The 60,948-nt window shown below is 35.6% G+C and overlaps 1 protein-coding gene across 5 annotated transcripts; it reads right to left on the reverse strand.

Moving 5' to 3' along the window:
- Positions 1 to 22,938: 22,938 nt before the first annotated feature.
- On the reverse strand, positions 22,939 to 59,777 carry MIOS (meiosis regulator for oocyte development). Of its 5 annotated transcripts, none has more exons than XM_032402072.1 (12): positions 59,571 to 59,777; positions 58,505 to 58,601; positions 52,294 to 53,635; positions 51,866 to 51,964; positions 43,915 to 44,169; positions 41,526 to 41,695; positions 38,761 to 38,826; positions 37,779 to 37,937; positions 32,595 to 32,747; positions 31,169 to 31,373; positions 24,789 to 24,918; positions 22,940 to 23,984 (listed from the first exon to the last, which is right to left on the reverse strand). In XM_032402072.1, the coding sequence occupies exons 3-12, from the start codon at positions 53,585 to 53,587 to the stop codon at positions 23,888 to 23,890; spliced, it is 2,628 nt and encodes an 875-aa protein (XP_032257963.1). In that variant the 5' UTR covers positions 53,588 to 53,635; positions 58,505 to 58,601; positions 59,571 to 59,777; the 3' UTR covers positions 22,940 to 23,887. The 5 variants fall into 5 exon arrangements, with proteins under 5 accessions (XP_032257967.1, XP_032257968.1, XP_032257963.1 ...); XM_032402073.1 differs by having other exon boundaries at positions 58,505 to 58,655; XM_032402075.1 differs by lacking the exon at positions 59,571 to 59,777 and adding an exon at positions 59,238 to 59,541.
- Positions 59,778 to 60,948: the final 1,171 nt, after the last annotated feature.

Consider the following 60,948-nt stretch of genomic DNA (forward strand, 5'->3'; position numbering starts at 1 on the left):
GCTCCAATGTCTGACAACTGGAGGAGGTGGACCTCCCAGATCTGGAAGAGAGCAAATTCCTCCACCTTTTTGTTCTGTTTGGGCTTTCAACATATTGGATGATACCCACCTATTTGGTAGGGGCCTACTGATTCAGACACGAATCTCTTCTGGAAATTCCCTCACAGACACACCCAGAAATAATGTTTTACTGGATATCTGGGCTTCCCTTAGCTCAGTCAAGTTGACATATAAAATTAATCATCACAGGACCTCTTTCTCAGGATTTTGAAACCACATTTACTAATGCCAAATAAGGGATATCTAATCATTAGAACAGTTGATGAAATCATTTGATTTTTTTTCTTTTTTAAAGATTTCATTTATTTATTTGAGAGAGAGAGAATGAGAAAAAGAGCATGAGAGGGGTGAGGGGCAGAGGGAGAAGCAGACTCCCTGCTGAGCAGGGAGACTCGATCCCGGGACTCCAGGATCATGACCTGAGCTGAAGGCAGTCGCTTAACCACTGAGCCACCCAGGCACCCTTTTTTTCTTCCTTTTAACTGTCATTCTTAGTATGAAATTCCTGTACTTGTACTTCATACCACTAAGTAACGCTGGGGATGGGCAGGTAGGGATGTGACAAGTGTAGGATAGAGAGTAAAGCAGAATAACTGGTGACTTAATGGCCAGTCGAGTTTTATGACTTAACTCATTCTCTTCAGTTAGGAAATAAACTAATTCTAAATCCATTTAGATTGTAAATTATAACAAAAATATTTTATGGACACCTGGCTGGTTCAGTTGATAGAGCATGTGACTCTTGATCTTGGGGTTGTAAGTTCAAGCCCCATGTTGGGTGTACAAAATTTGAAATAGATAATATCCTCAATTTCAACTTTTATCCCAAAACATTCTACAAATTACTTAAGGAACATTGCCATAGCCACTTACGGTAAAACATACAAAGTAAAGACCATTATAGTTGAGATTTAGGTTTAGGAGGAACATCAGCCAGTCTCAACAGTGTTGTCTTGAAGCCAGAGAAGGAGTCCGTCCTCAGTTGTGTTAACCTCCGACAATTCTGTGCTATTAAAATGTTAAAGGTGTCCTGCTTAAAACATTCCCTTGAACTACGATGTTTAATAAATTGGACTAAATGAAAGGTATCTTGCTTTCCATCAAGTGAATCCTTTCTACTAATTATTTATGGTGCCATATCTCCAGGCCCAACCTCACTTCTGAGCTGCTCAACGTCTGCACCTGGATATCCCACCAACACTTTAGCTTCAACGAGTGTAGCTTGAATGTGTGCAGCCCCCCATGTGTTCCCTGATTTGGTAATAATTTTATCAGGACATAATTCACATATATGATTCACCTGTTTCAACTGTACAATTCAGTTGCTATTAGGTATATTCAGAGTTGTATACTATCATTATAATCAATTTTAGAACACATTCATCACCCCAAAGAAACCCTGTACCTTTTACCTATCATGGCCCAATCCCTCCACCACCACAACCACCCCCTAACCCCAAGAAACCGCTGATCTACCTTCTGTCTACAGATTTGCCTATTCTGGACATTTCAAAGAAATGGAATTATATGTGATCTTTTGTGACTGACTTCTTTCACTTAGTATGTTTTCAAGATTCATCTGTTTGTAACATATATCAGTGCTTCATCAACCTTTTTATGGCCAATATTCCACTGTATGGATATACCACTTTTTATCCATTCATCATCTGGAAATTTGGGTGGTTTCCACCATTTGGATATAATGAATAATGCTATTGTGAGCATTCGTGTGTTAAGTTTTTGTGTGTACATATTTTTTATTTCTCTTGGATATATACCTATAAGTGGAACTGCTGGACCAAATGGTAAATGTGCTTAAGTTTTTGAAGAACTGCCAAACGTTTCCTAAGTGGCTGTACCATTTTACATTCCTAGCAGCAGTGTTTAAGGATTCTAATTTCTCCACATCCTCACCAACACTTATAATCTGACTTTTTGATTCTGCCAGCCCACTGGGTGTGAAGTGGTATCTCATTGTGGTTCTGATTTGGTCTTTTTCCTCTAAAGCTACCATAAGCCACCCCATTGCCCAGAAAAGCTTGAGTATCTCCAGTCCTTTTCACCGCCACTGGCCCTGCAAGTTCAGACAGTTGTCCTCTCTCACTTGAACTATTACAACAGCCCTAACCGTAAATGGCATTCCAGTTTCCCGGCTCTCTGGTCTTCCCAGCCAATACAGCTGCATTTAACATCAGTTCTAACCATCATACTATAAAGTTCACAGAAAAGAGAAGGCTGGAAAGGGGAAAACTTCCTGGGAAGCTTACAGTTGGGAAACCTGGCCACTGCTACCTTAATGAAGTGATCAAGGTTAGTATCAGCAGTGATGACAGGCAGAGATCATGAGCCCTCTAATGTGATAAGAAAGGTTCTTCGCCACTCTGGTATTTTTTCAAAAACCCTTAACAACAGCTAATCATGAGAAAATATCAGACCCAAATTGAAGGATATTCTACAAACTGTCTGATCACCCCTCAAAACTGTCAAGGTCATGAGAAACAAGAAAAGAAACTCACAGAGAAGACTAAGCCTGGATTGGCTCCTGGAACAGAAAAAGACAAAGGAAAAACTGGTGAAATCTGAATAAAGGCTGGAGTTTACAGTAATATACCAGGGTTGGTTTCTTAGTTTTGACAAATGTACCATGATAAGGAAAGAGAGCATAAAGGGAGACAAACTCTGGGGGAGGGGTTACACAAGAACTTTACTATCTCACAGCTTTTCTGTAAATCTAAAATTTCCCCACAATAAAAAGTGCATTTAAAAAAAAAATGAACCTCCTCAGGTTCCCCAATAAAAAGTGCATTTCAAAAATAATGAACCTCCTCAGGTTCCCCACTGACTACATGAGGTCCACATTTCCAATTAGCAGTTGCCCTTCACAATCTGACTACATCTCACCTCAGACCAAATCTTTCTCTCCCCTTGAAACTACCATCCATCCAGTACTGATCTGCTGTTACTGGAACACACTAGACCCTCTAAGATCTGGGTGCCATTGAACTTGCTCTTTGCTCTGACTGGAATGTCCAGAAAGAAAAACATTCTCTAAGCTTCCCTAACAGGCAAGCAGAGTTAAGTTACTTTACGTTATATTTCTTTCTTTATACCTCTTATCACACTTAACTTGCTCATAATCTTTTTAATTTTCAGATAAATTTATATAACATTACATTAATTATATTTATATAGTATAAATACATATTTTGTATGTATACACACACACACACACACACACACACACACACAGTAGTCCCCCACTCTCATCCATGGGGATTATGTTCCAAGACCTCCAGTGAAGATGCCTCACATAGTACCAAACCCTAACTATACTGTTTTTTCCTATACATACAAACACACATACCTATGAAAATGTTTAATTTATAAAGTAGGCTCTGTAAGAGTTTAACAATAACTAATAATAAATTAGAACAATTATAACAATATACTGTAATAAAAGTTACATGAATGTGGTCTCTTTCAAAATATCTTATTGTACTGTACTCACCCTTCTTGTGATGATGTGGTGAGATGAAATGAGGTGAATAACATAGGCACTGTGATATAGCCTTCAGCTACTATTGACCTGAGGATATATCAAAAGGAGAATCATTTGCTTCTGGACTGCAGGTGACTGAAAGTACAGAAAACGAAGTGGATAAGGCGGGGTGGGGGGGGGGGGGGGACTACTGCATATATATTTAAACACTTCAAGAATCAGAAAGTAAAGTTCCATTGTCTCTCCAAAGACACTGCTATGGATTGGTAGATAACTTTCCAGAACTTTGACTACATAAATGTCTACAGGACCTCAGTATACTGTTCTGCAACATGCATTTCTCCTTTAATATGTCTTGGCAATTGACATATAGAACTATCTCATCCTTTTTAATGATTGCAAAATGTCCACTGTGCCAAGTGTTTATTTAACCAGTCCTCTAGTTAGTCTTCCCCACTAAGGAGAGGTTTATAGTGAAAAACCTGTAGCTAAAAAACCTGTCTTATTGGTATCTCTCAATGCCTAACATAGCGTATGAATAAATTAGTCCATCCAGCCTGGTTTGAGAAGTAACGAGGCCAAGGAGAGAGCTAACAAAGACCTAAATCCTAATAGGTGAGGTGACAAAGGACAGAAGACAAGAAGTTCAGAACATATTATAATAGATTCCACAGGACTTCAGTGCTAGGAACTGAACAGAATAAGAGGCAAGGATAAGGTCAGTTGGCAAGGAGGCAAAAAGTTCACTTCAATACAAATTTAAGTAGTTGACAGGCCCTTTTAGTGAAGATGTCAAGAAGGTATTTGGAAATGTAGGATCAGACAGAGATTTAAGAGACAACCTGCCTAAAATACTTAGAGTTTAAGAGATCTTCCCATCCCTCATCTGCGATTTCAAAATCTAAAATGGTTTGAAACACAGCTTTTCCCTAAATTTGGGACAAAATTCATTTGGCACCAAAACCAGTAAGAATTGTAGTGAGGCTCCTTGTAGTCTTTAACTCACTTACTGTAAATACAAGCTTCACTGCAGAAATATTAGTATGTTTGATTAGAGGGTGCTGTCCTCTGGGGAGGGTGTTACATAACATCAAATGGCAGATGCATCCTATGACTTTTTCTAAAATCCAGAAATTCTGAATTCTGAAGCACATCTGGCCCCAAGAATTCCAGGTAAGGGACTGTTCCTAAATCAAAGGACAGCACACAAAGTGAGGAAACCACATAACTAATGACACAAGGGAGCTGTTCACTTATGGAACAGCAGCATGAGAATGATTGAGTCAGGAGAAGGACCCCAATGACGCCTGACGCTTAGTATGCACTCTAATATTTACTCCCTGAAAGAGTATCATGAAAGGCAAGGTAGAAACGTTTCAAAGAGTAATCAAAGAATGTTCAAAGCTCAATGAACAAGTGAAGGTAAGGATTAAGGATAAAATACTGAGGGGTCCCTGGGTGGCTCAGTCGATTGAGTGCCCCACTCTTTGTTTCTGCTGGGGTCCTGATCTCTGGGTCGTGGGATCGAGCCCCACCTTCCACCCTTGGCACTCAGTGTGGAGTCTGCTTCCCCTCTCTCAATACCCCTCCCCCAGCTCCCATGTGAGCTCTCTCTCTCAAATAAATCTCTCTCTTTTTTTTTAAAGATAAAACACTGATATTACAAACATATATCACACTTATTTCTATAAAGATTTAGGATACAAAAATAAAAAGGGAAACATATCAAAAAAGGACATAACAACTACAAATGCACTCAACAGGAAATACTAGTAGGTGTTAAATTTAGCTCCAGGTGTTCAGGGACCTAGGAAAAGGAAGGAACAATAGGCCATACAATTTTCATAGCCTTAAATTCTTTATGATAATCAAACTTTTCCCTAATATTAAGTTCTAAAAGGAATATCACACAGAATCTAATGTGAAGGATGACAAACTACAAAATGGCTTTCTTCGTAGTCATTTTACAGATATTCTCCAAATGATCTTTTTTTCCTTATCTGACAAAGGCAAAATTAAAACAACTCTAAAAGCATCTCTTCATAGGGTGAGTTAAATAGTTTGAGTGATAAACTAGTATAATTACTAAATTCATAGAATTCTGAAGTTGTCTTTTAAGGTATTCCTTTAACCTGTATTAATACTCAATAAACATTTTGTGTCAAGTCCTGGGCTAAAGATACATATAAATAATGTCCCTACCCTCTGAAATTTCAATCTGTAGCAGTTTAGCATAATCTCTAAAGGTGTCTGGCTCAAAGTTGTTTAATATTTAACTGGCCTAAGGATTCAAAGAAATCCATGATTATGAACAACCAAATTTGGTGAAACTACAATTTGGTTTCCTCCCTTATATAATTCACGTGGAATTTGATTCTGATCTGTTGCTGAAAGAAAATTAATAACCTGATACCACAGGTTATCCTTCTTAAGAAGATGATGCTAAATCCAGAGTAATAATAAAGCATATGTTTTAACTTACTTTTTAATTGTGATGTTGGTTTGAGGTAAGCCACTTACGTTCTTTATGACCCCATTTGACCTAGAGCATAGGATCTGAGATGGCTAATTAAGACCAGAGGTGTACACTATGAACAATTTATAGTGTAATACATTCATTTTGACTGCCAAGATTAAATTTGTCATTAGCATGCCATTGTTTCTTCTTTACATAACATAAAAGGCCAGAAGCAGAGCACTGTGTTCTGTAGCATTTCCTCATCTTTTTTTTTTTTTTTTTTTTTTTAAAGATCTGGACTGAAATATAGTGGCTTTCACATATGAAAAAAATTTTTCAACATGATTATATCTGTAGGTGGGGAGTTCAAGAACAACAATCTCTGTGGATTTCATACGATGCATTATTTAAGATGCAAAGTTGAGAAAATTTGAGACAGTTCTCAGTGAGTGCCATAAGTTGAAAGAAAGGAAAATATATGAGCAGTAAGTGTAACAGTTTTGGCAAGACCACACATGACATTGTGACTTAATTAGCCTCTGTTTCAAAGAGGCTATTCATTTTTCACAGGAGTTTGAAATACTACCCAGGAAAATAAGCCAATTATTTTGGCGAAGAATCTCTCACCATAAAATGTTATGATAAAGTATCTGTTCATGTCTTCTGCCAATAATTTATTTAATAATAATAGGTTTAAATGAATGGTTTCATTGAAAGATCTTGGTATCTTGTCACTCTAAATCTTGAAAGATAACAGCAAGGAGAAATTCTTCTATTGAATAATTACTGATTTAAATGCTAGGCCCTTTAATATTTTTAGCTTAGATATTTATTTAAGAACTAAATATTATTGGGGCGCCTGGGTGGCTCAGTCGTTATGCGTCTGCCTTCGGCTCAGGTCATGATCCTGGGGTCCTGGGATCGAGCCCCGCATCGGGCTCCCTGCTCGGCGGGAAGCCTGCTTCTCCCTCTCCCCCTCCCCCTGCTTGTGTTCCCTCTCTCGCTGTGTCTCTCTCTGTCAAATAAATAAATAAAATCTTTAAAAAAAAAAAAAAAAAGAACTAAATATTATTTATGCCTTAATATTTGCTTTCATTAACTCAACTCCACTTAATACATAATGACCATTTAAAGTCAAATTGTATCAAATAAATTTAGCATAACCATAAGAAAATCAAAATCAGTGTCACATTTCACTTAAACATCTTAATATTTTTCTGTAGCTTTGGAGAAGCTCTAAGTATTGGGCAGACATTGGGCTTGATGAGAGAATACATCTTTAAGAGATAAGTTATTCTTTAAAAGTGATCAGGGTCCCACTGAGTCAGTTATTTCTTTCATATGGCTCAGAAATGTTATGCCTTAGTTAGTTATGTATTTGACCTTTTATGAGAGGCAGACAGTGGACCAGGGGCCGCCTCATTTTGGAATCTCCTCAGAAATGACTAAATGTTTTCCAGATGAACATACTGTGGACCAAGGGAGGAGCTAGGCATTAGAAATCATTGCTTCCAAACCAGGGGAATTTGTAGACTTCTTTTTCTTTTGGAACCTGGTGACCTAAAGGAATTGACCCACTGAGCAATTTCCTTCACTCTCAGCAGTATGATTAAGTCACGAAAACAACTCAGGATGAGATACGATATTTATTTCTATCTCATTTGTTTCTAAAAAAAGAATTTAAGACAGCTGCAAAGGCTTCTATCCTTTCCCTGTTTTCTCATCATAAATTTATACAATGTGACTTTTCCAAATGTGAACTTGAGTTACTAGTGGAGGTAGCATGGGACAGACAATTGATTACTGTCATATGTCACAGGAACATTAATCTGCTAAAACTGGCACTAATATCCTGCTTTAGCCCTACTTAAGGAAAACTTAAAAATAACAGTCCAAGATGAATAAAATATCCTATGTTGCTTTTCTTCCTTTAGCTTTTAACTTAGAACTTAAAATTATTTGAGATACAAATTTAATAACATTTTAAGCAATACAGAGAATATACATTATCAGTACATATGACTCAAAACCTATCCTAAGAAAGCTTAAAGAAAAATAATGCTTCCTGTTTAATCTGATTCGCAGTTAATTCTTTCAGCACTTAAAGGAAGAACAGGCCAAAAAGAAAAAGAAGGAAAAAAAAAGGGCCAAAGAAACATTTGTAAATTTCATCTACAACTGGTAAAAGACACCAGTTACATATACATTGACGATTTCTTGATCAAAAGCCTGGAAAGGATTATACGGCACCATATGCACTAGGTATGACTCCCTAAACCGCCTGGAATACATGACATTTGGCTTCTGTAGTTTTAAAAATAGGATCTAGACATAAGTCATCTGATAAATTATCTCACTGGAAATGAAGTTAGGAAACTGCAGGGATTTGGGGAAATAAAATAATAAAGACAGCCATTTGCAATGAACACTGAGGGATTTATCTGAAGTACATTTCAGAAATGAATGATTTGGATTGACACATTTGAACTTTAAAAATATTTGAGTTAAAATCATGAAGTCAATGACATTTAGAAACAGTCATACTGCCTTCCCTGTTTTCAACAGATTCTAAATCTAGCTACATGTGTCCTGTGATCACTATATCTGGTTACGAATAGCAATAATTGTTGCAAAGCAAATTACATGGTGGCACAAGAAAACATTCTCCCTTCCAGCAGAGGGGAGAGTGGATTACCTCACTCATATAGCCTGCAGGTTATATAATGAAGATTACAGACTTTAAAATGAAAAAGGAATGTATGCTAAAATAGAAAAATGATTTCATGAAAAATAAAAGGTTGCTTTGTTTAGGGAAAATCTTCAAAAGTGCTGATGAGAAACTTTAGATACACATATTTAAGTGTTTATGAGCTATGGAAACTTGTTACTAAGAAATGAACTTACTCATTTCCATAATATAAGAATGTAGACATGCAAATGAGTTTTACTCATATAGGGCTTGGATATGTCACAACATATTACAATATACATTGCATAACGATATTTATAACAGTATATAAGTAATTACATTTATATATTATACATGTAATTGCAATAATATGTTACCATTATAGACAATATGTTACAATCTGAAAATGGGTAACTACTAGATGCAGTACAGATGAAAGTATTACTGTTAGTTTTCACCCATGCATTTTGGTAAGAAGTTGCCAAGGTACCAAATTTAAACTACTTCAGGATATACTTTCATATAAGTAACCTCTAAGAGGTGGCCACACACAAGGGTGATTACTGCAATAGAGATTCCAAGATATAAGACCAGGAACCATTTTATTCCATCTATGGCAGTTTATTCCTTTAACTGTTTCTCAATCTTTTTAAATCTTCCTTTGATAAATATTAAAATTTCATGGCTGAAGCTTCTCAGTCAAGATTCTGAAATGCCCTCCCTCCCAGCACCCTACAACCCTACCAAGAATCACTGATAATGAGAAGAGAAGACCTTGAGTGTGCTGTCAGACTTCATTAGAATTTGTCTACCTCTCTGACGTATTTCTAACTCCACAAGGGTAGGAATAGTGTGGGGGAAACTCAAAGATAGTGGATGAGGGTGAAATAAACCATCTGAACCATGTGAATAAACTCCTTATTCAAAAGTTAAATGAAAGAGTCTTCGCAATAGAGATCTGCTCCTGAATAGTTAGCCCTCAAGTAAACAGGCAGTTAAATTTCCAATAGGTTTCATTCTAAACAAATCAGCCAAGTTCAGTCACTTTGGCCTAACAGTATATAAAGGTATCCTCAAAACAGGGAACGAGACATTCTGCTCTCCCTAAACACATAATTTCACCTACAGAGGAAACCACTGAGACAGAAGATGAATACTAAGAACCCACACTAGGTGGAAACAAGATGATGGAATACAATATGCTAAGCAACATTACGACAAAAATCATCTCTGAAACAAGACAATCAGAGACTTCTGGCAGTACTTGTTAGTCCTCCTCACCCTAATGGCAAACAAACACTTAAACCTGGAAAAACACTCTGAATATATTGCTTCTTATTTTGAATTAAGTAAATTACGCAAAATATATTACATCCTACAAAATTCTTCACAGTAATGACGATACCATTTTTGAAGGTTTCTTATGAGCTATGTTTGGCCTTTATTTTACTTAATATATAAGCTCCCACCCCCTCTCTCGGAAAATTAAAGCTGAGAGATATTTCCTAATTTGGCTAATGTTGCATAGCTACTGGATGACAGTCAAAATCACCACCTCTATTTGACTTCAAAATATGATCTCTACCATTACATAATGTATCCCTTGACAAAGGTTGAAACAATTGTTTTAATGTGATCAATGCTGGAACCATTCCAACTGAAAGAAGATAAAAGGAAAGAGGAGGTTTTTATTTTTCTCTTTTGGGTGAGGGAGCATAAGGGGCTGATCAATGTGGAAGAAAAACATTAAAATCCTGTAAATGGAGAAATGCATCAGAGGTAATTTTGAAGTTTTATAAGAAAAGATGAATAAGGATAGAACTGTATCCAATTCAGGGCTTTCCAACATTTCTTTCTCAAAAGTAAACATAATTAAGTTTGAGCATGGAAATGAACAGGCAGTGCACCATAAATAAATACTGGATAGTCAAACGAATTCTATGCTTAACCCCACTCAAACTGAATATACATAAGTTAAAATATTTTTAAGATTTCCACCTTCCAGATGGTCATAATTAGAAATTTTATAATGCCTGCAATTGAAGATGTTGGGGAAAATAGGCATTTTCTATACCGATGATTTCTAGGAAAATAGTTTATATGAGGGCTATTTGGCAATAACTATCAAAATGTAAAATCAAACAGCTTTTGGCTCAACAATTCCCCTTCTATACTTTATCTGACAGATAGGCTTACTCAGAAATACCCAAAGACATACTGGCAAGGATGTTCACTGTGACATTGTTCGTAAAAACAACAAATGGAAATACCCTAAACTTCCATCAAAGGGAGGATATAAGCATTTAATTGCCTACCATTCAGCTAAAGAAAAAAAAGTAGGTGTATATGGGCTAATGAAAGTCTGCAAGATATATTTTTAGGTTAAAAAAGACAATTTGAGAGAGAATTTATATAGATTTTATCCATGCGGAGACAGAGAGGCAAAGACTGACAGACTGACACAAAGAGATGCAGTCTATGTAAAGCACATTTCTACATGTGTATACAAACTTTAAAAGCAGTTTCCCCTGGGAAGTAAAAGTTGGAATTTTGGAAGATAGCATATAGATAATGGGGATAATGGAGCAAAGGGCTGAGATAAATACTTTTACATTATGCTTGTTCTACCTTTTTTTTTTTTTTACCATTAGCCTGCATTATTTTTATAACGATAATTAGCTTTAAAAAAAATCACTGAAAGTTCATATAATATACATTGTACTAACAAGGAAGAATTAATCTGGTCCATTTCATCTGTCTGTGAAACAGGAAAACACGAGACTTCACTCAAGAGATCTGAGATCTAGTTCCAACTTTACTACAGTTAGAGCACCTCCCTGAATGACCCTGTAGTTTTCTTCCAGTCTACCATTCATGATTTTAATTCATTTTATTTTAAGAAAGAGTAATTTTTTTTTTTTTAAATACACTCCATGCCCAGCATGGAGCTTGACGAGGGGCTTGAACTCATTACCCTGAGATCAAGACCTGAGCTGAGATCAAGACCTGAGCTGAGATCAAGACCTGAGCTGAGATCAAGAGTTGGACACTTAACTAACTGAGCCACCCAGGTATCCCTTAGTTTTTTTTTAAAGATTTATGATTTTAAATAGTTTATGAGTAACTTTCCAAATCAGTGGTGAAGCGAAAAATGGCCAACAGATGAATGTTGACCAGTTGGTAGCTAATGCCTTGAATACTAGGCTGAAAAGTGTTTGGAGGGAAAGCAGGTGATTGATAAGCAATTTGTGTCAAGGGTCTTAAAGAAAGGTGGGGCCCTTCACTCACACCAGATCAGACACAACTTGGCCTAACCTGTTCACCTCATTGTCACTTAAGAGAGTTATTTGTCAATGCAGAATTTTAACATATTAAAGGAAGTTTGTTAACGGTCCACTTGTGGAACTCTTGTTTCCATGTGTTTTTTTCATATTACTGCAGTGCTTCCTCTTACTTTAACCATATTCTGCCCACTTTCAAAAATACAGGTCTCAGCCCATCTATGTGCTGCCTACGAGAGAGACTCACTTCAGATTTAAAGACACATGCAGATTGAAAATGAAGGGGAAGGAACACATTTACCATGCAGATGGAAGTGAAAAGAAAGCTGGGGTAGGAATTCATATTGGACAAAATAGACTTTAAAACAAAGACCGTAACAAGAGACAAAGAAGGACACTACATAAAGATAAGTAGAACAATCAAACAAAAGGATATAACAATTGTAAATATTTATGCATTCAACATGGGAGCACCCAAACACATAAAGCAACTATTAACAGACACAAAGGAAGAAATTAATAGTAATACAATAATAGTAGGGGACTTTAAAGCCTCATTTACATCAATAGATAAACCATCCAGACAGAAAATCAACAAGGAAACAAGGGCTTTGAATGACACATAGGACCAGATGGGCCTAACAGATAAATTCAGAACACTGATGAAAGACATTGAAGATGACACAAACAAATGGAAAGATAATCCATGCTCATGGATTGGAAGAACCAATATTGTTAAAATGTCCATACTACCCAAAGTAATCCACAGATTTAATGTAATCCCTATCAAAATATCCCTATCAAAACCAACATTTTTCACAGAACTAGAACAAATAATCCTAAAATGTGTATGAGAGCACAAAAGACCCCAAATAGCCAAAGCATTCTTGAAAAAGAAGAACAAAGCTGGAGGTATCACAATCCCAGAGTTCAAGATTTACTTCAAAGCTATAGTAATCAGGGGCGCCTGGGTGGCTCAGATGGTTAAGCGTCTGCCTTCGGCTCAGGTCATGATCCCAGGGTCCTGGGATCGAGCCCCACATCGGGCTCCTGGCTCAGCAAGGAGCCTGCTTCTCCCTCTCCCTCTGCCTCTCTCCCTGCTCATGCTTTCTCTCTCTCCCTCTGTATCTCTGTGTCTCAAATGAATAAATAAAATCTTTAAAAAAAAAAAAAAAGCTATAGTAATCAAAATAGTATGGTACTGGCACAAAAATAGACACATAGATCAATGGAACAAAATAGAGAATCCAGAAATAAACCCATGCTTTTATGGTCAATTAATCTATAACAAAGGAGGCAAGAATATACAATAGGGACACCTGGGTGGCTCAGTTGGTTAAGCATCTGCCTTCGGCTCAGGTCATGATTCCAGGGTCCTGGGATCAAGTCCCACATTGGGCTCCTTGCTCACCGGGGAGCCTACTTCTACTTCTCCCTCTCCTTCTGCCTGCAGCTCCCTCTGCTTGTGCTCTCTCTGTGTCAAATAAATAAAATCTTAAAAAACAAAAGAATATACAATAGAAAAAAGACAGTTTCTTCAACAAATGGTGCTGGGAAAACTGGACAGCTACATGCAAAATAATAACTCAACCACTTTCTTACACCATACACAAAAATATACTCAAAGTGGATTAAAGACCTAAATGGGAGACCTGAAACCATAAAATTCTTAGAAGAAAACATAAGCAGTAATTTCTTTGACATCAGTCATAGAAACATTTTTCTAGATAGGTCTCCTCTGGCAAGGGAAACAAAAGCAAAATTAAACTACTATCACTACACCAAAATAAAAAGCAAATAAAACCATCAACAAAACAAAAATGCAACCTACTGAATGGGAGATGTTGGCAAATGATATATCTGATAAGGAGTTAATATTTAAAATCATAAAGAACTTATACAACCCAACACCAAAAAACCAAATAAACCAATTAAAATTGGGCAGAAGACTTGAACAGACATTTTTCCAAAGAAGACACAAAGATGGCCAACAGACACATGAAAAGATGCTCAATCACATCACTAATCATCAGACAGATGCAAATTAAAATAACAATATCACTTTATACCTGTCAGAATGGCTAAAATAAAAAAAAAAAACAAGAAATAACAAGTGGTAGCGAGGATGTGGAGAAAAAGGAACCGCTGTACACTGTGGGAATGCAAATTGGTGCAGCTATTGTGGAAAACAGTTTCCTCAAAAAATTTAAACAGAATTATGGTATGATCTAGTAATTCTACTACTGGGCATTTACCCAAAGAAAATGAAAACATTAATTTGAAAAGATACATGTGCACCTATGTTTACTGCAGCATTATTTACAATAGCGAAGACACGGAAACCACCCAAGTGTTTACTGATAAATGAATGGATGAATAAGAGGTGGCATACACACACACACACACACACACACACACACACACACACACACACACTGGAATATTACTCAGTCATAACAAATAAATCTTGCCATTTGCAGCAACGTGGATGAACCTAGATGGTATTATGCTAAGTGAAATAAGTCAGGCAGAGAAAGACAAATACAATTTCACTCATATGTGGAATTTAAGGGAAAAAAAAAAAAAGAGAGACAAACAAATTAAAAAAAAAAGACTCTTAAATACAGAGAACAAACTGGTGGTTGCCAGAGAGGAGATGGATAGGGGGATGGGAGAAATAAAGGGGATAAAGAGTACACTTATCTTGATGAGCACTGAGAAATGTATAGAATTGTTCAATCACTATATTGCACACCTGAAACTAATATAACACTATATGTTAACTATACTTGAATAACTATACTTGAAAAACAAAAAACAAAATACAGTCTCAGTTATCTACATCAATCATTTTTGGGTAAAAATGTCCTCAACTTAGCAGTCCTCAAAGCAACCTTTTCTAGCTCTTTAAAATATACACAAACCAGAAAAAATGAGAACTCACAATGCCATCACCAACAGACTACTAGAATCTAGAGAGAAGCTTAATCAAGTGCAGGGCAGAAGGAGCTGGACTGAGAAAAAGCTGTGATGGCTGTTTCTTTGTATAACCAGTCCTAGCTCTGAAGAAAATGCACAAGTACCTTGACTGGGTAACCGATATAATGTAGTTCAGATAGTTGTCTTAATTTAGAGGTAGATTAAACAGTTGGTCTTATGAAATTCAGAAGAAAGCAGAGACAGGAAACAATGGGAAAATATAGGGGGAATGTACAGAAGAATGTCATATGCTAGAAGACAAACGTAGACGAGGAGGGAGTTTAAGTTCAGTGACATTATGACCTCTTGACAGGAATCCCAAGAGCAAAATACTAAAAAAGAAGGTCAAAGTTCAAGCCTTTTTTCTTCAGGGGTTACCCAAAGTGCAGTTTTCTGTAGGCCTGTGCAGACCCTCACTGGCTGCCATCTGTTTTAGTGCAGCCCACATCACCAAGACACCTAAATGATGTTCTTTCTCCTCCTTCTCACATCTGCTTGCGGAAGAGTAAGTTTCATTTCACTGTAACTGAGTATCATTTGTCAATCTAGATCCTCCAACTTCTCTCCTCTCTGATTAATTCTGGCCTTTCAAAAATGTCTAACTCTACCCTTTTCCTTTTTCTCTAAAGTCAGTAATTTTGGCAACTTCATTGCGCACCATTGCATGCAAGTTGCACATTTTCGTTTACATTTCATACAATGTGACAGTGATTAATAAAGAGAATCGGAAGTTTGGAAATCTTAGTGGGTTCCACTCAAAACAAGAACAACTGAATCTTGAGGCCTACCATGTTTCCTTCCTCAAGCTAAAGTTCTATGATGCTGGCTGATAAGCAAAACAAAAAAAAAAACCTTACCAGGTGTGACAGATAGACTCAGACGGGATGATTTTGTGTTATTTTTAATGCCGTAACTTAATTCTTTTATTTAAATGCTAATCGATTGTCCAAGCACAACCTTGTAGTGGCAGAATCAATTTCAATAATGATGCTGATAGCTGCAATATGATCAACTGAAGCCTCTGCCACTTGGTACAAAAGAAGGTGAAATGATAGGCAGCTCATTAATCATTTATCCCAGAGATGAATGTATTCAGTTGCTGATACGGGGCTGTGGGTGAATGCTGCCAAAATGAGAAATGTCAATTGTCAGGCCTCATGCATAATAACAGTGGAGCTATTTTTAAGCTTCTTTGAAGATTAAAGTTATGCTCTTTTTCCCTACAGTTCCCTCACATATGCTTGGCAATTTTGTTCTATGAGAATTCATTTTCACTCTGCTCAGATGTCTCTGCTTCAGAAAATATATACCACTCAAAATCTAGCATGAGTTATTTAGAAATCTGTAGAATTACACACATTGGGAATGAACTCTAAAAGAACAGAGAAGTACAAGAAGCAAACCAAGAGAGTTATTGAATAACTTTTTGGCTATTTTTTTTCCCATAGGATATGTTTTATCAGCAAGGATGATACATGATTTTAATTTCTCAGCTCCCCAGAAGGTACATATTCTATAACTGATTTAACAGTTTCTGAAGACAGAGATAATAGGATTCAATAAACTAGACTTTAAAAAGCATTTGTTCACTAAGTTAGGTGAACAATGTTACCAAAAGAATAGTTGTACCAAATAACCTCAAGAATCTGCCCCAGCTTGTTTGTCTCCAATTTGTCTAATCCTTCCAGGGGAAAATAACGTTCCCTGCCTGGAGCAGTACTCTTTTTTAGAAGCCAGCAGTATCTTAGCATTCACTGAGAGAGTCATGCTCACTTTTCCGAGAGGAATTTCACATATTTCAGCAATCTAACCATATAAAAAAATGGTAATTTGTTTGAAGAATCACAACTTGACCCTACATTGCATTTTTGAAGAATGGAAGGGAAAGATAAGATTTAAGATGAAAAAAATTATTATTTTTTTAAGATTTATTTATTTGACAGAGACGAGAGAGGGAACACAAGCAGGGGGAGTGGGAGAGGGAGAAGCAGGCTTCCCGCGGAGCAGGGAGCCCAATGCGGGGCTGGATCCAAGGACTTAAGATGCCAGGACTTAACGAGTGAGCCACCCAGGCGCCCCTACTTTTGAAAGAGACACTTCTCCCACATCTATCAAGTTGCTGAATGTTTTGCTCCATTAATTATACATCTTCATCTATTTTGGGAACATTAATTTATCATAAAGATACATACCCCTAGTTTAACTAACAAATATTAAGTATACCTGCTTAACGAATAAAACAAATTTCCAAACTGATAGAGAAAATAATATATGTAGTACAAGAACTTTGTGCCATTCAGATTTTTACTATGAGATAGTTATCAAATTACTTGCTGCTAAAAAGGACAGTTTCACATTTGACGGTGGCAGCTTCTTAAACTGTCATCAGCAAAACATGTGGCTGCAGTGTGATATAATCTGAATAAGCATGATTTCTGACATTTGCTACTTCCAACTCCAGACTTTCCTGCATATACACCCATGCATAACCCACCTCACACGTATGTTTGTATATGTAAATGGAGCTAATACTCTCTAAATAAAAAGATGTTAAGACCAACCGTTTGCAGGAATTCTTACGCAAATGTCTTTTCAAGTTTCTGAGACATTAATTTCTTCAAATACTCCAGACTGCCTTGTCTCTAGGACTTTATATTTTAAGAGTCCAACTAGTTAGATTCCTACATCTGAATTTCCAGCTATGAAATTATGTCAAGGCCACATGTTTTTCATAAATTGTACTGAATTACTATTATTGCTGCTACTTCTGACATCACAAAACTACATACGTTACCAAACTATAAGGACTCAGAAAAGATGCAAGGTGTGTTTCCTTTCTATGTGCAGAACCAGCAGTAACAGGATCCTTTTTTTATTCCTGTTTATAACTTTAATTCTAAAGTTATGTTTTTAGCAAGGCATTTCAAAATTTTGGAATATTAATAGATCAGTAAGAAAAATACATTTTTTTAAAGAAAATTCAATTTTTGAAAAATGTTATAGACAAACTTTACTTCATTAAATTATTTCTAATTAGACAACAATTTTTGCAAGTCCAAAATTGGAAAACTAAATAAACTTTTTTTTTTTGGCTTGTAGAAAGAGATGTTAAAATGATACTTTCCAGCAATGATAAATATTAACCTGAACAGATTTGCATCTGTTGAAAACTATGCTTATGTCTATCTCTTTCATTAGACATACAGCTCCTCCAAGACAACTTATGATGCCCATCAGTCCTTTGAAATCATAACCTTTCAGTGTTGGTACACCGAAGCACACAAATGCTTGCTGGGTAGAAGCACGGACAAGCAGGTGGTTCAGAATTATCCCTTATTATAGGTAACTTGTTAAATTACTGGAAATGAGTAAAATGCACTCTAGACTGAACTGGACAATAATCAACTAAATTCTAAACTTAAGAGGATAGGTTTCCTTACACAGGCCAAGAGCCAAAACAGAGGAGTTAGGAAATCTCATGAGAAAGATCTAGGAGAGAAAATATTGAAATTAAATCATTAATTATAAATCACTAACCTCAGGGAAATCAGAATTATTTTATGGATCTATTTCCCAATGTGCTAAATGGAGGGCAAAACGCACTATTTCCAAATATGATGAGAGAGATAAGATTAAGAGAAAGGTCCACAACTTATTATTCTTATATAATTACTATAAAATATGAGATCTAGAAAAATGTTTTCCAATTAGATTTCAATACTAATTTTCGTAATACCTTGCAGCAAGTTTCTTCACTTCACAGAATAATTCCCAATATTTCATTGTTCATTATCATAATAACAAGATACCACATTATGGATAACTTCTATAAAAGCCAGTAATGTGTGATATGCATTTATTTGTATGTTTATTATCATTATAGAAAAACTAGAGGATACAGATAAGAAAAATGTCACTTAAAATCCCACTCCTGAATGATGACCACTATTAAAATTTTTGTAAATATTCAAGTGTTCCATGCAAATATGTTTATATGGTATACATACTGTAACTGCTTTTCCCTCCATTCATTAATATATCATGAATCTTCCTTTGTCAATAAAAATATCTATACTTTTTGAATAGTTTGTTAGTATTCCACTGGACATAATAATTTCTTTACTCTTACTTACCATTATTCAGGTTTCTAAGTTTTTATTATAAATAATGCTGTGATGAACCACTTCCTAGAAACCTGCATTTTGTGCACTCATCTCTCTCTCAGAAAATACTCCCAATATACTGTCAAAGGGTGTGAACATCTTTAAGGCTTTTGATACATATTGCTCACAATCCTCAAGGACACCTGTACTGATACATACTCTCACAAGTCGTTATCTCAGAATGTTCCTTTCCTACATCCACGGAAATGCATATTATTCTTTTCCATCTATGCAGGCAGGTGAACAGTATCCTATTGCTTTAATCAGCATTAGTTACTGACTTAACATTCTTATTGGCCATTTTATTTTCCTATACAATTCCTGATCAATATTATCTATTGGCTGTGTCTTTTCTTCATAGATTTGAGAATGCTCCTTATGAATTAAGGGTGTTTGTCACGCATGTTGTAGTTTATCAGTTTGTCTTTAACTGTTGATGGCATTTTTGCCACACCAAACTTAAAGGACTTGGAAAAGAAGCAAGGTGTGTCTCCTGCTTTGCTCTTCTGCATTGCTGTGTGCAAAACCAGTGGTAACAACAGGATCCTTGTGTTATTCCTGCCCATAAATGGGAAGGATTTTACTATTTCTCCACTAGGCACGATGCCAGCTATTTGAAATTGATAGTAAAATAAGAGGGAAACAATGGAGAAAAAACACTTCCTTTGCATGATAACTAAATCTAAAAAACAAATTGGGAATCAATTTTTGAATTTTATCAAATGCCTTTTACATCCAATGCGCTGTTAACATGGTTTTTCTCTTTTGATGTATTAGTACTAAATATAATAAGCCTTTGTCATAGTGGATTTTCTTATATACAGCCCATAAACTAGTACACCGAAGTATAAAATAGTAATTAAAAGTGCAGATGATTGGTAGCTCAATCTCAGTTCTGCTATTGACTAGCTGTGTAACCTAGCACGGTGACGTCATGTCCCTACACCTCAATTGCCTCATGTACAGAATGGGAATGGTAATAGTCTGCCTGCCCCACAGAGCTACTGTGAGGATCAAATGGGATACTGTGCATGGGACCTGGCACACAATAAGCACCAACAGTAACTATTATTAATACACTGTTGGGCTCAATATTCATTTTACTTATTACATTCCTAAGTGAAATCAGTTCTTTGTTATGGCAATCCATGTTATTTGGTATTTGGATTACATTAACTTTCAAGAACTTTTGGGAGGCTTTCCTTCTCTCCCTATACTCAGGAAAAATTAGTATTTTATACAAACTAATATTTCTGTAAAGTGCTGCTTTTTATAATCAGCCAAAAGATCTATCAAATTTTCAGGCAAGTGATGTAGTGGGAGGAGTTAGAATGGTAGACAGATCAGCTGGCCAGGTAGCCCCATCTCTGCCATGGCCACGTGGATCACAAGCACTCAGTGTGAGGACGCTGAACTAATACCTAACGTGTCTCTCCCACCTCTCTGATGCCTCTGAGCAGATGTTTGACATGTACAACTAATTCGTGTCCAACTTGTTTTAATTACAGCTATCCCAAGGGAGAAAATACCTCACAGGATGCTCCCTTTCTATTATTACTACTACCACTGCAGCATTTTAACTGAAATGAACATCAAGTGTAATGAAATAGCAGAAAAGGAAGGATTACATAGCGATAATGCTGGATATGTTCACCTAGAAAAGTAATGACCTGGATTTAAGAGTTGAATATGGATATGAAAACCTCAAGTTTTCAAGAGTTACCATTCAGCTGTCCAGATGTGCTGAAAATTTAATTTTAATCCTTGGGTTCACTCCTATATCACATCAAACTCCTAGATGGTTGTTTGGAGGATTTCATCAAAAAGCAAAAAGTATTATTCTAAAAATACGATAAACAAAGTAATTAATTCCTATCTCAAAAAAAAAAAAAAAAAAATATGCCATAATTTATCCAGATTTCAGAAAATAAGCTCTTGGGAAATTTTCCCAAGAAATGTAAATCCTTTGTTTAAATTATACCATATTCAATTAAAAAGTACTGAAAGATGAGTAACCAACAAAGATTAAGGTAACAATAACTATTAACAACTATGTTACTTACTAGTGACAGGGATACAAGTACTTCCTGTTTATTTCATCACTTAACACTTCCAACCACCCTCTGAGGTATTTCTGTACCTTTTAACATATGAGGAAATTGATGCTCAAAAAGGTCAGGTCACTTGGCCACTATACTGGGGCTAGGATTATAGTTTAAATTTCAAAGCCCATACTTTTAATATTTGCCATCAAATGAGCAGCTGAAATTAAATTTGGCCATATAATTACATTCAGAATGATATCCCTTCTAACTCTAATACTTAGCACTGACAATGGAAAGCTACTTTTAAAATACACCATTTTAAAGAATAACCATTCTGGAAAGCATATTAAACAGAAAAAAAAAAAAAAGCCTAAAAAATGTTACTACGATTAGGTACCAAATTTGCCATCAAAATAAGTACGAATATTATTTTATTGGATTATATGTAGAGGAGTCAAAGATAATTTCTAGATCAGACATGGTGACTGTAACCCAAATTTATTCAATTTTTTAAAAAGTAATAAAAACACTTTTATTAAACACTTCTATTGAACACGTTTAGGTAAAATATCTTGAGTTTATAATCCCAAATATCAGACTAGTAGTAAAAATTGAAAAATAATTTGAATCTATTTTCATGGTCCACATACACTGAAATGCAAAACAAATATAACAGACATCTTATAGGACTATTTGGGCTTCAGAGAAAATATCAGGAGGCTAACACACAGGCATAAACAATCTTAAAAATGTCACCCTTTATGACTACAAACAAGCAGATTATTTATATTCTAGACTTTGTTTTTATTATATTGTATTTCCCAAAATTATAAATAGATATAACCCTATTATAAATATAAATTCAATAATTTTATCAAACTTTAGCTAAGGAGAAATCAAAATATATTATGATAGTTTAACATTATTTAAAGCTGAGTTTTCATATTTAGGACATAGAAAATTTGAAAGGAACACTTTAACTGAAGTAATTTTAAAGGTAAAGACAAAGGTTATATTTTAGTAAAATGAAGTCAGGAAGATTTACTTAAAAGAAAACTGGAAAAAAGTCCCCTTTATAGCAATCTTTGTTAAAAAAAAAAAATTCTAACTATTCCTAATTCTTTCCATTTAAAAGAAGACTGCCAACTAGATGAGATGTTTACAGTAGATATGCAATAAATATACAATGTTTTCCCTGAAAAGGGCCTTTTGTATCAGATCTCAAAGTAAAAATAAATTGAATCCACTTCTGTTCAGTATTTAGGTCACACCTCAAACTAATGTAATTGATGTTAATTCCACCAAGTAAAACTGCTACCATGAAAGCTCTTAAAATTCTTTAGCTTAAGATATTTTTCTTCAAAATCTATACAATAATTTTTATGCTTTTATTTTATCTGTGAAGTTGAATACAACTTCAACTATGAAATTCGGTTCAATAGTCTGTATATGCCAGGTAACAGAGAAGCATGCCACAAATCCTTTGTATTTCTCTCCTATTTAGCTGTGAAAAGGGAAAATAATAAAATTTTTAAATAAAGCTCCTGAATTGGCCCAAATATACTTACTTTAAGAAATGTACATTTAAGGGCGCCTGGGTGGCTCAGTTGGTTAAGCAACTGCCTTCGGCTCAGGTCATGATCCTGGAGTCCCGGGATCGAGTCCCGCATCGGACTCCCTGCTCAGCGGGGAGTCTGCTTCTCCCTCTGATCCTCCCCCTCTCATGCTCTCTGTCTCCCATTCTCTCTCTCAGATAAATAAATAAAAAATCTTTAAAAAAAAAAAAAAAAAAAAAGAAACGTACATTTAACACATAACTGTCTCCAAAATGACCCAACATCTCCCAGGTTACCTTCGAAAAAACAGAGTATTCCAAACTAGGAGGGAACCTGACAGTAGGACACACTGACGCAGGTTAAGCTGAATGGTTAGACACCTATAATCTTGCATTGGCTTTGTGTTGAGGAAGACGCTCTTAGATGATGAGCATAAGATGATGAATTAATAAAGAGAGAAACCTTTGAAGACAAATGAGGACACTGGTAAACAAAAGGCTGAAAAACTGAAAATTTTATAACATGTTCCCCTGAAATGATACATATTTTTCTCCTCAGAAGAGAAAAAGTATTAAGATACATTCTCAATTTAGGCTTTTCTTAGGAAGACAATAATGGTCTGTGCCAAAAGATTTCTTACCTTGAAATGAAAGTGTATGAAGGAAAAGACTCCTTAAGAAATACATACCAACCATACCTTGATGAAATTTATTCTCCACTGTGGGGTAGGGGTTCTCCAATTCTAAAGGTAAAAAATTGGTCATTTTATTCTATTTTAAAAGATATACAGATTTTACTGAAAAGATAGCTAATTTCAGCTTAGCAGATGTAGGTTCAAGGTCTGTTCTTTGTTATTCCAGAAACTCTGCTTGCATAGTGTTCATAATTTCAAAAAACCCTATAAAGCTCTTCCAAAATGAACTTTTTCAACCTACTGAACAGAATTCATGCCCACACGCTGATGCTCACTTCAGCAGCATTTGTCTCTGTGAAGCACATCAAAATCACTCAAACATCCAATTGCTGATTTGATAGAATGATTTATTTTCCCATTACAGGAAAGTCATGAGTGGCTTGCTCTGAGGTACGTTTTTGAGCTATGAAGGACATCTATTAGAAAGCTCCACACTTGAAGGTTTCTCTTTAGATGGAACATTTTATGGCTGGACAGTCTCTGCAGGTACCAGATTTCCTGTCGTATCCAACTGCATACATTTACATGTGCATGCAGAAACGGGACACTCTGCATGGTCCCTAAAAAAAATAGGTCAAGTAACAGTTAAAAATCTAAATTAGCATATACATACATACATTTACCTATATACCTATCTCTATGCAGAATGTGATTTTCAAAATGGTATTTGAAAAAATACAGGAATTAAAACCCAAAGACAAAAAGCATGAAAAGAATGAAATAAAAAATGACTGACAAGCTGAATTGGGGAGAAAGTTACTGAAAAGTGAATAGCTTTACCTTTTAAATATATAACAAGATACCTGATTTACAGTTATGAAAGTGGCAGGAATGTCCTCAGAGTTTTAATTAAAGCCAATGTGACAAACTGGGTGTAAAAGTTATAGCAATGAGGAGCAAAGGGCCACTGGCACTATTTAAAGTAGAATTAAATATGGCTTGAGTCTCTATTGCATGAAGTGCTTACTTACTACATAAGAAGTTTATTTAGATGATAACTGATACAGTTGTTTGATATGCATACTCCATCATTTAATTTCTAATTTCAATTACATACTGTGATAGGATATTAGGTTAGTTGTAAAAAAAAAAACAAAACTATAAACATATCCTCTCTCCAAATAATGCTATTCAAACATTTAACCCATACATAATATTTAAACTATTTATTTTTAGTATTAATTTTATAGTTTAAGATTACATAGGATATCTAATGACAGAAATGTCAGACACCACCTTTGTTAACTCAAGTGACAGCAAAAAAGAAATTTATCCTTTGGCTATATACACCTGAACTATTTAAAAGGCCATTTGCTCTACTTCCTCTAACTCCAAGCCTATTAAAGAAGAAACATACTGATTACCTGAACCAACTAAGCATATGACCAGCATGTCCACCATGCCTGCAATTGTGACACCATGTGAACCAGTTGTTAAATTGAGCTAATTTTTTATCCTTGCTCAAGTCTACTTTTTCATCTGATTTGGATCCTCCTATGGGTTAAAGAAAATTATCTTCATTAACTGTCAAAATATTTTATTCAAAGCTTCTTAAAAGGTATTTCTAAAACTATGTCAAAATACAAATCACACGTCATATTGAAATAGCAATTTTAATGCCATGATCTAGTTTAGATTGAAAAACTACTGGATAACAGGGGTTTCCTTACATTTTTAATACTCAATAAAAAATGGAAAAATTTAAATTATCAAACCCACTAAGAAGATCTGAATTAACAACTTTAGAAAAACTGTTTAAAATCTTCCCACAGAGAAAATACCATGTCCAGTTTATAGGTGAGTTCTACAAAACCCTGAAGGAACAGGTAATTTTCATCTATACAAACTCTTCCAAAAAACATTAGGGAAAATGCCCCAATGCACTTCCTGAGGCTGGCATAACTTTAATAACAAAATCAGACAAAGATAATATGAGAAGGCAGATTATAGGCCAATCTCTCTCCTTGAACAGACATAAAAATCCAAAGGAAAACATTAGCAAACAGCATTATTTACTAATTCTACTTCTAGGTATATACACTAGATAAACTTCTGTACATGCTAAAAGGATTCATATGCAGAATTGTTCATAACAGCATTGTTCATAACAGTAAAAATCTGGAAACAACCAAAAGTGCCCACAACCATAGTAGAGTGGAAAAAACTGTGTTACAGCCACGAATGGAATACCAAATACTAAGGAAATATGAATAAACTACAGTTACATTCATCAGCATCATTAAAAGTAAAAAAACCAAAAACAATGTTGAGCAAAAAAACACAAGCCAAAGGATATATCCCATAAGATTCATTCATATGGAATTTAAAACAGAGACAAAACTAAACATGTAATAGAACTATACAGATAACCAAGGAACGAAGTAACACACAATTTAGGGCAGTAGTTACCTCTGGGAAAGAGGAAAGAGATTGTACTAGGCAGGGAATAATGAGCAAAGGTGCTGGTACAGCCAATGTTATCTTAAGCAGGACAGAGGCTTCAATGATGTTTGATTTATCATAGTACCTGATATGTATATTCCTATCTATGTTACAGTTCACAAAAAAAGTTGAAGAAACATGTATTATGCATGCATGTTTATATGTGTATATCTTCACATATATATTTACATAACTTTCAGTGCTCAAAAAATGCTCATTCTATTAATTTTGGCTATCTTGTTTTCTTTTATTCTAAAACAGATCAAATTAAAATATTTTAAGATCATATATAATTAGGGACAGGAATAGAAAAATGAGTAAGTAAAAATATTAAGTTTAATTAAGCAGTTGTGTACCTATTAACACATGATGCTGTGTTCAAAATTTTACCTAGACCACTGCTGGTCATAATTTAATAACCAAAAGGATAGTCTTACAAATAAGGTTTTTTTTAAATACCCATCTGTTTTTGCTAAAGATAGTGAGGTAGAAGGATATCTAGGTGGTTGAAGGTGTAGTATGTATAGGTGGCTAAGATGTAAATACACTGAAAATCTTCCTAAAAGCGTCATAAAAATGATTAACAATGAAAGGAAAGAGGAAGAAAACAAAAAGAAAGAAAATACAGACCTTTTAAAGATAAACTATTTTATATTGTATATAGCTCATTAAGTGATTTTCACTTTGTTTTTGTAACTTCTAACACATGGAAAACAGACTGGATCCAGGACAGTTTACTTCTTATGTTTCTCTGATGAAGCTAAAAATACTAAGGTCTACCTCACTGCCACCTGAAAAAGGCTTTTTAAAGATCAAATAGCTTTAGCAAATGATATATAAGGGGTTAATAACCACAGTATATAAAGAACTTATGTAACTCAACACCAGAAAACACACAATCCTATTAAAAAATGGGCAGAGAACTGAATAGATGTTTTTCCAAAGACATACAAATGGCTCACAGACACATGAAAAGATAATACGTCACTAATCATCAGGGAAATGCAAATCAAAACCATAATGAGATATCATCTGACCCCTGTCAGAACGGCCAGAATCAAAAAGACAAGAAACAACACATGTTGGCAAGGATATGGAGAAAAGGAAACTCATGTGAAGTGTTGGGAATGCAAACGGAGCAGACATTGTGGAGAACAATATGAAGTTTCCTCAAGAAATTAAAAACAGAATTACTGTATGATCCAGTAATTCCAATACTGGGTATTTACTCAGAGAAAATGAAAACACTAACTCAAAAAGGTATATGCACCCCTATGTTTATTGCAGCATTATTTACAATAGCCACGACATGGAAGCAACCTAAGTCTCCATCAATAGATAACTGATAAGGATAGATAATAGATAGATAACAGATAACAGATAAGGATAAGGAAAATAGATAAGGATAAGGAAAATGTGGTATACATATACAAGTAATATTACAAAACCATAAAAAGAATGAGATCGCATCATCTGAGACAACATGGATGGACCTAGAGGGTATCATGCTAAGTGAAATAAGTCAAACTGAGGACAAATACCATACAATTCCACTCGTAAATGGAATTAAAAAAAAAAAAAAAAGACAAAAAGCAGAATCAGACCCATAAATACAGAGAACAAACTGATTGATGGTTTCCAGAGGGAAGGTGTGTGGGGGGGGTTAAGCAAAATGGGTGAAGGGGAGAGGGAGATACAGGCCTCCAATTATGGAATGAGTTAAGTAACAAAAGGCAGAGCGTAAGGAACACTGTCAATGATATTGTAACAGTGATGGTAACTACACTTGTGGTGAACAAGGCACAAATCAACTTCCAAATCACGAAGTTGTACACCTGAAACTTATGTAACATTGTGTGTCAACTATACTCAAAAAAGATCAAATAGTTTTAACTTTCATTTTTTTATTTTCTTATTTTAGATAGTTTTAACTTTTAAAAGATTCACAGTGAATTACAAAGATAAGTGCTACAGAATAGTTGAGGGAAACTAGGGTTTCACACAGTCACTAACTACTACTACTACTACTACTACTACTACTACTAAAAGTAAGAAGGAAACCAGTATATAATCTACCTTTAAAAAAGGTATCACTCCTATACATTAAGCTCTATAAGGACAGGGATTTTTGCGTTTTGTTCACTGTAACATTCCTAGCACTTAGAAAAATAGGTGCTAAATAGATACATGTTGAATAAATAACATTTATAATGTTAAATATGTTTATAACTAAACATTATAGTTATAAAAATTTATAAATAATTATAAAGGTTTATAATTATAAGCGTTATTTTCAATAGAGTTCCAATCTTTAAAGCACAACTAAGCATAAAAATATGCAACCCTCAGTTAAATAAGCTTATGGAAATCCTGGCCATTTGGATCATGAACCATGATGGATGATGACATCTCTAATTTCAGGCAAAGCATCAGGGGAGTTTGTACACCTCAATCTTTAAACTGCCTTGAGCTAGCATTTTATTTCTATCAGGTCCTGTCTTATTTTGGAACTCAGAATCTTCTGATTTTATGTATTAAAAAAGAATATGCTTATTACAGCTAACCCTTGAAAAACATGAGTTTGAACTGTGTGGATCTGCTTACACGTGGAGTTTTTGCAGCATGGCACTGTAAATATATTTTCTCTTCCTTATGATTTTCTTAACATTTTTTTCCTAGCTTACTTTACCATAAGAATACAGTATATATTACACAAAGCATATAATACGTGTTAATCAACTGTTTTTGTTATCAGTAAGGCTTCCGGTCAACAGTAAACTACTAGTAGTTAAATTTTGGAGGAGTCAAAAGTTATACCTAGATTTTTGACTATTCAAAGGTTGGTGCCACTAACCCTCATGTTGTTCAAGGGTAACTGTATTTTGTAATTAGCTCAGCAGTCCTTTAAAGATCATATTCAGGTTTCCCTAATTTTCCTACACAAATTTATTTCCTATGAGTCTACTTTCCTAGGCTCTTGTCATACAGATGCAACTGCTAGTTCCCATACACTCTCTGTACTTAAATTCACCAATGTCTTTACTGTAGTTCATGCTTTTCATTCTTTGTCTACACCTGGAAAGTCTTCTCTAAATCTTCATGTATCAAAGTTCCCAAACTTGGGGCACCTGGGTGGCTCAGTCGTTAAGCGTCTGCCTTCGGCTCAGGTCATGATCCCAGGGTCCTGGGATCGAGCCCCGCATCGGGCTCCGTGCTCAGCGGGAAGCCTGCTTCTCCCTCTCCCACTCCCCCTGCTTGTGTTCCCTCTCTCACTGTGTCTCTCTCTGTCAAATAAATAAAATCTTTAAAATAAATAAATAAATAAAGTTCCCAAACTTTTTTAAAGGACCTGCTTAAACAGCATCTTCTTTCTAAAGTTTTCCTGATATCCTTCAAACAGAAGTAATGTTTCCCTCTTTCAAAATTCTAATACTTTCTTCATACAATATTCTTTATTCACCTCAGGGAGCTAAACATGTTTCAGAATACAGAATGTTTGGGACTTTAGAAAAATAATGAGCAAATATAACAATTCCAGGAAAGTCTGAGGCAGCATTCTGTAATCAAAGACCTTAACAGCCTCATGTCAATTCTGAACAGGTGTTTTGTTTTTGTTTTTGATCATATGAGATTATTGTAAAGTCGTTAAAAAAAACTGGATTTTCAGATCTTTTTAGAGATTTTGGAATAACAGATAAGGGATTCTGGATCACTATTTATTTTCTTAAACATATCATTTCTTATTTTATCCATGCTCATTGTACACTATAAGCTCCACAAGGATCTCTGATTCATCTCAGCATTATCAGTCTTAGCAAGTATTCAAATATATACAAAAAATTATTACTGAAGCAAATTTCAAATAAAATTTCTGAAGCAAATATGGAAAAATGTTAACATTTTATAAACCTGAGTGTTGAATATTCATTAAATTAACAATCTCCATAACAGAGAGGTTGAAATGTTTTGCCTTTTCTTCATTTTGAAAACCAATTTTCTCATTTTTTACCTATTTCAAAAATAAAAAAGATTGAAAAGTTAGTATCTAGCAAAAAAGAACAGCACTCAGGCCATTACGGCTTCCTGCGGCTTACAGTCTGAAAAATGTATTGAATTTAACTATTTTTATGTATCCCAGTTCATATATAACTTATTTATGCACTATTTTGCCTCGTTCTATCACTGTAGTAGATTTTTATTTCAAATTATTTTCTATTTACTAGTATCAGGACCATAAAAGTGATCAACATGCAATATATAAAATGAAAATCCTTGATTAAAATTTAAATCAAAATATATAAATTTGAAAACATTACAAATTGCCTTTGTTTAACCTGAAAATTAATTACTCAGCCAATACCAGCAAACCTCTTTCACAGATGTTAATGTAACAAATAAAACAACTGACATGAACCAACTGCAGAACAGAATTATAAAATTTCATAACTAAAAAGAATCTCCGTCTAACACCTTATATGAACGAGGGCTAAAGTAACTCTTAATGTTACAGACTGACTGTCACAGAACTAGAACTAATAAAATAAGCATTCTGACACCATATCCAGTTCTTGATTATACCAGTATGCTAAATACTCAAATGTTTTTAATTAAAATTTCTGCCATAGTGTAATTTTCAAGGTAAATAAATAGCTCAAATATTTCCAGCCACTGGATACATTATATTCAATTATCTACCATTCTCAAAATTTTTTTCTATAGGTACCATAAGCAGGAAACAATAATCCTAACATTTCTAACCATTAAAAAAATACATATGTTCACTAAGTAACTGACAAATAAAGCAGAAGCAGCACCAAACTTGGAAGTAAAGGGATGTGATTTCTAAACTAACACTTTCTCCAAGTATTTCACAGGTAGATTTTGAAGATTAAAAAAGAGAATGTGAAAGTGCTTTGAGACTATCAAAAGCTATTTTATGTGTACAAGGTATTTTTAAAAAATGACGGAGCACTGACTTTTAAACAAAAAATCTGAAGGAACTCCTCTTAGAAAAAGTGGTAAGAAAATAGTATAATTATAGGATTACTTAATATTTAAGCTCTTTTCACAAACTTCAAATTGGCCAGCATTTGTGAGGTTACTTGTGATATCATGAATACAGATTTTACCTTTAATGTATAGATTTTACAAATTCCAGGAAATACAAAACCTCTGAGCCAGCAAAGTGGCTTGCTCTTAGAAATAAAGAAACTCAACTTTGTATGTCTTCTACTGACAACATTAAATCAATTATGTAGGAACAATTTCAGCTCAGAAAATATATTATAGAATTACGTCATACCAGGACAGCTAGAAACAGGTGTTCCCATATTAATGAGGCAAAGTGCACATCGAGGAAGGGGTTTTCGACAGCCAGGGCAACTTGTGACTTTAGATTTTGTTGGTGAACCACTGACACCATACTGACTAAAACCTCTGCCCTGATGAGGCACAGTTGAACAGCTGTAGGAGATCGACTTGCCACAAAAATTGCAACTCACAAACACCTATACAACAAATGAAAGGAGGAATAAATATAATGCAAACTTTATAAATAAAATTCAAAGTCTGATCCTAACAAATTACTCTTAAATAATTTTTAAGGTTTATTTTATATTATAAAATAATTTGTTATCCACTAAATTTGATTAGCTTTCATCTAGGATTTCCACTCAGCAGTGACATTGAGTACTTCCTCTCTGTTACCTCTAGTTATATCCTTTCTAACACCACTGACATCTGCAGAAAAACTTGGAAACATCAGATAACAACATTTTAGAAATAACAAAGACTTTAGAATTCACACTGGAACATTATAAAATAACCCAATATAAGTTCTGATCCAAAGTTCAATGATTCCATCTTCTCAACAAAATTTTCTTGTAAAGAAAACATTCATTTCTAAGACAAAAAGGAGTTAAGGACCCTTTAATTTTAGAATTTTAGAATAATAGTAATAGAAAATATTCATTTTGCTTTTAAATTCCTGGGCTCTTAAACACTTACATAGATTAGTAACAAATATTATCACATAATGCTATTTTACAAAAACTCGGGTTGTTTTAAAATAATCACTAATTTCTCAACTTTCTAAAATAAGAAAACAGCACCATCCAGTGCTCACATTGAGGATATACTCAGTATTTAATGTCGAAATTTAGATACAGTGATCTCATGTCATGTGTTTTATGTGATAACTGAGTTCATGTTTTTTAAACTAATATTAAAAGAAAACAATGTCCATGTTTAATTTGACATATAAACATATGTATATACTGTTAGAGAAAAAAGCAAATCCTTCCTTATTACACAGAAATAGTGCAAAAAAATTGAATACATAAATGGAATTTATAAGATAGCATAATAGTTTAGATTCAGAAAGGGCTTGGAATGTACTAGAGAAGCTGAGCCCTAGGATTGATTTAGGTTTACCTAAGACCCTCTAGGCCTGCTGTCATTTGCGCTAGCTCAGACTAAAGCTCAAGCCACCGAGATGATTGTTAGGAAGTGGCAGGGCCCAAAACACAGGATGGTCAAGGATGGAGTGCAGTCTGGGATAGATAAAAGACATCAATAGGAACTCAGTATAAGCAAAAGGATGAGCTAATAATAATTTATTAAATTGAGCTCTAAATTTACCCAATATAACATGCTGTGAACACTTCTCTTTGGGCTACATTAAGCACATGTTACAATTTGATTCTCTCCAAAATAATGTACTTACTTACCTGTGCTAAAGGTTTAGAACTGGGATCCAACTTACTCCTGTGAATATCAAACTCAGCTCGTTTGTGCCAAAACCTCCAGGCATCTAATAAATTTCTATAATTCTCAATCCAGTACTGAACTCTTTCATCTTTAAGAACATCTAAAGGAGAACCCTAAAAAGAAAACATGAATTAATATAGTTGTTCAAAAATTTTTTTGGCTAAGCCAGAGGATTCCAAATAACATGTGAATATGAGTCACACAGGAGAAATAGGCTCCCTTTTTGCCAAAAGCTGGTTCATAATGAGGATACAGATAAAATAATTGATGGAAGCTTCTTTAATTTACTTTAAGCTGGCCTCTACTAATGACATAAATATATATTATATTATCATTATACCTGGCCAGGAAAGTGTAATTCTCTATCTCTTATTTAAGTTTAAGGACCCAAGAGTAAACAATTCACTTTCCTACTTGAATACAATAAAAAGTGATGTGAATACTTTGTCCCCAAAATTAAAACCTCTGCATTCACAAAATCTGTTTACTATCTAATCCAAATGCATACCAAAATTGCTCCATCACATTTAAAATAATACTGAGCCTCATCCTTTGTATCTAGCATGTACTGTGAATGGAGATGCTATTTTTGTATACCTATTTATTGGACAGTTAAACCTGCCTATTCTCTCTCTGGCTCAATTAAGACATACATTTATTACCTTAAAAATTAAACAAAACAAACCAAACAAACAAAAAAAACCCAAAACCAAACCAAAGATGTTCTTCATTCTTTTGCCCCTAGGCCACAATGAAAAGTAACAATTTCTCTACCTTAATTTTACTTGAGTAAGAACTTCAATTTCTTGCCAGTAAGACTCTTCCTAAAGCTGTATTTTCCCTGGCAGCTGTGACACTTCACCTGTGCTTGCTTTGGGTTTTCACAGAATGCTTTTAGCCCTGTCCAGGACAGCTTCCTTAAGTTCACATGATAAACAAAGTAGAGAAAGTCTCAATCTCCAATGATGCCATGGGCATTAATTTGAAGCCCAGTTTTTTGGAAAAGTAAAATGTTAGAACTTAATGTATCTAATGGAAAAAGGGAAAAAACCTGTAACAGCTAATAGACAATCTATCTTTAGACATTCTATCAAAACAGAAGAAGCTTATCTTTCACCTATTAATTAGGTATTCATTTCTGTTATCAGAGTTAAATTCTCTTAGCTGATAATTTCACTTCTTAAAAAAGTAAACATCTCTTCTAGTCCTGATAATGGCCAACTAGCCAGAACTAACTACTAAAGTAGAATATAATCCCTAGTTTAAAAAGAAAATTCATAGAAAAAAGGAGAAATCTTCATATCCACTCTTTCCCCTTCCATGGGGATAAACTCAGAAAGAATTTGGTCAACTCATATTTGATAAGTCTTCTCTAGATCTGCCCCAAATAAACCTAAAATTAAGCTCCAACAAAATCTGCAGAGGAAAATAGTTCAGAGATTAAGATTGGAAAGGCTTGGGCGCCTGGCTCAGATGGTTGGGCATCTGCCTTTGGCTCAGGTCATGATCCCAGGGTCCTGGGATCGAGTCCCGCATCGGGCTCCCTGCTCCTTGGGAGCCTGCTTCTCCCTCTGCCTCTCTCTCTTTCTCTGTGTCTCTCATGAATAAATAAATAAAATCTTTAAAAAAAAAAAAAAAGATTGGAAAGGCTTGGGAAATAACTTGGTCTTCCCACAGATCCACAGTAACAAAACCTGAGACCAAAGTGAGCAGCAAGTAACTGAACTTTTAAAAGCATTAACCAACATTCTTCAGAAAAAGGTAAAAGAACCCAGATCTCTATAATGTACTATACACAACATCCAGTATTCAAATGAAAAAAACCACGAGACACAAAGAAACAGGTAAATACAGTTGAAAGTCAAGGAAAAAAAGCAGTCAAAAGAAACTAAGCCTAAAATAGCCCATGTTAGAGTTAGCAGGCAAAATCCTAAATGCAGCTATTAGATATATGCTCAATTAGTGTGCAGATAGAGATCTGAATGAAAAATGTAAACTATAGGGGTGCATGGGTGGCTCAGTCGGTTAAGCGACTGCCTTCAGCTCAGGTCATGATCCCAGGGTCCTGGGATCGAGCCCCGCATCGGGCTCCCTGCTCGGCAGGAAGCCTGCTTCTCCCTCTCCCACTCCCCCTACTTGTGTTCCCTCTCTCGCTGCCTCTCTCTCTCTCTCTGTCAATTAAATAAATAAATAAAATCTTAAAAAAAAAAAGTAAACTATAAAAAAATTGAGATTCTAGAACTAAATTGTACAATAGCTAAAATTAAGAATTTCCTGAGAAACTTAACATCAGGTGACGTAAGAGTCAATGAACAAATCAACAGCATTTAACCAATTTGAAGAACAGAGAAAAAAAGGATGGAAAGAAAATGATACGTATGGGACACTATCAAATGGTTCAATATACATGTAATATAAGCCCCAAAAAGAGAAGAGAATGAGATTGAAGCAGAAAAAATATATATAAAGAAATAATACCCCCAAACTTTTCAAAACTAATGAAAAACACTGACTTGCAGATCTAAGAAGCTCAGTGAACCACAAGCAGGGCAGAAAGAAGTACAACTAAGCATCAAGGGTAAACTGCTGAAAATCAAAAGCAGCCCAAGGGAAAATGAAACATTACATAGGGAGACAATAATTATAATAGCTGACTTCTCTTCATAAACAGTATAAGGCCACTTGCACTCTGTAGCCACATACCTACAGTTTGATTTAATAGATGGTAACCTCATTTCAGTAAGAAAAAAATGATGCACTTTGTTACAGAATGGGCAGTGGCCTGAAAAGTTGCTAACTTTATACTGCAGTTTGTGGGCCAGTATCTGTATTTGTTCATAAGAAGGTAGGATCGGAGGGGGCATTTTACTACATTTGCCCAGGACACAGCATGCTATCAAGTGTATGAAAGGACAGGGACAGGAAAGAGGACACCATGAAAGGATAAGATTAACTGGAGGGCTATAATCTCAGGGAAATGCTCTAAATTTTCACCATATTTCTATCAAAAGTAATGAAGGGAACCTTTGCCAGAAATCTGTTTTTAACTGCTGGACAGTAAGAATTGAGAGTAAATTGATGAACTGGTTACCCCAAATCATAAAAAGGGAAAATGAGAGTTCAGAGACTTGTGGTATAACTTGCCTTCCGCACTTCAAGTGAGACTGTAGTTCAGATCACGGAAAGGAAATCTCTTTTGTAGAAGGTAAAGTTTTGTGAACTGGACAAATTAGAGAGAGGTTTCTCTGCTCTGTTTGAGCTTTATGTAAGTTCAACACTGATACTTCCCAAAATGAAAGGAAAAACTGGATAACCCAATAGAGGAAGCTGAGGGACAGTAAGATAAAGTAGAAGTCCACTACAGATCAGCTGATTAGGTTAAAGTTAAATGCCTTCTAACCCAAAGCAATCTACACATTTAATGCAATCCCTATCAAAATAATACCAGCATTTTTCACAGAGCTAGAACAAATAATCCTAAAATTTGTATGGAACCACAAAAGACCCCTAATAGACAAAGCAATTCTGAAAAAGAAAAACAGTACTGGAAGCACTACGATTCTAGATTTCAAACTATATTACAAAGTTGTAATCATCAAGACAGTATGGTACTAGCACAAAAACAGACACATAGATCAATGGAACAGAATAAAAAACCCCAAAATGAACCCACAACTATATGGTCAACTAATCTTCGACACAGCAGGAAAGAATATCCAATGGAAAAAATTCTCTTCAAAAAAGGGTGTTGGGAAAACTGGACAGCCACATGCAAAAGAATGAAACTGGACCACTTTCTTATACCATACACAAAAATAAATTCAAAATGGATGAAAGATCTAAATGTGAGACAGAAAACCATCAAAATCCTGGAGGAACCCACAGGCAGAAACCTCTGACCTCAGCCACAGCAACTTCTTACCAGACACATCACCAGAGGCAAGGGAAACAAAAGCAAAAAATGCACTACCGGGACTTCATCAAGATAAAAAGCTTCTGCACAGCAAAGAAAACAATCAACAAAACTAAAAGGCAGCCTATGGAATGGGAGAAGATATTTGCAAATGACATTATCTGATAAAGGGTTGGTATCCAAAATCCACAAAGAACTTAACAAACTCAACTCCCAAAAACCAAATAATCCAGTTAAGAAATGGGCAGAAGACAAGAATAGACACTTTTCCAAAAAAGACATCCAGATGGCTTAAAAGACACATGAAAAGATGCTCAACATCACTTAGCATCAGGGAAATACAAAGCAAAACCACAATGAGATGTCATCTCATACCTGTCAGGATGGCTAAAATTAACAACACAAGAAACAAGAGGTGTTGGCGAGGATGTGGAGAAAGGGGAATCCTCCTACACTGTTGGGAATGCAAACTGATACAGCCACTCTGGAGAACAGTATGGAGGTTCCTCAAAAAGTTAAAAATAGAACTACCTTATGATCAGCAATTGCACTACTAGGTATTTACCCAAAGAATACAAAAATACAGATTCAAAGGGACACATACATTCCAATGTCTACAGCAGCAATGTCCACAATGCCTGAACTATGGAGAGAGCCCAAATGTCCATGGACTGATGAATGAAGAAGATGTGGTATATACAATGGAATACTACTCAGCCATCAAAAAGAATGAAATCTTGCCATTTGCAACGACATGGATGGAGCTACAGTGTATTATGCTAAATGAAATAAGTCAGAGAAAAGACAAATGCCATATGATCTCACTTATATGGGGAATTTAAGAAAGAAAACAGATGAACGTATGGGAAGGCAGAAAAGCAAAAAAAGGAGAGAAGGAAACAAGCCATAAGAGACTCTTAAAGATAAGAGAACAAAATGAGGGTTGATGGAGGGAGGTGGGTGGGGGATGGGCTAGATGGGTGATGGGTATTAAGGAGGGTACTTGTTTTGATGAGCACTGGGTGTTGTATATAAGTGATGAATTACTGAATTCTACTCTAGAAACCAATATTGCACTGTATATTAATCACCTAAAGTTTAAATTAAAAAAAATTAAACTAAATTAAATGCCTTCTAAAGATCCTAAGCAAGCAAAAGGCATACCCACTCAATGAAGGAAGAAGGTGGTTAACCACTGTTTTTCTTTAAGTTGCTGCCACACTGCACTAACCTGCAACATGCAGTAACTTGCTGTTTGGACATCTCCAGTTCTATCGACATAACTCTCCATTAAGTCCACTCCATCTTTAGTAAGGCCTGTAAGCAGTATTCCTTCCAAATTTCCAGCCTCTTTCATTTCGTTTGTCAACTTTTCAATATATCTATTTAACTGGAAAATTCAAAGTGATATTTCTGAAGCAATCTGTTTCACTATATACTTTGTACTTCAAAACTTGTACTTTAGAAGTTTTATTTTTATGGAAAACATTTAAAAACAAAGCCCTTGCAAAAATTTAGATGTGATCTCTTAAGAAGTCTGTATCTATCATAAATTACAATGCGGCATCCGTGATTATTTAAAATATTTTTTAAAAGGCACTTATTATGTTTTAATAATTATTCTATAAAAGAAATATAGAGGGTTAACTATTTAAATTTAAAGAGAACTGTCCCTCAGTATTCTGCAAAGTTCTTGCTGTAACAGAATCATAGAATCTGAGTTGAAACGGAACTTGAAGATTATCAAAAATAATCATCTCTTGGTAAGGTCTCTGACTTCATCCCACCCCAACCTCTAGCCAAGATTCCTCTATGTTCCCCCAGGACTTCCTCATTATTATAGCACTTAGCACCTTGTATTACTGGTTGTTTATGGGCATTTCTTTCTCATTATATACACAGAATATGCATTCAATACTTTTATTGTATTAAGAAATGAAGGAATTCTTTTATAGCACCCCAAAGGGGTGAGCTCAATGTCTTTAACTGTAAACCAAAAGCAAAATAAACTAAAATATTAAGTCAGGATTCTTAAACAATTTTGGTTATGATACACGTCTACAGTATCTTGATCTAACAAATTATTACTTTACTTTTTTAGAATAATTTATATATAAATGTTACAGATACATATTTGTACATAAAGATTAGTTTCTTAATCCAATAAGAGGAAATATTAATCACTTCAAATACAGAATTAAATTAGTTTTTACCTGACTATCACTAAGGAATTTACAAGCAAAAGCCACTCTGTCACGTACGGCAACTTTGTTTTCATACTGAAAAGAAGAGCAAGAAGTTACTTGTAGGTGCTATGAGTTTTAAATTTTTGCAGACTATTTTACATACTCAATATGTAATTTTATTTTCAAAAGTATTAGTAAGTTATTGTGTGTATACTGGCAGAGCCACTGACTGCCTAAGATGCCTTTCTTAATGTCTCCTTCTAGAAAGCCAGTGCTGTTACTGTTCTTGCAAAGTAAAAATTCACATCTTAAATACTGACCAATTAAGTTTAAAAATATTCCAGTTCAGTCTTATATAACTGCAACATAAAATATAAGCAGTGATGTATGGTTTAAGAGATTCAGATGGCATGTAATCCTTCCATCATAAAAATTAATTTTGGGGAAACTGAGAAAATCTTTCCTGGGATGCTAAGTTAATCAACAAATCTAGGAAATCTGTGAATTATCAGTGACTATACCAGTGTGAATATACCAATACAGAATCTGGAAAGACTATCAACACATGTCTCTACATAGAAAATGGTAAGTTTTAAAATATACCCTTATAAATAAAGACACCTTTGTGGCCATAGTAAAATACAGTTATAAAGGTGGTTTGTGACAAAATTTTCAGGGGTATTGTGATATTTAAATTTTTGTATACCTGTCAATATTGTAAAACACTATTTTGAATTTCTATAAATGTAGAAAGGTAATTAATTTTGTGATAATAAACAGTCTAAAGGTGGAAAAAATGCCCTATTTCCATTGAAGTCATTCTATGAAATATAGTTTTCCTGCTTTAAACATAAGATCACTTCAGTTGGTACCTATCTTAGCATGTTTTCTCAATTATAAAATATGGTTCTGCCCTTAAGAGGGAACATGTTTGGTACAAACTAGATTTAACTCTTTAGATTCAGGCGAAGGTGTTACAATTTTGATGGGGAAAGTGTTACATTATATTATATTATATTATTATATTGTCCCATTTTACAGCTCAGAAAACTAAAATCCAAAAAAGTTAACTGGCCAGCTGAAGTAACTAAGCTGGAGCAAGGACTCAGACCTTCATCTTTTGATTTCCCAATTCGGTACTTTTCATTAGATTACTACAACTTAACAATTTTTAATACAAGGATATGTTAATTATAATTATTTACATAAAGTATAATTAGGTACACTCTCAAGGGAGTTTGGAAATATGAACTTCCTATTCAAGGTAAGATATACCCTACCTAATAACCCAAATTTAGGTTTAAGAAAATGAGGGTATTTATAATAGGTCATTTAATTTAAAATACAGAAATTTAATATTTAAAGAACACTTCTCTATCAATTTAAAATTTGAACAATCCACTTATTTTTCTAGTCTTCACCATACTTTACTACTTCCTGAAAATATTATTTTTATTTCTTCACAATCCAACACTTAAAGTATTCCATTTAACAAAAAAGAGTAATAGTAGTAAAAACAAACAAAAACCCCAATATACTCTTGGATATTAATTTGAAGTGGTTAGAAAAGTTCAACAGTTCATTTATTAAAAGTAATGGACAAAATATATAAACTAAGGAATCATCAAAATGGACACTAACAACATTAAAATTTTCATTAAGATATCTCAATAAAATACATTTTTATAAATTCTTAGGGACTGACAAATCAATTATTCAAGCAATGTGTCTTTTATATGAAGTGCCATAATGGCAAACACAGAAATAAATTTCATGTTAGAAAGCTCTTCTCAGTGGTAGAAAGAAGTCCAACAATACAAAGAAAGTTGTAGTACTAATGTGAAGCTTAAAACCCAATAACTGAAACTTACAAACATATCTCATTTCATTCATTCTTTCTTTCCCCACTTTGTGATAAAGAACCTATTTGATGATGTGGTTATAGGTGGTTAAAGCAGGAGAGAAAAAGCAATGAAAGACCAAATAATGAAAAAATGGAATAGTTCACTGTAAGTAGTGTGATCACATATCTTCCAGACTGGTACATACATGTCTGAAAATGCAAATACTAACTTGGACAAGATATACAGTCATTCTGATCATAATTGATCATGTGCTTACTTAACTAAAATAAAAAATATGGACTTTTAAAAAATTACAGTTCAATATAAAACTTATGTTTATAAAAAAAATTCTAGAAATTACCAACTTATCTTTAATGATAGAAATCAAATTAGTGATTGCCTGAGGATGATGGGGGATTAGAGAGATAAAATGAGTATTAAATGTCTAGAGGGAGATCTTACAAAGGGGCACGAGAACACTTTTGGGGGAAATAGATATGTTTATTATTTTGATTATGGTTATGGTTTAGTGGGTGTATACACATGAAAAAGCCTCAAATTGTACACTTAACATATGTGTAAGTAATTGTGTGTCAATTATACCTCAGTAAAACTTTTAAACCAGATTTAAAAAAAAAAACTTATGTTTATATATAGTTGTAGAATTCTAGAGCTGCTCTTAAGCTAAAGGATAAATCCTATGCCCTCTATGTCTGTAATTATATTGTTAAAACTATTAAAAAAAAAATCAAGCTTATTATGAGCTAACTAACTGTAAAATGACATTCAAGAAGAGCTGCTCAAAAATATTTAAGATACTTTATTTTAAATAATACAAAATACAGCAAAAAATAACAATATTTTATGCAATGGACATTTGAAAATTTTAACAAGGTAGATAAAAAATCCTTACTTAAAAGGAGTCTTCTCAAACAGAAATTAGCTTACCAATACTCCATCATAAGATCCTGTCTCACTTGTCAGAAATGCAAACATGACACACAGATACGGGTTATTTAATTGTAGTCGTAGAGTGCTGCACATTTCTCTCCAAAGGGAGTTTTTCTCATCCGTATATCCTGATAAAGCCATTGCTACCACATTGAGATTCAGATCACCTGCACATTAAAAACAGTCAGCTAATCAAAGTGAGCAAAAGCTTAATACCTCCTCTTCCAGTTCTTAAACCATAAACAAAGATCAGAGGGTGATGTTTACCTACAGAAATATAAGCCCACTAGAATTAAGGGTTTTGATCCAGATTGGAAAATTTGGCAAGGACCACAAGCAAAAATGTCCATTCTTATTTATAAAACTTTTGCCCATATTGCTAACCCTGTGCAAGACAAGCACATCTTTAAATTTTCAAGTTCTCAAAAAAAAAAAAAAAAAAAGAATAAATTTTCAAGTTCTCATTCCAGGCAGTTCCTATACAGTGTTTCTGTTTAGGGCCTAAATGAAGAGAAGTGAAGCCATACTACCAGAATCATTGTCAGCCTTATCAAGTTCATTTATGTTGACATATTTCAAAGCATTGACAGTAAATATTACTGTACCTCGGTACTATAATTTTCAAAATTACTTTGTTTTCCTATTCCTAAGTATATAATGCTCATAAGTATATGTTCTGAAAACCAGTATTTCAGCATTCTTATAATAGTTTAAGACTTTTAATTTTTCTAGGACAAAATTAACTATCAGCATTACCATAGCATTGTATGTGGACACATTTGCAACAAAGTATTTGTTATCAATAGTCTTTTAAATATTAGCTCTAAGCAGTTTATATAGTCACTGATAAGCTGCTAACCTGGCAGTCAGCCCTATGGACTGGCTAGCCTTCTAACGTAAGTTCACCTTTAAGAAAAAACTAAATACACTTTTAACTTTTACTCTTAAGTATTTTGTACATTTATTATAGCAGTTTTCTTATTCTGTTCCTGGATCCTAATCATTTTCTTTCTTTTCCAAATAAAACAGCATTTCCCACTTATGTTATTAAATGGCCTTGTTCTTCATTTCTATAAACACTTTCCCCAAGTTGCTTTGTGTTTGCTTCCTCTGCCTAGTCTATTAAATTGGATATAAAGTCTTTTAAGATTAACAACAACCACCACAACAAAGGAATATCTTCCTAAATCCTGCTCAAAACAGTTTATTTCCAACTGGAGGGAACATCTGACTCAGTGAAATCTTTTCTTTAGTCCTTAAAGTTATTGAAATCACTGGAAAAATACTTTTCCCCTACTGATAGTATAGGTATTCAAATCTAACACCAAATTTTCCAGGTATACATGACAGGAAAGTATCATGCTCCTAGGTCGTAGCAAAATTATAATTAGAAATGGCTTTAAATATCAAATTTTTTCATTGCCACCTTATCTTCTATTGTACTCTCAAATGGGGAAGACTTACATTAGAGCAAAAGTGAAGGAAAGGAGGCCAATCTGGGCAAAACATTAGCTTTTTCAACTTTTTTACTGCAAGTAAATACATTATAGCTAATTTCATGTTTTTCTCTATGGTACAACAGAATGGTTGTACCATAATGGTTGTAATGGTTTCAAAATGGACCAGCAGGTTAAGAATTAAGCATTCTGAATACCAGAAATAATTTGGTAGGTGTATTAAAAATCAATAGCTATATAAATACATCTTATTTTCAAGTGAAATATTCCTGATAAGAAAAAAAAACTGAATTTCTTGATTGAATTTACTTGCCTTAGTATTCTCTTGCAAAATGTCAGAGTAAAAACTTTATCACATTTCACTGTTTCTTCCTTTTAAAAAAATATTAAATGGAAAGTATGTTTAAATCACCAGACTCAAGTAGAAGCATTTTTGCAGCTCAAAGTATGATTTTTATAATACTCTATATTAGTCTAACTAAAAGTGTCATTTAGAGTTTCCTAAAAGCCAACCAATAACCATCCAAAAGATGAAGTAAAAATACTCTCAAATGTTTGCCATAAGAATGCTTGCAAACAAACGAATGCTTGCAAACTGAAGTAGTCCTAATCTTCAAGAAAATACGTTTTTTAAAAATGTGAATTGTCTTTTAAAGGAAAAGCATTAAAAATGGATGCATTTGAGCATTCACTGTAATATTATTAAAACGGTACTTAAGACACATTTTGTCTTTAGACACATTGTGTTCTTTACAGACATAAACCAAAGCATAAACAGAGGGGATGGGCTAATACTTTCATAGATACAGTTCTGTGTTCTCTTTCAAAAAAATTTACACAAATGTATTGACTAAATATTTGAAAGTTATCAGCATCTTTTCTTTAAAGGCTTCTACGAACTATGCTTATCTTAGACTATAACCTAATACCTTTTTCTGAAGATGCTCCTTCATTCAGGATTTGGATTGCTCGTCGAATATCCAAGTTGAACAATGCCACAGCAGCAGCTCTCTCCCACTCCCCTTCTTGTACAAGGGAATTCAAAAATGGCCCTACATCTACATCCGTTCCTTTCTTTATCCACCCACAAAGCTGTAAAGCTAAGATTCTCTCTTCATTTAAATTCTGAATATCACTTTGCTTATCCAAACCGCTCCAATTATGTCTGCTGCTTTCCACCATTCCTAAAAGGAGAAGTATTTTTATATTAGTTGCTTTATTATTTTTTGAAATATATTTAGAAAATAAGTCCGTTTTACACAGAGATTATTTCAACATCATACTTTGGATATTTGACTTCTTAACTACAAACTCATGACAGCATAAATGTAAAATATGCTACAAACAAAACATACTTTACATGTTGTTAAGTTGAACAGTTCCTTGAGATATCAAAAAGAGCTACAGGAAGAACAATTAATGTTTGATAACAATAAAAGTCTGACTCACTGCTTCACAGAAGCCCCCCTGACCGCCTAATCTAAGAGTGCCACTTGTTACTATCTAACGTGAAACCGTGTCCTCTCTTTCCTTTAGATCTAATGTAAGCTACCATATTTTATTAATTTTCAGACTTCTCTCTTCTCCTGCTAGAACATATGCTCCAAAAGGGCGGGCGTCTTGTTTCTATTTGAAAGGTTATCCCCAGTGCTTAAGATCCAGTACACACTCTCTCCATCTTCCATTTTCTATCTCTTTGTATGCATATATATGAAAAAATGAAATAAATATAAAAGTACTTCAAAAGTTTAAATACTAAAGCTAAAATACAATGGCAATGATTTGAAGGTTTCTTCCTCTTCACTAAGTCAGAAGACATTACATTCTCATTCTCTTTTCATAAGGAATCTAAATAATTCATCAGCATTAGATTGTAATCAAGGCAGATGAACCTAATGGTACTAAATTAAGGTAAAACAAATAAAGATGAAACCTGACTCTTAATTGCAACTCAAATTCTTAAATGTTCTACAAAGTTTTACCATCAAAATTGTCATTGTAGAATTATGTGTTGTTATTTTAACAAAAAGGATTTTCAGAATAAACTAAATTATGAATTAGGCAGCAAGAATGTCCAACATTACAAACATCTTTTATTACAAGTAACTTACAGTAATTCTATGTTTATCTACTCATATATACTACAGTAATTATACCTTTGTAAATAACTAGATCAACAATAAATAGGTTTTAAGAAATAATTCAACTTATCTGTGGTAGGCAGAATTGTAAAATGGGCTCCATGATTCTTGCCCCCTAGTAACCACACCCTTGCATAATCCCCTTCCCTTGAGTACAGGTGAAATCTGTGACTTGCTTCTAAATAACAGAAGATAGTACAAGTGAAAGCATTTTGCAGATGCAATTAAGGTTGTTACTCCATTGACTGACTTAATCAAAGGGAAATTATACTGTGTGGGCCTGACGTAACCACATGACACCTTTAAAAGAGTCTGGAGGAAATGAGAGAGATTCTCCAGCTGGACTGGAAGTAAAAGCTGCTTTGTTGTGAGAACGCTGTGTGGCGAGAAAGCGTGGGCACCTTCTAGGAGCTGAGGGCAGCCCCTGGTGACAGCCAGCAAGGATACTTCTGTCCTACAATTCAAAGAATCAATTCTGTCAACAACCACATGAGCTGGGAAGAGTACTCCAACCTCCAGAAACTTGACCAACATCTTCATTTTAGCCTTGTGAGACCCTGAGCAGAGGACCCTGTGAAGGTATGCCAAGACTACAGCCCATGGAAATGATGAGATAATAAGTGTATAATATAAAAACTAATATACTGTCCAAAGTTGACTTTAACTATACTCATCTGATCAAGGCAATAAAGAAATGAACACAAGCAAAATTGAGAAAATATTAAAAAATGAATCAGGGGGTGCCTCGGTAAGTTAAGCTCAGTCAGTTAAGCATCTGACTCTTGATTTCGGCTCAGGTCATGATCTCAGGGTCTGAGATCAAGCCCGGCACTGGGCTCATGCTCACCATGGAGTCCACTTGAGCTTCTCTTTCTCCCTCTGCCCCCCCCCCCCACGTGCATGCTCTCTCTCTCTCTCTTCCTCTCTAAATAAATAAAATCTTTAAAAAAACCCAATTGTGGGCGCCTGGGTGGCTCAGTCGGTTAAGCGACTGCCTTCGGCTCAGGTCATGGTCCTGGAGTCCCGGGATCGAGTCCCACATCAGGCTCCCTGCTCGGCGGGGAGTCTGCTTCTCCCTCTGACCCTCCCCCCCCTCATGCTCTCTCTCTCTCTCTCTCTCAAATAAATAAATAAAATCTTTAAAAAAAAAAAATAAATAAAAATAAAAAAAAAAAATAAAAAAACCCAATTGAATCAGTTGTCATTTACAAATCAAACATATACATATATAAGTAATGCAAAACATTATTTCTTAAAGTCCATTTAGCCTAAATACACAGGTAGAGTAAAATTAGTACATAGCCGAAGTCTAAACTCGCCAAACCTAATTCACACTTTTAAATAACTTATTTCATTATATGATGTTAGGCTGTGGCAAAAGCCTACAATATTATTCATGTTAGGACATATTTTAAGCTATATATCACTGCTTTATGGAAACGTTTCAAGATGAGTTATTTGTAAAATTCTGGAAATTTAATAAACAGTTAAATAATTACACTTGAAAGTACTTATTTTTAACCTTACTGTTGGAAACTGTTGCCATTTAGCTCAAGGGGTCAGGAAGAGACTTCTGAAAAGTTTTCTTTCCTTAAGAGAACCACCTGCCCATTGAAAAGAAGAAGCATGCTGCTCTCTTTGCAACCATGAGGAAAGTTAGTCAAGACAAAATCACTTTTAGCTTATGAAAGTGAAATTTTAAGAACTATTAGAAAATTTTAAATAATGATTAAGTTAAAACATGTATGTTAAAAATTAAATACTTTTCTGAATAACAAATTTAAATTTAGATAGAATGGAGGTACTACATTTCAAGTAGAACAAGCTGTCAATGTACCATAAGGTATTTATTTTCGTATCTCCCCTATAAATTCTGGATTCAATGCTGAGGATATTAAATGGTAAAAATATCAATTTTAAACAGTTGAACAAAAAGCAGCATTTTTTCAAACAAATCCTCATAGCTTAGTAAGATTCCAGTTTCTTAGAGTTTTTATTTTACAGAAAGTGTGTCATGGAATAAAGATCAATACATATGACTCCAAAGAGTTCATTACTAAGAGGTGGAAAAATATCCTCTAAGTCAAATGCCTGGATATTGTGTCATGTATTTTGGTTGTCTAGAGGTCTTCTTATGGCTTGATAACTGTGTGACAGGTTAATTAGGGTTATCAAATAAGCAATACGATATTATGCATTTCTAAGTGTATAGTCATTATTTTTAACAATGTAGGAATTTTAAAATATACAACTTTATCTCTAAAAAAGAATTAAAATCTATTTACGCATGTTATGCAATACTAAAGTGACAAAACTGTATCCCCTAAATTTGAGATTGCACTATATATAAATAATAGAATCGGCATTTTATTGATGGGTGCGAGAGAAACAAGTTTACTTAGACATTAAAAAACATTTTTTAAAAACTGGTTTCAAATACTACACCAAGCAATCAGACACTATGCTATTTGTAGATATTAATTTGTTGCATTTTTACATCTATATAACAAAGCAGTAAAATTATCCAGTGTTTATAAGAACATTTTGTTGTTAAAAACATTAAGTCCTATCTATTCTGTCCATTAAAGTAATTCTGAAGAGACAAGGTCTCTAGATCAGAATTTACCCCTCAAGTATAAAAAATATTTTCATCATATTGGATGGAAGGCTGACCAACATTTATTATGCAATTTTCTGCCATCCTACAAGGAAAGAACTATAATTATTAACAACATTATGAACACTTCTCCACAAGACTATACTAAACATTCTCTTAGAACATGCATTCTCATCCTGGTTGACTTCAACACTTGGTCCACCCAATAAACTAGTCTCTCTGTTCCTTTGCTTCCTTATCTCCAGTGGTTCACACCTCCAAGACTTCACCCACTCCTTTCATAGACATACTCCAAATTGCTCCTCCTTCATAAGAACCACTTTCTTACCACAACCTCATAGCCTTCCAGAAATCTCACTTCTAAATTTTTCAACCTCACAATCTCTTGGTCCCTCATATTTTTATCAGTCTTCTGTCATTTCCCTCCCAAAGATCAACAAATGAATTATTCTCTTGCCAATACCCTAATTCTCTCAGCCCACTGTCCTTTATTTTATGTTCTGGTAAAACAGCATTGCCCTACAATCCTCCCATGTTTCTCAAGACAACTCTGGCTCCTCTTCTCAGTGTCTTCTCTCTACAGCCTACCTGCTCCTTCTCAATAAGCAAACCCACTACATTGAGAAAAGAGGAGCCATCAGGGGAAAGCTCCTCAGCCTCCAGTCACTGAACCTTATACAACCTGCATACCTTTCCCCTTCCCCTCTGGCTGGTATGGAGAAAGTATACATCCTCCTATTTAATGCTAGTCTTTTTTTTTTTTTTTTTTTTAGTTTTTGATGTAGTGTTCCATGATTCATTGTTTGCGTATAACACCCAGTGCTCCATGCAGAACGTGCCCTCTTTAATACCCATCACCAGGCTAACCCATCCCCCCACCCCCTCCCCTCTAGAACCCTCTGTTTCTCAGAGTCCATAGTCTCTAATGGTTCGTCTCCCCCTCCGATTTCCCCCCCTTCATTCTTCCCCTCCTGCTATCTTTTTTTTTTTTTTAACATATAACGTATTATTTGTTTCAGAGGTACAGGTTAATGCTAATCTTTTCACCTGTGCTCAGGATCCCACTCTGTCATATTCCTAGGAATTTTGCTCTTCACTACTCCCTTTTCTCTGCATCTTCAACCTCTTTGTATGGGCTTCCTCACATCAGCCATTTAGGCTTGCTTAAATCAATCCCATGTTAAAAACAAAAACAAAGCAACACAAAAACCCTCCTATGACTCCAGATTCACTTGCTGCTTTTACTATATATTCTTTGTCCTCCTTCATTTAGTCAAATTTCTTGGAAGAATTATTTAAAATGGATGGCTACTTCTTCAACCTCCTCTGAACTTCTTGCCTACGGCACATCTCCACCTAGCTTTCTCAAATTCAACTTTCTCCAAAACAAACTTTTTTTCTTCTCAAATGCACTCTTCCTATGTTAATCCTATGTAATTAACTGATACTGGTATTAACCCAGTTTCCTAAGCTATATATATGTGTGCTATCTTTCACTTTTCCTTCCCCTCCATCTCCTTTATTCAATCATTAAATTTCGTCTCACTCTAATTTATCCACATTTCTCTAGCTCCTCTGCCACTGGTAGGAACACCCTCATGTCTTGCCTAATTACTGTGGCTTTTATTTTTAAAATAGTTTATTCATTTGAGAGAGAGAGAGAGCGCGCATGAGCAGGGGGGAGGGGCAAAGGGAGGGAGAAGCAGACTCACCGCTGAGCGAGGAGCCTGACTAGGGGGCTTGATTCCAGGACCCTGAGATTACCACCTGAGCCGAAGGCAGACACTTAACTGACTGAGCCACCCAGGTGCCCCTAATTACTGTGACTTTTATCTGAGGTCCCTGTTTGATCCTCTCCAATTCATTCCACACATAGCAACAGCTCTAAAACACAAATCAAATTCTGTCAAGACTTCAAAATCTTTCCTTGGTTTCCCTTTGTTATAGGATGATAAATCTCCTTAAATTCTTACCATGATTTCTAAGTCCTGAGTTACTTACCCCACTGCTTACCTTTCTAGTCTCCGTTCTTTCCTCATTTCCTCTCTCACACTGTTCCAGCAATACTGAAATGTGCTATGCTCCCTTCTCCTCTGGGTTAATTGCATATGCTGCTCCCTGTCTGGACCTTCCTTGTCTTTGTTTTTACCTCCTCCATGGAACCCTTTCTAACCCTTACACCCACATCAGGATTCTTCTATACATAACTGTTTGTTCTTCCTCATGGTAAATTGCCTAGTTACTTGTCCATATTCTGAACTAGAATGTAAACTTCTCAAGAACATGGGTAATATCTACCTTGTTCAGTGTCTATGGGGGGAGAGACTTAGATTGTTGACAGTTATATCTTACTATTCCAAGGACAATTCTTAGCATATAATAAGCAAATAATAAATATTTGCTGAATAAATTTACCTCATACTATAATTGTAAGAATTAAATAATGTAACATGGGGAAAGCAATTAGCATGATGTCTAATTCACAGTAAGCACTCAGTATATAATATTTATCACCAAAGTTAAAATTTCACTGTGTGCTCTAATACAGTGAGCAAGATGGCCCAATGACTTGACTATGTGTTGAATCATGAGATACTATTAAAGAAAGAAGTATGGCCAGATAAAAAATTGAATTCCACATGTGCCACCTTTGACAGTTATTTCTCTACTTTTCACTTTGGGGCTGTAGAAACAAAAATATCTAAACCAAAACAAAAAAAAAGCTGAAAGTCTAGCAATGAGGAAATCTTTCCAATGTAGTTTTTTAATTTGGGTAAAGACTACTCTTAATTCAAGACATTCAGTTTCTCTCTACTGCAGCAGAAATATATTCTATTTTTCCTCTTGCTTTTCCTCAGAGGCAGTTTGTAGGTTTTCCCCTAAAATATATCAAAATACAACAAAAACAATAATAAACCTCAGAATAACTGAGAATGCTATGAGGCCTGACCTACTATATAGCAAAAATATTAAAAATTCTATAAACTCGGTGTTTAAATCTTTGCAGTAGCGGTTCTAAAGTCATGAGCAGGCTCATTTACAGGGATATTACAGTATATCTGCCCTTTTACTTATATTAATAAAAATGGAAGTTTCTAATTGGACCCATGTATTTTATTTATAATAAATTTATTTATAATAAAAGTTACTTTTTTGGTGGAGAGCTAGTGAGAAAATACCAAAATGAAATCTATCAAATAGTGTCTACTGCATCTTCAGCAATGTGGGACAAAGCAATGTGAAAGTCCTTTAAATTTTTTTAAATAACAGTTTAAGTGAAATGCTTAACCTATTCTTATTAAAATTAGTATTTTTTTTATTTTGTATTATTTGTATAGTATTTATGAAAATCCTATTAAAGACCAATTACTTGAACTGCCACTCTTTGACTAAATAATATAAACTACTTTTCTAGCAGCTTGACTTGGGCCCAAATTTGATTGCTATCAAAAGCTAGATACTGAATCCTAGGTTGGGTAAAGCATTATAATATAATGCACAATTCCATTCCAATAAAAAACAATAAGAATAACTGTTCAGTGAAAAACTAAGTTTGGCTCTTTTGTCATCTTTATTCTCAAACAGTTGATCAATTTCAACCCTGCATTAACTCATATATTCATTGAATCATCAAGGACTCTTTCAGGTAAGGCTCCTTCAGGTAAGGCCATACTTCATGACATAGTTACCCAGAGCTTGCCATTAAACAGCTAAGTGAAAGCATTTGGGCAGCACAATAAAGAGATCTCCTTCAATTAGGTCTTTTTATTTAGTTTTTATAAAAGCAAAATACTGTGGTAACATCCAAACAAACAACCAGGATCCTATAAATCATCTAATGTAAAACCTCTCAAAGTGGGTCTTCAAAAAAAATAACACTGAATAAATGAATAGATTAGAAAGACTGTATCACTTCAATGAATCAAGACTCCCCCGGAAAAAGAATTCTGGATATAAAATATGCACTTAACTCAACAATTCACTAAAATATCTAACGAGAAACCCCCCAAAACAATAAAAAAAAAATGTATGCACATTATTCTGAACTCAATGATGGGGATAAAGGGGGAAAAATAACAGTATAAAAATTATACTTTAGAAAATAAAATAGAATTTTCTTACCCAAAGATGATTTTACAATTGATTTAATTCCTGCATAAACCAATGATCCTTTGTTTCCTGGAGACTTCTGATCCATATCTTCTGTATACTGCTTCATAAGTATTTAAATGCATAGGAAATACTAATGATGCATAATAACATATTTCAAAGCTAAATTTATTTTGATTTGGAGCCAATTCATAATAGCTGTCAGCCAAAGTAAGATGGTCCTACTTTATTGCAGAGATAAACTTTTCCTTCTACACAATCTGTAAAGCAGTATTTCAAGTTCAACAGTTTTAAATAATTTTTACTTTGTAATTTTAGCATTATGTAACTTGTATTTGCATATAAAACATTCAGAATAAAATTTACAAACTGATCTTTCAGCAAATTTTAAGAACATTTCTACCTGATTCATCTCATGAAATTCATAATGAAAAGGATATAGTGCAGGGTATACCAGAGTGACTTGAGCTGTGGGTCTTCATTTCCAGCTAAAATATGATTTCTCCACACCTGTTCTGTATCGAGTCCGTACCTGGATAAAGCCCGAAGGCGCATCTTCGTTGCTATATCTTTTTCTAAAGAATTATCATTTTCTTCTTCTGCACATTCATACAAATGACGACCACAAGCCCACATTAAAGATGTAATTGGGCTCCAGGCAAGAGATATCCTTTCAAAAACAGTGAAGTCAGACATTGTTCGGTTGGGAGTTACAACTATCATTCGATTTTGACTGGTTGGATGCCAAGCAAAGGAAGCAATGTAATTGTCACAAGGTTGCACACTTCTTTCAATTATTGTGGGTTCAGTTTCATCTCCAATGGGAGTGGGTGTGTGCTGCATATCATATAATCTAATAATGTTACTATCCCTTGTCAAAGTGGCAAGCAGACCAGTCCTAGTTGGACACCATGCTACTTTTGTTAAGGGCTTTGGTTGCTCAGTCAAAGTCAAAACTGGCTTCTCAAATTTCCTTAGATCCCATATTGCAACCTGACCTTCATAGAAGGAAGCAACACGATCATGGAAGTAGGGGTCTACTGTCACACCCTGAACAGCTTTTGTATTTACAAACATCTTTTGGCTTGTATTCCGAAGATCAAATATTGCTAAGTTACGATGCATACCAGCAAGGAGAAGTTTCTGGTCTCGTGGAAGCCAACAAAGAGAGAGACAAGCATCATTTTGTCCTAATTCATAAAGAGGTTTTGTTACTAATAATGTTGTTTCATTTTCACCTGCTGAAAGTCTCACTTTCTCCATGGGAACTATATCAGGAGTATATTTGCTGCAAATATCCCAAATCAGCACCGAAAAATCAGCTCTATGTTTATCTAGCCCAGCAGCAAGCCAGTTACTATCCAATGGATTCCACGCAAGGGTATTACATTGTCGTGCATGTTTTGGAACAAATTCTTTTCCTATCAAATCTTTGAATTTTGAGTTATGATCTTGACCAAGACTTGTAAGTACAACTCGACCATTTGCTTGTCCAACTGCTAGGAGACATTCAGGATCATAATTGAGATACCAGGCAACACATTTCATATATGGTGTATCTGAATTTATTGATAGTAACGTAGCCGCAGAGTCTTCAGATAAACGTAAAGATCCAGCTTTGAGTTCTGAATTCACAGTAGATTCCACATGATAAAGGCTCAGTTCAGAGTCACATACAACAAATCTATCAACTTGGTGTGGTGCCCACAATATATCAGGTTTGGTACCGCTCATGTTTATTGATGTCCTCAAAGAGTCCAGTTAGGTCCATTCACTGAAAATCTGTTTAAAAATAAAAAGTTTTAAAATCTTAACAGAATACAATTCTAAGATGAATAAACTATTCGGAAAGTCAGGAAATTCTCTATACGAGTACTCTGTCTTTCAATATATTTATTCTAACTGCTATGAATTCATGACAATATTTATTGATTAAAAAGGGAAAAAGAACTTCCCCCAATAAGATGAGGTGCTAAGATTCTGAGAACTACATTTTGGCCTTATTTCCCACGATCAATTATTTTAATTGCACTGTTACTAGTAACTTCATTAACCTCAGGGTTAACAGAACTTCAGTATGGTGAGCAAATTAATAAGCATCATTTCTTTGAAGGGGATAAAACTTTAAAAGGTTATGAATCATGTTCTTTAGCAACAGTTTACAGCAGCACTATTCAACAGAATTTTTTTTTTTTTTAAGATTTTATTTATTTATTTGACAGAGAGAGACACAGCGAGAGAAGGAACACAAGCAGGGGGAGTGGGAGAGGGAGAAGCAGGCTTCCCGCTGAGCAGGGAGCCCGATGCGGGGCTCGATCCCAGGACCCTGGGATCATGACCTGAGCTGAAGGCAGACACTTAACGACTGAGCCACCCAGGTGCCCCTCAACAGAATTTTCTGCAGTGATAGAAATGTTTTCTAGCTGTACTGTCCAATAGGGTAGCTACTAGCCACATGTGGCTAACCAAGCACAAGAAATGTGACTAATACAAATTTTAAATCTTATTTACTTTTCATTTATTTTTAATATAAATAGCCACATGTGGCCACCATAACAGACAATGAAGATTTAAAGTACAGTGCCACTATTAAGACAGAGGTCTCTTCCTCAAGTTTCAACAGTAAGAAGCAACCCTATATGGCAGAATTAACAGTAGCATTGAATAGAGTTAACTTCTATTCCTAGCTCTGACATATATTACCTACACACCACAGAAGGGCCTTTGTGATTAGGGGTCCTTTTGTTGTCTCATCTATATAGCAAAAGAGTTGGTTTAGATTAGTGTTTCCCAAATTCATTCATCTACCACCTACTTTTATTCAATATTTTTATTTAAAGGGACTATTTTTAAAATAAGAATCGATTTTAACCTCAACCTGAAGTCCATGAATCATAGGTATGGTATACTAAATATTTTTTTCTAAGACACATTAAAATAAATGAGTAACTATTAAAATGCTTAATATTTTTTTTTAAAGGTTTTATTTATTTATTTGAGAGAGAGAGAGAACATGAGTGGTGGGCATGGGCAGAGGGAGAGGAGAAGCAGGCTCCCCACTGAGCAGGGAGCCCGATGCAGGGCTCGATCCCAGGACCCTGGGATCATGACCTGAGCCGAAGGCAGACACTTACAAGTGACTGAGCCATCCAAGCACCCCTAAAATGCTCGATATGTTAACTATATTCGAATTTTTAAAAAATGCTTGATTATGTTTTACCTAAAATCATCCTGTTTATGACCAGTGGTACACACACTGCATTTGGGAAGCGAATTAAGTGATCATTAAAGGCTCTTCCAGTTTTCAATTCTATAAACTTTGATTAATGTTGACATGGAATTTTGAAAAGATGATAGTCATTTAAACACAAACTAAAAATAGCTATGTTAAAAGTGGTATTTTAGGGGTGCCTGGGTGGCTCAGTTGGTTAAAGTGACTGACTCTTGGTTTTGGCTCAGGCCATGATTTCATGGGTCATGAGATCAAGCCCCCCTTCAAGCTCCACGCTCAGGGGGGATGTCTGCTTGAAGATTCTCTCCCTCTGCCCCTCACCATACTTGCACATGTGCCCATGCACACACTCTTTCTCAAGTAAATACATCTTTAAAAAAATTAAAAGAAATGGTATTTTAAAAGCAAAAGTTACTTAACAAAAATTTAAATGTTTCTAACCAGTTCTGGCTAGAGGTTATAGTCTGGATTAAAAAAGGACAAAGACATTTAGTATCTTCATGGCAATTAGAATCTGTACAGCCATGTTGTCAGTTATTAAAAGGTGAAGCTATGGATTCATTCATCCCCTGATCCCCAGTACCAGGTGTAGAGCCACGCTCAGACTCCTAATACAGATACACTAAATAAACTCAGCTCAAACATACTTCCTTTACTTTTTGATCTTGTAAAACTTTCAGTCAGGAATTATCAGTCTAGAATTCAATATACTCATACAATTTAGATGACTGGGAAAAACTTCTAAGAATTCTTATACTGGTTTATTTCCTTCCTTAAGAGGTCTGATGCTCAAGATCAATCATTTCAATTATATTTTTACTAGACCCTCAATTTCTTCATTTTTTTTTTGCCACTTTCAGTTTGTCTTCCCCAAGCCTAGATCAACCCAATTATTTACTCTTCTTTCCTCCACTCAGGCTGCCAAGTCTCCACAGCTCTGAGGACTGATTCCATAAGAAATTAAGGTATGCAACATCCTTGGCCTATGGTGTTGATTCAGCAATTCTTTTACTCATTTGTATACTCAGGCCTATGAAATTCATCTTTATGTAATATCACAGGGACCTTTCTAAAACGCAAACTTAGCCAGGTTATACAATCCCTACTTAAAACCTCTAATGGTTTGCAACTGCTCTTAGTATAGAGTTCCAAATATTCAATATAACCTATAAAATCCTAAATGCTTTGCTCTCTACCTACTGCTTTGGCATCAAGGCACACCATTTTCCTCCTTGCTATGTTCTAGCTATGCTGTTCTTTTCAGTTCCTGGAATGTAATCTCCCTCTGCCCTCCATCACCACTACTTTGCAAATGGAGCATTCTTCCCTCCCTTCTAGGCCAAATTAACACATGCTTGACCATCTCTTAAACATCATGGTTGACATCAAATATCCTCTATCCCCTCCCTGGTCTGTCAGGTTACTTAGATAGTACTCTCAGCGAACAGTATTCCTTCCTTTACATCACCCTGTCTCTCCTACTAAATTATAAACACCGTAAAAGCAGGAAAAGTATCTTGTTCTCCATTTATACCTCTGATACCCAGCCTACGGCTAGGCACTTAATAATTATTTGTTAAATGTTCCATCTGACATTTCTCACACTGCTATGTCCAAGTTTTACCAATCTCCTCATGCTTCCATGCCTTACCCTTCCTAGTAGAGACTGGCTTCAGCCAAGAGCGAAGTGCCCACTGTCATAACTGGTTCCAATATGGGCAAGAGCCCACAATGAACCACCCTAAGAGAGGATCACTCTAATACCTGTCTTTCATTTATTCTGTAAATATTTATTGAGCATAGTGTGTGTACTAGAAACTGTTCTAAATGCTAAGAACATGGTAGTGAACAGAGAAAGATAAGCTCCCTGGTTGCTATAGACTAAACTGTGTCCCCCCAAAAATTCATGTTGAAGCCCTAATCCCCAGTGTGACAGTATTAGAGAAAGACCCTTTAAGGGGGTGATTATAGAGTTTAATGAGGTCATTAAGGGTAGAGTGCTAAACTGATAGAACTGGTGCCCTTATAAAAAGAGGAAGAGAGAACAGAGCTCTCTCTCCACCATGTGAGGACACAGTGAGAAGGCAGCTATCTATAAGCCAAGAAAAGAACTCTCACCAGAACCAGATCACAGTGGCACCCTGATTTTGGGCTTCCAACCTGTGAGAACTGTGAGAAAATAAATTTCTTCTATTTAAGCCACCTACTCTATGGTCTTTTGATATGGCAGCCCAAGCAGACTAATAAACTGATCTAATAAAGCCTGCATGCTAATGCTGAAGTTATGTGCAATCTTAAAGAGAATTTAAAAATTTAGGAATGAGAAGGAAGAGGCACCTCATGCAACAGGATGTAGCTAAGACAACAAAAAGAAGGAACAGATACTGTCAAGTAAGGGTTCACACTCATGTCTTCACAGACAGAGGTATCTGGAGATCTGGCCTATCTTCTTATCTTATCAAAAGATAAATGCTCAAATAATCACACTTTTAATATAGGCCTCCACCCTATAATCATATTCTTTACATGGATGATCTATAAGAAAACTTGGTGGCACATGGAAAAATCCACCATAAAAAAAAAAAAGTGTTACTATAGTTTAAAAAGTCTTTGATTTGCATGACACTCAATGGAGGACTATCAGCATTTCTCCTAATGTTATTATGCATGTACAATGTTTATACTACCAGCCACAAAATCTGATTACAGTAATTCATACAGAATCACAAAACTGGAGAGAGACTGGCAAGCTCTTCTCGTTTCACATAGGAGTAAAGTGAAGACCAGATGTTTTAGTTCTTGTCCAACACCTCCCAACTCCCATCCTAGATTACTGCAGAATAAAAAATCAACTAAATCATTTGCAAGGTCCAGTGCAAAATGAAAATACAGGGCCCCCTTATTCAAAAATTATTAAGAATTTCAAGGTGGTGACACAAAGCAGTAAACCAAGTACCAGCCCTTCTAAACGATGGGCCTTATATGACTGCACAGGTTGCATAACACAAAGCTGGCCCTGAAGAGAGCGGTACATCCATAAGCACCCTTTTAAGAAATATATTTCTTTACAATCCAACACACAATACAGATGGATCTTGGCACATGAACACAGATGACTAGGAATATGATGAAGAGCAAAGAAAACTGAAACTGGAGTCAGAGGACCTCCAACCACTCTTGGCTAGACTCTAACAAGTCTGTTAATACACCAAGACTATAAAATAAGAGAAAGAACCCACCCTACTTCCATCTCACAAAGTTGTGACAAATTGAGTTCTTCACATCACACATCTATTAGTATCACTATGATTTCCTTAAGCAGCCCTGGAAGTTAATGTTTTCAAATGTTGGAGACATTGAAAAGTGGGAGGAGAAGGGGTGAAATCTGCAATAATTACAGCTTATATTTACATCCTCACCTTCAGGTTTAACAAGAGTTCACCTCCCATCAATGGTTTCTGGGCAAGGGAAAGCCATGTTGATTCTGTATTCTTCACCAGAATATCTTTAACAGCACTGTCCGACAGAAATACAGTGTTAGCCATAATTTAAAAGTTTCTAGTAGCCACACTGAAAAAGAGATGAAATTAAACAATATATTTTATTTAACCAGACATATCAAAAACATACCCCTTTCCACATGTAATCAATGTAAAAAATTATTGAGAATTTTTTTCTTTGGTGCCAAGTCTTACAAATTCACTGTGCATTTTACATTTAAGCACATCTCAACCCCGTGTGGCTACTGGACAGTGACGATCCATAATACTAAGTGTACAAGGTACCCAATTAGCCTTTCACATCCTTTTGTTGTTGTCTTCTACTTTTCCTACTATGACAATAACAACAGTAAGGAAATTTTCACCCTCACCATCTTCAAGGAGAGGCACTTCATAAATTTCCTTTAAAAATATAGTTATACAAAAGGCCTGTAAATGCTGTCATTTGCTAAGCAATTTAGCAATGCTTGGGGCACACGTGAATGGCTTTATTCATCCTCTTACGGAATTTTCATTAGTCGTACAAGCAGAAAGCACAGCTAACCCGGTGACAGGCCCTTTAGGAAGTATTTAATAGAGTACAGCTACAGCATGGCTCGTTGCTATTCCGGGTAAATCAGGAATCTGAGGGCCACTCCCACGCTCCAGACACCTGGCTGAGCTTCCCGTCCAACGCCAGGACGCGCGGTTCCGCACGAACTCGCCGCGCGTGTGGCTGCAGCGCGGACCCAGCGCCCCGGAGGAGGTCCGCCCGCAGCTCCAAGACTCCCTGCTAGGCCCGGCCGGCCGCCCGACGCGGTTATCCCGCAGCGCGGAACACGACGCCCCCCGCCACCGCTCCGAGGAGGCCCTCGGGTCGGCCCCCGCCCAAGCCTTTTAACTGGGCTTTCCCGGGCCCCTCGCGGTGGCCCCGGCACACGCGAGCCCATGCACCGGGCCTCCGCGTTGGAATGCTTAGACGCGGCCTGAACCACAACTCACTGACCTGAGGAGGCAGCGCGGCCGCTGCACAGCCACTTCCGGCCTGGTCACCGCCCCTCCCGCCGTGGGAGTCCGCACGCGGGCAAGATGGCGGCCGCGGCCAGTAACCTGGGTCACCCGGCCGGGGCCCAAGACCCCAACACCGCGCGCCTCCGGGACGCGCGGACGCGCTCGGTCTTGGAAGGGGAGTTCCCCGCCCGTGAGCCCCGCCTTTCGGTCGTCGGGGAGTCGCTCCGCCCCGGGGCGGGGCTACTGCCCCGGAGGCCCCGCCTTCCGGCCGAGCGCCCCAGTGCACCCCCGGCGGCCCCGCCCCTGCGGCCTGCTGGAGGTATCCCGGGCACGCGCACCTGCGGGAGGTATCCCGGGCACAGCCTCTCGGAGATGCATTATCTCTAGTACTACATACATTTCAGCTCATTTGATTACTTTAAATTTCCATTAACCATTTATTGCAGGCCATCGATGCAGTAGAAACTCCAGGGTATGTGGTTCACGATTTATTCATTCATTTGCTCATTCCACAAACACATCTTGAGTGCCTATTGTGTACCTAGCACATTGCTGGAATGCTGGGCACACTGGAGTGACAAAAAAGACGCGGTCTCGGCAGAAAACAGTGATACCTTGTTAGGGCTAATACAGTGCTCCACAGGAGGGGCGCCCCCTTAGTGTTGGGAGGTCAGGAACGCTTTCTTGTGGACCACTAGGCTGACACAAGAAGGATGAATATGGGATTAAATGGGAAAGGGAACAGCAGAGAAGGTTGGGAGAGAAGAGCTTTCTAAAGGCAGAGGAAGAGCAAGTGCGGGTTGAGTAGGGATGGCATCTCAATGGGGAAGCAGTGAAGTATGGATGGATGAGCAGAGGAAGTGGGGAGAAATTAAGATGCTGTATCAGAAAGGCATTTGGAAACGAGGTTAGTGAGTTTGGGTGGACTTTTCCCTACAGGCAATGGCGCAGTCACGGAAGATTTTTAACTAGGCAAGTGGTGTGATCAGTTTTGCAGGGAGAAAAGGGAAGGACGGCGTAAGCATCCCAATGAGAGATCATGGTAATCCAAACTACCAGTGGTATGGAGAGTGCGGGTGGAGAGAAGTGTGTGGGGAATATTTAGAAGATGGAATGAACAGAGCTTGATGATTGACTTAAGAGAGTGGGGGAGAAAGAGGATTCTAGGTTTCTGGTTCCCATAATTCATTCCTGCCTTTGGAGAAGTTGGAGGCCGAAGAAAGTTCTGTACAGCTGCAGGGAGATACCATAAGATTCACCACTTCAAACGCTATCTTGCCCATCTTCTCAATGGTTCAGGCCTCGGCCCCAAATTTCCAGATCAATACAAGTCTCTTCCTTATCCATTCTACTGTATACATAGTCTGCCCTCA

Source organism: Phoca vitulina, unplaced genomic scaffold (assembly GCF_004348235.1).
Source record: "Phoca vitulina isolate PV1807 unplaced genomic scaffold, GSC_HSeal_1.0 scaffold4, whole genome shotgun sequence".
NCBI lineage: Eukaryota > Metazoa > Chordata > Mammalia > Carnivora > Phocidae > Phoca > Phoca vitulina.

Bases quoted from the DNA above. Each gene is read 5' to 3' on its own strand.
- MIOS (XM_032402076.1), bottom strand. From the start codon at position 53,587: ATGAGCGGTACCAAACCTGATATATTGTGGGCACCACACCAAGTTGAT. The intron at 37,938-38,760 runs GTAAAAACTAAT...TGAATTTTCCAG, and splicing joins AATTCCTTAGTGATAGTCAG to TTAAATAGATATATTGAAAA. The intron at 23,985-24,788 runs GTAATCAGTATG...TATTTTTTTTAG, and splicing joins CATATGCTTAGTTGGTTCAG to GGACCATGCAGAGTGTCCCG.